This window comes from Sinohyriopsis cumingii, chromosome 12 (genome assembly GCF_028554795.1).
Source record: "Sinohyriopsis cumingii isolate HCF-2022 chromosome 12, ASM2855479v2, whole genome shotgun sequence".
Taxonomy (NCBI): Eukaryota; Metazoa; Mollusca; class Bivalvia; order Unionida; family Unionidae; genus Sinohyriopsis; species Sinohyriopsis cumingii.
The window spans coordinates 79,161,075-79,233,163 of NC_142972.1; the positions used below are offsets into that span (position 1 = coordinate 79,161,075).

Genomic DNA, 72,089 nt, shown 5'->3' on the forward strand with positions numbered 1-72,089 from the left:
GATGTTGCGAGTCGATACAAACAAGCGGAGCCGTTAAAAACAAAGTCGGCAACTGAAGTAGCCGCTGCGTTTGAAAGAATTTATCGAAGAGGCCCTCTGCGCTGGCCAAATCTATTACAAGTTGATCCTGGTAGTGAATTTCGCGGCGCTGTTTTATCAACGCTGAAACATCATAGCGTCGCGATACGACGAGGTCATACTGCGCTACATCGTGATCAGGCAATTGTTGAACGATTCAATCGGACTCTCGCTGAACGGTTATTTGGATATCAATACGCGAAGGAATTCATCCAAGAAAAACGATCTCGTGAATGGGTTAAAAGGTTGCCAGGTGTAATTGCAGCGTTAAATAACGAGATTACCCGAGCAATCAACATGAAGCCCAGCGACGCGATTAAATACGAGTATATACCCGGAAAATCAAAAATAAATAGCGTTTCCAAGCCGATTCTTGGCGATGTCACTGTAAGATATCTATATGAACCAGGAGAGCTTGAAGGCGGTAAAAAAAGAGCTACTGATCCTATTTGGAGTGTTACCACACATAACATATCAACGATAACACGATCAACTGGTAGACCACCGATCTATAGACTGGATTCAACTGCTCCTCAGCGCGGATTTACACGCGAGCAACTACAAGTGATACCTAACGATACTCAATTACCCCCGCGTGGTCTTAACTAGCGCCGTTGCGTCTATTGCACTCAAGACAGGTCAACCTCACATTGTTTTTGACATGACCGAGACTGTTATCGATCCTGTCCACGGTAAATTGGCGGGCGTCTTTATCCGAATAACGCCAACTCATTATACAATTGCAACTCGCGCAGTGATTATTCTGTTGTTGTCGTAGCGAGATTATTAATTCGGCATCAATATCAAAACGCCGCTGTTTTTTTTTTATCCTGTTGGCGGTAACCCGAGAGTTTTCTATCAATGACGCTTGCATCGATGGTGACCTTGTCGCCGGCTTCGTCACTGACTCCGTCAATAACAATTCTTCGAAGCTGATTTATCCTCCGTACTCTGGACACTGCAAGATAGACTAGATTCGACCATTCGATGCGATTATCAACTATCCAAACAATTGTGTCCGTGATGGTTAGTCCCTGCGAGGAATGTATTGTTGTTGCGTATCCTAGCGTCCACGGGGATTTATCAGCACGTAGCGCGTCCTCGACGACACCGATATCAACGAGCACGATATCATTCAGCACGAGAATTTGTTTTTCTGTCCGGCCTGGAATTTCAACTTCAATGTTCTGCCGCCGTGTGTCCGCGGGTCTATAACATAACGGCACTGGACGCGTTGGAAACTTTTCCTTATGCAACGTAAACAACTTCCGCTGAAGTGTGTCTCTGACTATCTTTCTACTCGCTACAATCAAATCGTTTGGTCTCCATGTTTCCCAGAATTCATTCAACGGCGTTTCCGGAATCACCTCGCGGATTATTTCACACTGAACTCTATCCGGCTGTAATCTGATTAGTTTTTTAACCTCGCGCAGTTGTTCATCAAGTGCTCGGTAATCAGTATCGGTTTCTTCATAATAGTCCACGAACCCGCTCAACCAATCATGTGGACCCTCGCCGACAAATGGTGGTGGTTGGCCATGGTCCCCACACATGATTACCGCTGTATTCGCGCGCAGCAACCACTCAAGAAACATTTGTAAAGTATCTAACGAAACAGTACATATCTCATCCCAGATGATAATGTCGGGAATAAATTTTTCACCCATTCGATCAGGAGTCCACTCACCGCCGCTGTATCGAAAAAAGCTGTGATAAGTAACGGCGTCAACATTTCGTTGTTTTATCTCTCGCGCTAGTCTATGGGTCGGTGTAAGCACGATTATACTTGCCCGCGTTCGAAATAATTCAATTGCCCGAGTCGTCTTTCCTGACCCGCCACAGCCGCTTAAATAAACCGTCTTGTGTCTACAAATTGGATCAGAACACGATGGTGCATTAGACCATTCTGACAATTTATCACCGCGTAAGTAGTTGTTCTCAACGGTGACATCTGCTGACGGGGAATAATCGCGTCGTATTTCATTTTTAATTCTCCATGTACCCCAACTCTCGTCCGGACTAGTAAACTCGGCTACGTTTTCCTTATACGCTACGTCAACATAAAACGAATCAACGGCTACTCTAACCGCGGTGTCGGGGAATCTATTTATCATCGAGAATAAATTGATAGCGGCATAACCCAGCATAGACGCCCTCAAATGTGGATACGCCGGGCTGTCTCCATCGCTGTAGGTAACAACTGTACCCAACTTTGTTCCACTGGACAAGAAAGCTGTTTTGCAGTTCACGTATTTATTTTTTGCCACTGCGTCCTTGATTACGAAATCATATTCTGCGTCATCTATAATCAGCCGTGAGCAATATCGTTTGTAGTCGCAGTTTTTTCCACCTTGTGTGAACTTACCGATTATTCTTCTACCGAGATCTTTTGCCTCGCGGTTTCGTTGGTTAAATATCCTCCTGGACCATTCGATGATATATTCCTCGTCGGCATCAATGTTTTTTCTGGACTCGTCAATTATGCTATCTAGACGCTCCGGTTCTGGTAACCAGACTTCAGTCTGCGCCCGGTATGATATAATCGCGTCACTGACAATCAACGAAATTAGCATTTTACAATCAATCATATACCGTAGCAGCGCTATTGGCAACCACTTCTTTTCAGCCATGTGTCTACCGATCCAAATATAGCAACAGCGATGGAGTCCTGCCGCGAATTCAAATGATACTATGCGAGCGAATCCGGTTAAATCAAAATCAGGCAGTGGTCCATTAATAGCAACACGAGTCATTTCATGTCTGGGGTGTCCAAATCGTCTAAAGTACTCAGCGGCGGATCCATACCCGAGAAAACTCGCTGGATAACAGGCAACCATATCAACCGAGATCATAGCGTCGCGGTTGTATTCAGTGTTCCATAGTCCACCGTGATAGTATTCCAAACAACTGGATTGTACATCCGGCAGAAATTCCTTGCGCGTTGGTCTCCACGCATTTTTCCTTGCTGCAACATGAGCTACAACCGATGGAATCGTAAAACAATTTGTTAGCAGTTGTTCATCATGCTCCTCAAATTTTATGGCGGTTTTTTTCATCCTGTTGTGAAATGCTTCAGTGCGATATAATTCGCCGTTTGGTCTTACAAACTGATCAAAGGTATCCGCATCGTTTTCAGCGCTGCGAAGTAACCACACTGATACAGGGTCGTTTTTACACAAGTAGGCAATAGCATCAAATAGTTTCCTCTCCGCGAGAAAACCATCCCTGGAGAATTGTTCTCCTAAAAATTCTTCGGGTATATACTTTACAGTTCTATCCCGTGGAAATATTGTGATCGCGGGCGTCCACGCGTGTTCGTTATGATCAATAATTTTGATTGGGGCTCCCTTTGATTTGTACTTTGATTTGTATAATACTTCACCGGTTATCGTTGTAACGGTTATTGGAAATCTCAGCGATGTTTCTAATCTCGCTATGTCGCTGATGGTTGCTCCACGCTCTTTTACGGTTAGTTCCCACTGGTTGATTTTGCTACGTCGTAAATCAGTCAATTTGTTTCCTCGACATGCATTTGTAAAATGCTCTATTATTCGTTCTGCTACACAATTTATCCCAGTTGACTGTTTCATCGGTTTCAGTTTTCCGATATCAGGTTTCTTATTTAACGGGTATATTCCATAAACAACTGCTGTTTCAGGATACGCTCGTTCATAGTATGGTCTGTCAACTCCGGTTAACAGCCCCGGCTTGGAGTCGCGGCTAACAGTGACTGTTTTCATGTCGCTGAGAACTGGTTCAAATTTATCACGTATGATCCAATCACCTGATTCCACCCGGACAATAAATTTTACTCTGAAGAAATACCTTTTACCGTCAAGTTGTGATATTATCGTTGCTGCGCGGTTGTCGTTCATGGTAGCATCAACAACACCATCAATTCGAAATGTTGACCAACCATGAGATGCACCATCACGCTTGAATTCATTGATACAATCGCGTATTTTACTCAACAGGGTTCTATCGTTTATTAACGCTTTTGGTGTGTCCCTGAGGACTCTATCGAGATTGAACTTAATATTTTTCCGGGGTTTAATTGCTGCTAATCTCTCGAACTCATCCATATAATTAAAACAAGTATTTAAATGAAAGAATATAGTATAATGAATCACTGCAAATGGTTGATGATTGGGTCGACAACCCCGTGCAATAAATCATGTAGAGGCGAATTCTGCGGGTACCATTTACAAAGCGTTCGTAATGGTTCTCTTGGTCCCCTCCCGTGCTTGGTTTGCCACGTCGGTGTAAGAGGAAAATCGCAGTTGTGTATCAATTGTGGCGGAAAGCGATACAGGGAACTAAAACGCTATTATGACAAGCGAATTAAAAACGCCGTCATTGACCCCACCGCCGACTTCGTCATCAAAACCCCCCAAGACTACGTTGAAAGATTTATAATTAAACCAAATAATAAATTAGACAAATAGTATTATTATATAAATGGACCAAGAATTTCAGCCGCATCCTGTGCTCGTCAATTACGAGGCATCTCGCGACGGCATTGTTAGAAACCGCAAACTGAAGAAGCCGGTTGGTACCGTAAGTAATCAGGGGTATCTGATGTTTGGTGCCGGAAAGAAGAAGTATCATGTTCATAGGGCGGTATTTGAGGTATTCAACGGATTAATCGAAAATGGACTTGTGATTGATCATATTAATAATAATAAGACTGATAATTCTCTTATAAACTTGCGAGCTGTCTCGCAGAGTCAAAATACCAAAAAAGGCCAAACCGGTAAATACCCAAAGAAAGCAAAACCCGTAAAGTCATTTGATACAACAACTCACGAGGAAAAAATATTTCAGTCGATGAATGAAGCCAGTAGATACTTTGACATTTGTATCGCCTCAATACGAAAAGTAGCAGAACGAGTATATCAAACAGCAATCTCAAAAAAGACCGGGCATAGAATTCGATTTTCATATATAGATACGAAGTCACCGGCGCCCATGGCGCTGACGAAGTCGCCATGACAATAAATTGTCCATTCCGGAAGAAAACAAAGTATGAACACCTCGGGATTGATACACGGGGTTCATTTTTTTTTATTTAAAAACAAGATGTTCTATAAGAATAATGAATATCGAAGACATCAATAATATATTAGCAGAGATTTCAAAATTAAAAAATCAAGGAATTGAATTATCTGATGGTCTCGACAGTGAAAAAATATTATCCGATTATGAAATTATTAACGAGCAATCAAAACGGGGGCGTTTTACCCTGGCCCGCGAGTACTTTTTTATAAAACGATTACAACATACGATTAATGAGAACCTGTACCACAATGACGCAAATGCATTCATTGGACTATTCACTGCCGTTGAAATAATACGAAAAAAACTCGGACGTGTTTATGAACGACGCCGGGAGATTTCTAGCAAGATCAAAAATATTAGAAGGATTATAGACGGAGCCCCCGGCGAGAAATTAGAAATTGCGGAGCAATTGCAATAATGGTAGGCGAATCACTTACTACTCGGCTAGCCAGAGAGCGGCTAGCGGCGCTTAAAAAGTTTATACCGTTACGAGACAGGGTCCGAGAACAACTTCAAACGCGGCAGCAACTACAAACCGATTTTGCTGTTGGAAGCGAACAACTCTTTGCCCCGGTAACTAAAGCGACCAAAGATGTTACGGCGGCAACAGAACGGGCAATATACGGAGATATTCCTAAGGAGGGCGAACGGAAAGAGGCGCCTCTTCTTCCTGTACTTGAAAAGATAGCAGCAGAGACAGAACAAACACAGCAACGGATAAAACAACTTTCCAGTGATATAAAAACCCAACGAGAGTATGAACGATTAGCTGATATTGATGATTCTGAACAGGGTGATGTTGGTGAACTTCAAAAAATGTCCACTCAAAGAGGGGTTTCCTTTATGGATAAACTCACTGAAAAGGCTATAGCACAAATAAAACGACCTCAATTACTGAAATCCGACGAGTATAGGGTTTTTGGTAATTTTGCCGCTCAAAGCTATCATTCAAGAAAAAACTTTTTAAAAGACGAGTATAAAAACAGTAATATAAAACGAGATGACTGGGTTAATTGGTTGTATAAAACGAATAAAGAGATTGATCGCTTGGATACAAAAGAATTGGGATATAAAGAATTTAGAAGGGGAATTGATGATTATGATATACAACAACAACAAGAAATACTACAACAGCAAAAAGAAGAAGTCCGAGAAAAACATCAAAAAAAGCTGGTTCTAAAAAAACAAGCGGAAAGGGATATCCAAGTGGTAGTGGTCTAGTTGAAAACGCTAGTGTTACCTGTCCTGGTAGTGTTCTCAGTGATATATCACGGCTAGAGGTACTAATTGGAGGAAAACGAGCCGGAAATAACTCTCCGGAAATAATCAATGAGGCCGCTGATATTTGCAAGCGTTTATTTGCAGGCGGTATCATGGACATTAATGCATATCGAACGCTCATAGACGAACTCGTGGATGATTAATTGGAAAACTGGTGTTTTTAATAAGGATGATCATACACTACAACCATGATAAACCAGTACTCGTCTACGTGGTAAACTCGCGATTGCCTGTTTACCGCGCGTACTATGGAGATGGTCTCGGTAGCACCATTGCGGGGTTATTTACAAGAATGGCTCCAAAAGTAGCACCGTTAGCCAAACAATTAGGAATGAAGGCTATTGATGTTATTCGTGATAAGGGAATTAGTGCTATTGGAGATGTTGCCGGAAGGGCGTTTTCTGCCGCGCGAGACAAACTAATGTCGTTGGTGAAATCCAGGAGAAAAAAACAGAAACCACCGGTAATGCCATCAACGACAGTGATGCCTGCAAATGTCAGTAAAGTAATAAATAACGCCGTGGAAGAAAAATTAGAGTCGTTGGCGACTTCGCCATCCGCCGATGCGGCAACCAACGCGCTCATGAACGCGATAGCGGGGAGTGGTTTAAATTTAAAGAATTTACGACGAAAAAATCGCAATTGAAAACATCAACATGATAAATAATAAAATGTTTGCGCGAACCGCTGATCTCGCGTTTGATATGGATGCCCCAGTGCACAGGGATGATTCTGTCCGCGATTATCAATATTATTCTTATTATGCAGCGCAACCCGACCTACGATCGCGAATTGAACTTCAGGTCCAAGATACCAGTAAATACTTTCTGCCGTGTGAAGCGTTTATCGAAATTGAGGGAGAACTTGTAACAAATGCTGCCGATAATGCACCATACGCAGATGACCATCGTGTTCGAGTTGGCTTCGTCAACAACGGTATCATGGCGTTATTTGAGAGCGCCAGATATCTTATTGACGGGCGAGAAATTGAATCAATAGAACGCGAGGTTGATGTTGCAACAACGATAATTGGGTTGGCGAGATACTCGGATGATTATACAAGATCGGCGGGCCCATCTATGATGTTTGCGAAGGACACCGCCGATAACGCTGACCATATTCAGTACATCAACGTGCTGGTGGAAAAAGATACCGCAATTGATCAGGTTGAAGCAAATAACCCAGACCGCAGAGTAAAACCAGGCGCTAATTTCAATATTATAAAAAGTCTTAACGATAATTACAATATGGGATTCGCAACACGAGTAGGAATGTTGCAAGGACAACACCGAAAGTTTTCATGCGCGATTCCACTCCATCACATATTCGGATTCTGCAGAAATGTCAGGAAGGTTATCTATGGGGCTAAGCATACAATCGCGCTGACGCGAAGGGGCGATGATAACAATGCAATATGGCGTGCTGCTGGCGTCGCTGCCGGTAAGGTTGTTTTAACTAAAATGGCATTGTGGATGCCGGTGCTGACTCCATCAGTTACCACGGAAGCACGATTGTTAGCATTTATGGAACAGGGGGGAAAATCGTTGTTGAGTTGGCTAGCGGTAACAACTGATGCTAAAGAGGATAACGTCGCCGATACGTTTACATGGCACTTGGCGTCAAAACAGAGTGTTTCAGCCCCGCGTCATATATTCATAGCGCTACAGAATAGGGGACGATTGGGCAGTCAAGAACACAGCCATATGATATTTGATCAATTAGGAGTCAGGGATGTTTCGCTGAGAATAAACGGACAACAGGAACCATCCGAGGATATACAGCTTAATTACGGCGACAACCATATCGCACGTGTGTATCATCGATTGCTGTCATATATGGGTCGTGATCAAAACGTCGACACTGGTTTGCAAATATCACAACTTGATTTTAAAAACCGGTATCCGATTTATTATTTTTCGCTGGAACATCTTGATTTAACGAGACAATCCGTCGTTGATATACACTTCCGAGCTCGTATAGCCGCCCCGGGTGGTGTTAATTATAGAGCGGTTGCTGTCATTCTCAGCGATAAATCAATGCTGCTAGAAGGTGTTGGTGGACGAATGAGAATCGTTGATGCGCCAGTGGAAAACATGTAATTGAAAGCACAAAACGCGTTTACAATAAATGTCGTATAGTGTCGTCAGTGTAGAGTTGACTGATGGTCAAGTCAAGAAATTACGATCAAAGTCGGCTAAACAATGTGGAACCACAATAACGTTAAAGCCGTCGCAGATGGCAGGTGGTAATCATAAGATATCGTTGACGGCGCGTCAAATAAAACATTTCAATGATGCGATGAAGAATAAAAAGGGTGTTCAAATAGATTTTTCAGCCGCAGCAATTAAAAACATGGAAAAGACCGGTGGGATATTTCCGCTGTTAGCTGCGATTCCAGCGTTGATTGCCGCGGCCGCACCAGCAGTGGCTAAGGCGGCGGCGTTGGGGGCCGTTGGTACCGCGCCGGGAATGGCATTGAAGAAGGCAACCGGGAAAGGCTACAAAAAAAAACGACCCGTGGCCGGAAAGGGTCTAAGACTACCGGGAACCCCGTATTCATGGTACTCGGGAAAGGGTCTGAGACTACCGGGAACCGTTTATTAACGCAGGAGTCAATGACTCCTGAGTCTATGACTCCAATGTCTAATTTTGATTTAATAGACGCCGCAAACGCGCTAGCGATAAAAAACTTCAGAGGTGTTTTTATGAGGGATCAATTACCGGCGGCACCAAGGAATATTGAAACCGGCATAATTAACCTCGATGGGTCCTCCGGAGCGGGAACTGATTGGGTTGCGTACGCGATTGATCCGCGTGCGATCGTCTATTTTGATTCATACGGGTTAGCCCCGCCGAAAGAGTTCATGCGGTATGTCCGGGCGTGTTCAGCCCGGGCGTGTTCAGCCCGGGTTTTTTATTCCACGCTGCCAACACAGCGATTAAGTGACCCACCGATATGTGGCCGCGAGGTATTAAACGTACTTGCGGCGATTTCATCATCGCGGAAACCACCTCATGTGGTTGTAAACGAATACACTAGTGGGGTCGTAGAAGCTCAACGGATTTTAGAGAATAACATTTACAATAATAATGATTGATATCTGGGGACGACCGGTTTCGGCGCTGAAAAAGCCCACGGAAACGCCCGCCACCGATGACATAAAAAAACTAATTGAGGATGAAATCGCTGATACGTTGAACTTAACCAGTGTTGACCCAGATGAAATAGTTGTATTTCAAGACCGCCAGGGTAAATTGAAATCCAGTAATGTGTCGCTGGATGACGTTTTAATACGACAGCGTGATACCGCCGAGGACACTATCGCGCTGTATACCAGCGACGGACGACTCAAACCGGGTGAATCCATCTTGACGATAAATGGAAAAATAAGTACACTTGGCGACAATTATATAACCATGTCAAATTCGTTAAAGGGTTTACGTAGTGAAATTAAATTATATGAAGAACGGATCGTGTTGACGCTAACGCAATTCGACGATGTGCAACACATTGTCGAAAGATTTTTTCGGGGATCCACGACGGCAGACGAACCAAATCTTGTAAAAATAAAAAATGCTATTTCGGATCTTATGGAGATGTCGGCCAATTTACCCCCGTTGCGAAAAAATGTTAACAGGATCGATGACAACTTTGATAAATTCTTTGGTAAAAAAAATACCAAGCCGGATGAGATTACAATAACTATAAATGATATCACTGCGTATGGACAGGAAATAAAAACAATCAAAACTAATGTTGCAGCAAACAAAAGGAGTGTAGACGCGCATGAACGGGAAATAGAAATAATCGGCGCTAATGTTGCAACGATCATAAATAATGTAGACTCGCATGGACGGAAAATAGAAACAATCAAAACTGATGTTACAACGATCATAAATAATATGGACACGCATACACAGGAAATAGGAACAATCAAAACTGATATTGAAGCGAACAAAAAAAATATAGACGCGTATTGGCGGGGAATAGGATTAATCAAAACTGATGTTGCAGCGAACAAAAAGGGTATAGACGTGCATACATATGAAATAGGAACAATCAAACTTGATGTTGCAGCAAACAAAAAAAGTATGACCGAGAATACACGGGAAATAGAAACAATCAAAACTAATGTTGCAGCGAACAAGAATAATATAGACGCGCATTGGCAGGAAGTAGGAATAATCAGAACTGATGTTGAAGCGATTAAAGACAGACTACCGAGAGTAGCAGAGCAATTCGAAAAAATAAAAACCCCTCATGAGAACATCATCAACACAGTATACACAATTCGGCATGGATCATTCGATTGGACTCCTACACAGAATACAGTAGATATCACCGCAACTGTTAAGGGCATTTATCGATTGACACTGGTTTCAATGATGCAGTTTAATATATTATCGTCGAGTTCATCCGGGTTTAACAATACAATATCAACAATTATAGACAAGAACGCAACTGAACTGTTTACAATTTATGCCGTTGATAGAAATCTAGCCGGGGCAAACATTACATGGTATACGGAATTTGTAGCGAATCTAAGTAATTAAAAACACTAGCTCTTTTAAAATAAAAATGACCACCAAGGAAATTGAATCAGAGGTATCACCGACGTCACATCAATATCGATTCGATACCGCAAAAGAATTTTCCGCGAACTTAAAAACGCTTTCCGAACAATACCGTGCAAAAATAAAAAAATACCGTCGTAAAATAACCGCCATCGACGCGGTCGTGTACTCGGTGTCGGGTATAGTAGCTAGCGCCGGTGTTATTTTATCCACGGTGACCACGATAGCCCCGATCGCTGTTCCAATCGCTGTCTCCGCGATGACAACAATTGCTGGAGTCGCCAACGCAATCACTAAAAAGATATCATCGTGTTTTCAGAAAAAACTCAACGAGTATACAGTAAAACATCAAATAGTATCCGACGCGTACTCGAAATTATCCGGGTTGATCTCGTTATCGATTGATAATTTGTTCGTATCCGATGTTGAATTCTCCACGATGGTCCAGTTGTATAGCTCCGCGATGTCAAAAATCGAGGATTTTCAACTGGAAGCCGGAACCACCTGGTTGTTGAAATTAGACACTAAAAACAACGAATAATAATAATGTCGCTGAACCCCGAAGGGTTTCAATTACTTCAGCGGATCGCGGAGAACACCACTCCGGTACAAACAAATATGATATCGATAACGTCAACGAAGCCAGAATTCAGTGTGAACTTCCCGTCGCCGGTTCCAGTGAAGGAAATAGCGCTGGCAAAATTGCGAATATATCACAGTTGGCCTAATATCCGAGCGGACGCATTTAACGGACAACAACCTAAAAACTCGCTGGTTTTTGCACGGACAAATAAACCCGATGGAACCCCAGACTGGGAGGAGGTTACAATACCAACTGGGTCATACCAAATAGAACAAATCAATAAAGAATTTCAACGCAGGATAAAATCGATCACAGGAAAGGAATCAAAAATCGCTATTACGGTTCATGAACCGACGTTATCGTCGACGATTGAAATAAGCACACCGGGGTATATGGTTGATATCTATAACAGTTCAATAAGAACCATACTAGGATGGCCTAAGAATCCACCCGCGGACACCCCCCCCCATCAACTATCCTCAGACACGATAACGGAGATGGTGGTAGGCATATTGCTCCATACAACGTAAATATTGCATCGGTGATAGCGATTAATCTAGTGTGTGATGTTATCGAAGGGAGTTATCAGGTGGATACCAAGCAATCAAATCAGGCTCAACAGGGATATATCCTTTATTCGTTTTCACCAACAGCCCCTCCGGGATTTTTAATCGTTGAGAGTCCGATTAATCCGGTCTATATGCGATGCCATGATCGGTTTTTAACGAGAATTAATTTTAGAATTACCGATCAGTCAAATAACCTAATTGATCTACAAGAGGAGGAGTTAGTGATCACTCTGTTTGTAAGATCATAGCAGCAGAGGGGGCGATGACATCGACGCGGTCGTCGATGTGCTTACCGGACGCTGACGACGCTGGGGATCGACGCGCAGAAGGTGTTAATTAAACCAAATGACGTTTGGACGATCCCCCAACGACGTCGTCGTTTTTTTTTTACCAGGCGCTGACGACACTAGATCGTTGAGTGCAGAAAGTAATAATTAAGCAAAATAACGATTGGACAAAATGTCCGATTCGCCCCCTCTGCTGCTGCTTGGCTCATACCGTTTTCTCTACACATAATCTGACATACAGGTTTCATCTATACTGATAAATATAGGTTTTATCCTGAGCAGTCAGAAATGTAACGTTGTTGAATGTTTAATATCGCGGTGTTTGCATAGGTTTACTCTGGGAACTGAATTAGTAGCGCGAGTCCTGCAGTGTTGCAGTTTATAGTGATGTCTACACTGGGGCATCATTCCGCAGACATTGTATCATGTCCTACCCACTCACATTATCCTGACATCAGGCTGACCAGTCCTAATGCTAACGTCTTAATGCTGAGCGCCAAGCGTGGCAGCTGCTAGTGCCATTTAAAAAAAAAAAGATTTTGGTATAACTCGGCCAGGATATAAACCCGTAACCTCCTGGATCTGAGAAGGGCACTCTAACCACTTAGGTGATCTTGCTGATAAGGACCATGTTTTTGATATGCATGATAGGTACAGTTGATAACACTCTCAAGCCATGATTAGGTACAGTTGATAACACCCTCAAGCCATGATTAGGTACAGTTGATAACACCCTCAAGCCATCAAGCCATGGTTTTACACGGGATAACATTTCACTTTAAGATCTTTAACAGCTTTTAGATGACAGCTATACTGACCCGAGACCTGAAGCCTAGCATTACAGATAAGTCCATGAAAGTTCCAAGTGACAAGGTAATATCAAGGTATACCAAGTTTTATGTCTAGTACTGCATTAAAAAGTTTGCAAGTTACAGCTCAAAACAAATATAGTTATGTCAACCTTTGACAAATTAGAACCATTAATGTGGCAAATCTGACAAATTCACCAGTTTTTCCATCATATATTTCTGTCAGATTCAGAGTTGCAAACAGCACAGACTGATCTGGTGGCCTAGTGGTTAGAGAGTCCGCCCCGGATGCGGAAGGTCGTGGGATCGAACTCCGGCCGAGTCATGCCAAAGACTTACAAAAATGGTACTAACAGCTGCCTCGCTAGGCGCTCAGCATTAAGAGGTTAGTGTTAGGACTTGTCGGACTGGTTTCAGGATAATGTGACTAGGTGGGACATCATGCTACATGTCTGCGGCATAATGCCCGAGTGCTAGACATCACTATAAACTGCCACACTGCAGACATTGTAGCGATATGACTGAAAATTGTTAAAGCTACGCTAAAATCCTAATGACACACACACACACGCACACACACACACACACACACACGCGCGCGCGCGGTGGAAACATCAACCACGTTCATTAAATATTTGTTTGTATTCATTAAACTCAGAAACGTTAGAGATATTAGATAAATCTAAAGCCTAAACGTCATCTACTGCATTTGCTACAACCTTAAGTCTCGAAATATTTTTTAGGTTTATGTAATTCAATTGCAAGGTCATCATATAATCCAATGCATAACTTATACTTTGTTTCAAACAAACATTGCAGTAGTTTTCTGTCAACTCGTTCTCGAATTCCATTCAGTTGCATTTGATCAAGTTCGTCTAACATAACTTTATCGCAACCTGGTTAATAAATAGCATTATCTCAATAACAGATACCGTGTTTCATTGCAGTTGCATCGAGTTGATTATAAGACTGTTGTCCAGGTAATGGATTATCATTTTCATCAAGTTGTTGATTTAGCTGATTGTAAGGTCCAGTGAATAGGAAATGTCCAACCGTCACTTGGCTTTCGTAATTTGCCAATTAATTTGTGGATGTCTATACCAGATCCGATTACTCACGGTTACTACATTTTCTGCAATAAGTTACTATTTTATTATGTAATAAGCAAAGATCTTTATTTATCACTATCGCATTTGCATTTCATTGTTATACCAGAATATGTTTATCGTTAATTGAAATTATATATATTGCTTCTCCGGCGATTAGATCGCTGATATTTTTTTTGCCGTTTAGAAAACGTACTTTTCTTTCTACCACAGATCGCACAAACTCATTTTAGTATTAGTCTGTTGTTCTTTGTTGTTTCTGTTTTACTTATGTTCTTCAAGTAATAGGTTGACATTTTTTCTATTTGTTTATTTCACAAAATTGCTTTATATCATTTTTTAAACTTGGTTTCTGATCAAACAGTAGAATAAACTTAAGAAAATCATTATCGTTTTGCATTTGTTTTACGAACATAATACAATAATAACCCCATGCAGCAGTTCTTACAGGTTCTTCTTGATTAGAAGAGTAATTTATTTTTTTGTAATCTTTTTCTGATAGTTTTTAATTACTTCACTTGGCAGAAGTCCAAATGAATCAAAGTATTTTTTTGTAAAAAAACTACAACCCAGTGTGTACCAGATCCATAATTAAAGTCTTGTATATTAAGGACACAACTTTAATCTGGAACCATTTCTGATAATTCATCATTAGAATATACTCTTTGAAATCCATTTACAGATTTTAGCTTATTTAACAGTTTATTAAACTCCTGGAACTTGGTAACATCAGACCTTTTGCTGTTGTTTTTCCGTTTTCTTCTTGCTGGTGCTTTCATTCCTCGACCTATAGCTAACAGATTTGGAAGTAGACTTCCTGCCATTCCTGCTATTCCTGCCCATGAATCCACCTTGGATTGCTTATTTGAACGTCTTATTCTCTTTTCTCTTCGCTGATAAAATTATCAGATACTGTTAGGTGAATGTTAAACTAATTGTTTTATTTCATCTCCAGATACAGCATTGTTTGTTGCACCAGATTCAGCTGTTATTCCTAGTGCTCCAAATACATGCAATATTTTCGGTAATAGTGTTTCTCGCTAGGGTTGCAAATGCTGATGCTAGAAATCCAGTGTGTTTTGACATTGCTGTTATTTGAGCAACTGAAAGAGTTCGAACAAACGATTTTCCGGATGATAGTTTTGCTATTAAACGTTGCGTTAAAAACATTTAGTTGGTGTTTTATATATGTTTGATTTAAGATCAACTTTCAGACAAATTGTTTCTCGTTTTGAAATTGCATTTGACAATTTCTAAATTTGACCTTGTGACACTTATGTTTCTTGTGTAATGTATTTCATTGTTATTATATTTTGTTTGATAAAATAGTTAATCGGCTATCGGATTACACTTGTACGGCCAACCGACCTTCAGTTGGATCAATCGATCAGAATCTCTGATACAACAAGTACATATGCTTCAAACTTTCCAGCAGCAGGAGCCGCACCTACTGTCCAGGTAATATCAATGTTGACCGTTGACCCGATAGCCCTTTCAGAATGTTTAGTTACATGAAAAAAAATAATCGGAAAAAGTCTTCTAAATTCCTAGATTGCGATTTGCGATCCACTATCAACATCCTGATATTTTTGCATGGTTTCCATCAAGTACATGTAAGCTCTTGATATGCTTTTATTTCCACCATCAGCAAAGTTAGATTCTATTGCTCGTTCTGCATACTGTTTCGAGTTCATTTTAATAAATATTCTACGCACAACTGGTGCATCAAATATTGAACTGTTTTGTATTTGATCATTATGTGTAGCTTGTTGATGAAACACAAGAAACACTTGACGAGGAAGTTGTTCACTACGTGCTGTTATTCTCCAGGAATGATCCGTTGAAGCAGGAACTGCCAATTTATCCATTTTATTTTGTATATGCTGTTAGCATTGTTTCAATTTTATCAATACATGGAAATATACGCGACATCCAGAGAGCAAGTTTAGAAATTATATACTGGGCATCATCTCCCCAATTCGCAGTAAATAATCATTAGAATCACCTCGATCTAAAATAAGTATATGTTTGATTCCTCTAAATACCGTGTTATAATCTCGACAAAATCCGAATATAGAACCTTGTGGTTGCATTATTGTTCTTTTTGTTTTTCGGTGTCTGTTAAAGATTTGTCTCTTGACCTAACCTTCATTGTGTCTATGTTGACGCACGTTTGCTGTTGAAGCTCTTACTGTAACACAACACTGAGCTGCTAAGGCATTAGCTGGACTGTCACCACCTGCTGTACAAAATTATGTTGATACAGCTGCACCTTTTCCTAAATCTTTGAACCAGAACATGTTTGTTGCTACCGGTCTTGAATAATCCTCATTAAAAGAAACAATATTAAGAACTGTACTTGCTACTGGCAAGTAGATTGAAATATCTTCTAGAGTTTGATTTGTGTGAGGTTGTTATGGTCGGGGTGATGTACTCCCAATCGTTTATTTAAACAATTACAGAAGTCCCACCATCCAGGCTCAATTTTGGTTGGAAGTTAAATTAGTGAAAGATAAATTAAAGCTCCGAGCCCCCAGTCAGCAATGCCAATGGTTAGATGGTTAAATATACAAAAAGTTTGGGGTTCAATGAATAAATATTTGATAACAATTCAATAATCAAATTATACAAATGCTCAATTACACTCCTTCTGCTCGACCCTTTAATATCCTATTGCTTCAGTTGATTAGTAGTGTGAGATCGCTTTCTGCCTGTCCTTGTATTCTATTCATTTGTGGTATTCTTCTCTCTCCTATTTCTCCCATTCCTTCTACTTTTTCTCCTCGACATTCTACTCCATACTCTTTTCCTCCTCCCCCTCCACCTTCTCTCCACCGACTAGACTTCCTTCGACTGTTTCAGCTAGTCTCTTCCGTCTCCAGCTCTTGATAAATCAGGATTCCATCGAACCAAAAGTTCTGTGTCCCCTAAAAGGCTTCCTGTGCAAACACAAGGACGGTACAATATTTTTGCTTATCCCTCTCATCTCGCACTACACACAGCCTATCATCAGATAACGGCTATTAAATTTCTCCGGTCACGCATTCATTCACATAGAGATACCCATGCGTTCTTGTAAGGCAAAACAAACGTTTATACAGCACGGTATCAATTACTTCTTATACACACAATAAATTATGTCACATCAATACATACTCCTGATCATGTTATACTAAACAATATCAAAATAATCATATGCATTTCTTTACCTTACATCTCGTACAAATCACACAAACATTCAAATATTCATGGTCTGATATATGCATACATTCATAGTAACTAATTTTACATACTTGACCCATTTTTTTTAAAATTCACAATTCAAACATGTATAAATTTTAACATAACTCATTAAGAAATGCAATAGTTTACTACGAAGTAGCCTAACAGCAAACTGCAAAATTAATTCTGACCACATGCTAACAATCTACACAATAACGCCTCGCATTTAATAATTCTCTACGTAGGCTCAACCCCATTTCTCAAAAATACATGTGTAAATGAAACACTGCAAAGGTAATTCTACATACGAAACGATGCTAGTAATTAAGTATACATCATACAAATAATTACAATTATGATGCCGTAATATTATGAAAAATCGAGCATATAACTTACTGAACGTTTCGAAACTTTTCTTTCCTTACAATCCAGCTCTAGGTTTTGTCGCCAAATTACGAGTGGCTTTCTCTGAGCAACCCTATTTTTCAGCAATCTTCCCAGGCGAATATTAACTTTGCACTTACTGGTTCGAAAAGTTATTCTTCAGATCGGAATTGTAATCACACCCTCCATCACAATTCCGATTGAATATCGCTGTGAATCGGTCTAATCAAACTAAGCGAAGAATGTCCCTCTCGCTGTGTATCAACGTGAGTACAAATACAAACACACCTCTTTCACTCCGCGGGCTTCCCTCTGACCTTAGGACTAAGCTGTAACACTGAGGTGTAACATGGTGTAACATCTGGACTAAAACTGTATATTGTTTTACCTCTACTTACACGAGCTGTATAAAATCCTGATGCAATCGAACAATTAACAAGAACTGTATTTACTTGTGTGATGTTAACCGGAAGCTCACCTTCATATCATATACTTAGATTAGCAACAGGACCGTAGTTTTGATTATTGAATCCGAGTACAGATGCAATACTTGTTCAAGAATATTTGAAGGTGATTCTAGCACGTGACGTGTTGTAGTTTGCAATAAGATCAAAATCGTCGGCGGTTCCTCCATTTTCTGCAATATGGTCCTTTTTGTGCTAAGATCAGTAACTTTTATATGCTCCTTTTGGAATTTTAATTTATATCCAGGCACCAGATATAAACGTAGAATTGTCATTTATATTTAGTAGTTGGATCATGTTCAATCGTCAGATTATAAGCAACTAAAACGTTTGAGCTATCTGCAGTTGCTGATGAAGAATCAAGTAATAATGTTGATGATATCATTTATCTTTAGTGTCTGATATAATTATTGAATAAATTCTTGATGCAGACACTGATACTCGGTGATTGTTAGTGATCCGTTTGATGGAAGATGATTAAGTATATCTACGATTTCATTACCAATTTTTGTACTAACATTACCGGCTTCTTTAGCGTTCGCTTAATTTCTTAAAGTTCTTCTTCTCTTACCATTTTATCAAATCAAATTTTTCTAGTAATTTGTTAATATTGTTTGCGGTTTTTTGATAAAGAAAAGCATGATTTTATTTTATTCATTTCAGAATATCGTCAAGAACAATAATATTTTGCTCAGAAGAATCTAGTTCTTTGATTGGAATAAGATCTTTTGGTTGTTTTATGACAAATATATCTTCACCAGCACCAAGTTCGTTTTGCAATTTTTCTTTGTATTTCTTAAGCAAAACGTATTTGTCTTGCTGTGGGTTAATTGTATAGATACGGACCTTGTCATAGTTGACGTTATCTTTTAGCAAAAAACTCATTAGCATATTTGTTTAATCTCATCCAGTTCTTCCAACAATCAGATAATGACAATCTGAAAGTTCGTTGTTTTGTTTAAGTTTGATCAATCGTTCGGTATCAACGTTTTTTATGCTATTTTTTTATTTCAAGTATGTTATGGTGTCAAGTACTTGATCATGAAATATCTAGAAATAAAACAGATTGTTTACTAGAGCTAGAAAATGTTGGACCAATATATTATGAAATCAATTTTATCAAACTTGGTCTTGACGATGCACATGATAAGATAATATATTACAGGAGTCTGTTAATTAATATAACTGATTTAATTTTTACTGAATATTGGGCATTAACAAATCTGAAAAATCTGAATCATATTGTCAAACGTGATCTGGTTCTTATTACAAAATTAGAAAGAACAAGAAACTTTAATGCGTGAAACAGATTAGTACAATTACATCATGAATTAAACAGAACCTGCCATTTTTGTCAGAGAGTTATTAATAAAGATGAGTTTTTATATAAAATTCGGAACAACAAAATCAAATATAACATGAACAACAACGACAATCAATAGTAAAGTTGATTTATCAGGATATCCAAAGAAAAATGGAGAGATAATGACCGGTAACTTGAGTATGTCTGGTCAACGTATACTAGATATAGAAACAGATAATTCACCAGTAAATGTACATATAACACGAGCGGTAAGTTATGGTCAGCTTAAGAAAGTTTATAACAAACTATCGCTGTCTGGCTGAATCTTAGGCGGCGATTACATTTGCCCGGTAACATAATTAGAAATTATTAACTGACTATCCGCCACCTCACCTAATTTAACTCAGGCTGTAAGTTAATCTCAACTTGGAGTAATAGGAAACAGCAATTTATCATTGTCCGGCGGTACGATGACCGGACCAATCAATATGGCAACTAAGAAAATTGTAAATATTGAAGTTAATTATCAGCCATCAGATTTAACTCAGGCGGTAAGTTGGGCTCAACTTATTGATGATCACAAGCTGAAGTTATTCCGAAGAACAATGACCGGCAACATCTAAATGTCTGGCAAATAGATCTTAGATCTAGAAACTAGGTATCCACCAGATAATCTGGAACATTGTCAGGCAGTAAGTTATTTGCAGGTAAAAAACATTGCCGATATCAAATTGTCGTTAAACGGTGGAATGGTGACTGGCAACATAAACATGAACGGAATAAAGATAATCGGACTAGAACAAAATTATCCACCAGCAAACGCTAATCAAGGTCAAGCTTTAAGTTTAAATCAGATAACTTCTGTTTATAATTACAAAGTTAGTAAAACCGGAGATACAATGACCGGCAACTTGAAAATGAGCATCAATGCAATTTCCACCAAGAAGTGTATCTAATGTAGTTAAGGTATGCTCAGCTGAACGGCGCGCTTACACCGAATTTACTTTTGTCCGGTGGAACAATGACAGGATCTATTGACATGGGCTGTAAGTTGATTTTTTCAACAGGCAACGTGAGAATGCAACGCTGGACAACGATGATTGGTTAACAAACGTTAGATTTGTGAAAAATAATTTCTTAAATATGTACGGAGATACAATGACCGGCACGCTAAACATGAGTTTGAATAAGATAGCATTGGGATATTATCTGGTTAATTGGTTTTATGTGGCAAATAAAGGTTACGTTGACAACTCAAGGACAAATGCAATTTCTAATACATCAACTGCGGTTGATGCGGCGTACGTAAAGAAAAAACCAGAGACGTAATATAAGATCCGTTTAACATGGGTAACACCATGATAACGTCAACTTAATCTCCAGTTAATCCAGCAGATCTAATAAATAAAGTTTACGTTGACAGTATTGCACTTGGTTTTATAAAATGAACTAAAAATAATGTCATTTATATTCCAACGCTAGCAGATGTAACTGATGCGGTACTAATGGATTCTGAGGTATCAGAACTTGGGAAATACAAACACATATTTGTTCGATATTACTGGGATACTGTTATGAAGTGGGTTCACTGTTGTTTGAAGAGGGAAGATCTTACAAAATATGTTTATAAATTGATCTGTAAACATCCATTGTTTTGCTGATTATTACGATTATTGATAGATTTGTTACTGGAGGTAATGTGGTGAAACATATTTCAAGGCGACTTCAAGGCTATAGTAGAACAGGAGGTTTTAAAATTATTTTGCTCAACAATATTGAGGTCGATACGGCAAGATCCTAGTCGAATACGACAAGGAAACTTAAACAAAATATTGATTTCTGTTCAGACAACGACGTCGCACAAATATAAAACAGCAGGCGGTTCGTATCAAAAGACAATTCTGATACTAAATCTTTGTGATATGGCTGAATTTATCTTATAATCAGCAACATCTTTGATTGATTGTGAATGAACACTAAACTACTTTGAAGCTGCTGTTATAGAAGCAAATCAAATTTCTTCTTTAGTTTCAGTATTATTTGAAATAACAGGTCTTACAGGTTGTTTAAGATTAAACTTTCGTTTTCCTCGTCTAATGATCTCTCGTTGTGTAACAAGGCCCAACTTCTCCAGACGGTTATCGGTTTTAACATTATTAATATAATCAACAACGTGTTTTATTTTAATATTTCTGATATTCTTCCGTCATTCACGTCGTAAACATCATAGACCAGATGTGATTGAAACTCTTGCGATATTATTGTCAGTTATACCATCATTGACATGAAAAACTCGCTTCCCCAATGGAATTTCCTCGCTGAAAATTCGTGCAAGAACATGTCAGTGTAATCAATATCATCTTCACATTTTGCTTATCTTTAAGATTAGTCACTTCTTCCAGCATGTTTTTAGCATAGCAGTTGTACTTCTGGTGAACGTAGAATATATCCTGCTCACTAACTTTTTGATAAGTCCACTAAGCATAATTCGTACTATTAGAAAAATGTAAAACAGTAAATATAGCGATGATGAAACTGCAATCGCTAGATTTGATAACAGCTGAATATGTGATAATAAATATTTATCCTTAAATTTCTTTACCAAACTTTTATGTCATCTACTTCTGCCAACAACTGAGTCTGTGCGTGCCGTGAAACAAGGGTAAGAAAATAATAGTACAATTTCGTGTTCAGTTTTCTAACATAAATGTCTATTAGGTGATTCAAGAATCTCAGCAGCTTGCATCTCAACCGCATCGCGAGGAAATTACTGATCCTTATATCACATCAAAATCTCGTCGAATTTTAACTTGGACAGATTTGATGTTTTTGTCAGATAATATATTTCAGGTAATAAGAAAGAACATCGATGAGTACACACCATCGGGATCAGGTTGGAGATTTCATAAAATAACAGAAATATTATTTCACGCATTGAAATATAGTCGATTGCGAGGTAGACCATATGTTGAGCTGCCAACTAAAATAAGAAAACTAATGTGTAAATATCAAGAACAGTGACGACAGGTGTTTTCAGTGGGTTATATTTTCGGTATTATATCTAAGACAAGATCATCCGTATCGAGTATCGAATTATATTACTCATGTTTACAACCTAAACATTAGCGGGACTGACTTTCCTGTTGCTAAGAATCAAATTCCAAAATTTGAAAAACAAAACAGTCTCCTTTTATCAGGAGGTAATAATTTCTTCAGAGTCGATGGCGAATTGAAAAAGATCCTAGCGTTAAAAAACGAGCAAAACGCATCAAAGGAAATGATGTCGGTAAGTTAATAGAATTCGATAATTTCAAAGCTGCGCTAGACGGATTTTCTGGTTATGTTGTGTTCATGACGATACAATCTAGTCGTTATAAAACCGAGACTAACGTTAACATAAAATCTGGTCTGTGTAATTTTGATGATAAGCGATATTGTTCTCGTGGCATTAATACATTTTCGTTAGGATAACCAAATTTTGATAGTATTGATTTCAGTAAGGTTGATTGTTTAAATTCCTTATAGTAGATTTTATGTGAATGTAAAAATTGGTGATCTAATGTAAAAATTCGTGCGAATGCCGAAAATAGGTAACAGTAAAATTTTGTGCAAAATATAAAATAAAACCTGCAGTAGTGAGCATAAACAAGTTTGTTTCTTAGCCAACCCTGTTTTGTCTGACGACGATGATGATTTCCTTGATAGGTCATCGAGTTAGGTAATCAATAATGAAATATATGCTGTTGCCTCAACACAGTTGTTTTCGTATTTGTTGTGCATGCTCGGGGTCTATTGGTAAGATTGTCTGGTCGTCCTAATACTATACAAAATTTTGCGAAGAAACCTTTTTTATGCTCACCACTGTTAATATTTTACCTCCACATAATTTAACGCCTCGACTTAAGCAACTCATGTCTTATACTACCATAACTCAAATTATAAATGATATAAATCTTTGCAAACATATTCTTTATTCCACCCAGAGAGAGGTGGAGAAGGTGCAATTATCTTTGTTGCTCCCATGCACCTTACGCCATGGGAGTCGATCACCCTTGTCTCCGTATTTATCTGGTTTTACGTAAGTCTTAAATGTTTATGTCTACGGAATTGCATAGAAAATCAGTAAATGCATGTTGCTCTGTTCTTGTTCCTAAAGTAATTTTAAATAAATAATTTCAGTATTTATTCTATGGGTTTTGTATTATTCCTTTTGACCAAAAGCTAGACAGGAGTACCCAAAATCACGTAACCCAGATTCGGCGTTACATTACTAATACTGAAAAGGGTTGGTGGAGGAATTCCCCGTCTGATTTTTTCAGACCATTCGAGTCGGCCCTTTTCACCCTATTTTTACAAATACCCGAAGGCTTATGTTGTATGTTGAATTGCTATTTACACATTTAGTGTGTTTGTTCTTTTTATCTATTCATAGGCATTTGTATGCTATGTGATATATGATTGTGTATATTTATATACATTCTTGTTTTTGTGTCATTCAAAATTTTGTTGACATAGATTTTTACAGTTCCGTTTACAACTTGAAGTTAAGTGTCTCTATTGTATATACAGTCGTGCCCAGCTCTTAATTAAAAGTCAATTGATATTCCTCTCTGATCTTTCTCTTCCATTCATTTTCGTCAGAAGTGGATTGTGATAGATCATTTTACACATTGAATTGTAGAGATCTCCTCATTTTCTTCTTGTAATTTTTCGTTTTCTTTGTCTGTTCTATTTGTTCCTGTTCTTCAGCCATTTTAGCTCTCTGTTCACTTCTATGTTTCTTAAGTTTATTTATCAGTTCTTGTTGGTTTTGTTCTTTTTCTTTTTGTCATTCATGCTGTTGTTGTTGTTGTTTTAAAAAAATCCTATCTGTTTATCCTTTTGTTGTTCTCCGTTGGGTTCCTGGGTTGTCAATTGGTTTCTTTGTTGATCATGTTTAGCTATTGTTTGGTTGCTTTGTGGGTCACATCTATCTATACCTTTGCTTTGTTGCGGGGATTGTTTCCTTTTTCTTTTATTACGTGGTTTGGGTATTGGTGATTCCTCCTGTTGCGTCTTCCATTACCGTGTGGTTGCTATGGATTCTCCTGTGTTTTTATTTCTGGACATTTTCGAGGGGTATGTCCTACGTTTTCACATTTAGTATATTTCCTGTAGCAAATGCATCCCTTGTAACATGTTCTTGCGATGAAACTGTGAAGGTAAAATACTTTCTTTATTGTCCTCAGTTTTTCTTTGTACATTTCTAAAATTCTCACTCCGTTTTTTATAGGGTATCCTGGGTGTGTATCCATCCTTTCTTGCTTAGTTTGATTTGAAAACATTTTCTCCAAATTTTCTACTGCTGCTGCGAGTGGTATTTCTAATGGTATATCCGATATATGGAGCTCCGCTGTTTTTTTATATCTTCATTAAGAGAGGTACTGGTTTCACTACATTGATGATGTTATCCCCATATTCTAAAATTCCATATGGCAGTATCGGTGTGTCCCCTTTGTGTCTTAAAATATATGTTTCTTCACTTTTCCTGTTAAAAGTGTCCGCAAGGTCGATAAAATGATTTGTCTAAGATTATAAAGAGTGTCAGTAACTTGTAAATGATTGGTCTTTTTCTTGGTTACATCTTGTTCATGTTTATCTCTTGTGTACCAGACTTGTATGTACATTCAAGAAAAGCTACATCCTATGCTTTAATCCGTCTAGTATCAAACAAATTCTGTTACTTGTCTGTGTTGCGACATCTTGGTTTTACATATGCAGTCCGTGCAGCCTGTGCGATGCGTGAATAACAATCAGTCAATTTGAAATTTTCTAAATTCTTTATTTGTTATTTTTCTATACTTTCCGTATAAATATTATAGGATTCTATTGTCATCTTTCAAGGTACTGTTCCATTTCCAAAAAAGTATAATTTTCAGTGGTGAAAACTATGGCTCGGTAGTCATCATTTGCTTTGTACGTGCCATTGCCGATAATAAAACAGACTTTACTTCTCAAGAAGGAGTACATTTAGGGTACGGCTGAAGTTCATGAACAATGATCTACTTACGACGGTGCCAATTTGAAGAAAAATGATTTGACGCGATTTATAAACTGCAGAATAAAAGCTGGATGTCTCTTTGGTGTTTGGTTTGTGTTTTATATCCAGTATTCGAGTAAGAAATAAGAAGGTAAATATTGGCCAGTTTTCGTAGGTTGCTTTCAAATGTAGAGGAGTAAATATCTAACATGCATTTTATTATCAGTATCAGTGTGGCCATTTATCAGAAAAAGGATTCCTGTTCGCTGAATGGGGAGATAACTTACTGTAATGATTACTATATTATTCAAAACAATCTCGTCTTATTTTTCACCATGTTGGACATGCGTGAACTTTAACGATGTAATAAATGTAGATTTTCAAACAATTGACATGCATTTCGTCATATGTTTGATAACCACTACAAACAGACCGTGACAGTTAAGACAAAATAAATCCATTTATATTTCTTTATTATCTATCGATCCGTATATACATACACTATATATACAAAAATGAATGAAGCGTACATTACAGATGAACTGATTTAAACTTCAAATGTTCTATTCATATGTATATTATGGCCTTATTGAACTGGACAAACATTTTTGTAAATAGATTTCAAAGTGTTTATATTTTTATCTAGTAAAAGCTTATTTTTCACTTTGCCAAGTATGAAGATAATTGGCTTTAGCAATGGAAAAACAAATCCACTATATAGGGATGAATAGCCAATTGTTATTTACAGAGCTTTGTCAGTGGAGATATCAGGCGACCGTGGAATAATCATACCTATTGTTAATGTCAGGTTTCCAGACAAAGACGGGAGAATTTGCTAAGCAAAAATTTTAAAATATTAGCTGAAACACGTAATGGAAATAGCCGAAAAAGTTTATAATTCTGGTAAAAGGATCATCAGTAGCTTCGCAGTTAATTTCAAATCTTCTCGCGAATAGCCAGTCACAGAAGTGACTAGACTATTAATTTAAAGTTTTGTGTTTGGACAAGGAAACAACACGACCCTAATGACACTTTAAGCGATTCAAGGAAATGCGAAAAGAGTAACTTTTCAGATAAATATAGTAATTTAAAGGAATTACTTGAACAGACACGTACTAGAAAATATTACCAGTATGATACTGATATAGTACTTAGATTATTAGACAGGGAACATTAGGCATGTCCCCTGGATTGTTTCATAGTCAGTTCTATACTTAAGACAGATGCACTGATTCTAGTTACCGCTGATTGCTGTTATATTCGCCCATGTATATCGATCCGAGCAGGTCATTACTCTATGGTCGAGTGATATAAAACAATATGAATATTCGTTATAGCGTGTTGAAACTATTCTGCATATAACAGTTACAGAAGAATAACTGCTTGCAAGATTCCTCTTTTACATGCCGCCAGACATTTTTACCTTTCTACCCGGCGAAGACGATCTCCTATCCATGTATATACAGAAATTCAAATTGGACCTAATCTTGCACTTTATTTAAATTTTCTTTAGATTTTTGCATTGGCATATGACAAGATTCAGTGTACCTTTTCTGCGCCCTTGGTTTTTCAAACGGTTTGAATATTTAAACCTAGCAAAGAGTAAAATGTTACAAATGTGTATTGTGAATAAGAATATCTGTGGTAACAGAGGCAGGATAACACTCATTTATTTGTCAAGTTACTGGAGATGCTTTCCATTTTCGAGATAGCCAATTGCATGTATGAATGACCCTCCATCCCTTATCAATTAATTAACGTTACATAAGGCACTGACAATCAAGATAATTATGAAAAAAAATTATATTCTTATACATGTGAAGTAAATCAAACTTATTCTTTTTAATGAAAGACTACATATATTATGTGCATTCATGGCAATATAGCCTAGTTCCAGAGAACCGAGAGGTACAATTGAGAGAGATCAAAAGTCGTAAATACACTTGAACAATAATTATTTACTTAGAACTTGATAAGTATTAATTGTTCATTGCAAAAGGTTAATTGATGCTTTCAGTTTCTTCCCAGATCTTTTGTCGGATGCCTGAACGATAATTTCAGAAATTCCAATGATTAATTTAATATCAGTTTCTCTTTCATGACGGGGAACTCTCATATCAAGGTCATCTACCCTAAGCTCTCCTAACATCGCACATGAAGAATCGGCAGTGAACTTGACGTTTTCGTCTTTGCTTGCATAGATTGGAAGGAAGACATGGTCAAGGTCGTCATCTACTGGATAAAGTGTACAGCTGTAAATGGTATCCCCACATTTATACAAATCCCCCTTCTTTATAATCGGCTTGAAGACACCATTACAAATCCGACGACCGTTAGGAGTGAACCTTAAATTATCCAATGGATGTACTCCATCCTTAAAGCTGACTGCATGCGATATTCCATACGTGTACCTGCAAACCCTGTACGTTATACACAACGGGTCGTGACCAAAAAGGACTGCTCCTTTCAGCACGACAAGTCCTGGATCATTAGGGACCACAATCTTCCAGGAAGGATACTTGTTTTTGATTCTATTAAATAGCAGAGGGGATTCTGAAAAACCTCCGACAAGAAGAGCAATGGATATACTAAACCGACCATTCGCATCATAGAAAGCTTGCATGTGATCTATTAACCTATTCACAGATTCTGCAAAGAAAGTTTTGAAGACTTCTTGATCCATTCTAAGTTTATTCCCTGGCAAAAGCTCTAGATTCGATGCAAAATTAGTCCTAGTGATACTATCTTTCAGTCTCTCTTCTGAAATTTGTTCGAATATCTCTACAAGTATTGCTGGCAGTTTCAAATCAAGTGTGGTCTCCCTAGATGCTTGCATTGTCCTCTTCGTAACTTCAAAGTCACGAAACAAATCAAAGTAGTCATCCATCGCAACCTTTTTAAACTCCTGAAGCACTCGATTGCCAAATATCTTAATTAGGAACTGTTTAAAAGATTCGTCCACTCTCTGACCTCCCCAAGCATTACCTGATCCCTGGAAAATTTCTTTCACTTTGTGATCGTCAATGACCTCGTGGACTGTCGTGTCGACTGTTCCACCTGAATTGAAAGCACATTATTAAATTCCATATCACAGTAAAGACAGAATTATCTTTTTGATTAATTGAAGCTAACGTGATTGAAGGAAATTAAACACATACGTATTATCCTTGTGGCGTAGCAGAATATTATCAAATATACAGAAAATATAGCATTCCATCTCTTGAAAGAACCAATACTGAATCCAAGGTAAATCTATACTGCTAAAGGTGTTACTCAAATGTGACATTACTCTTGAACAGTAAAAATACGAGTTAAACATTGAGCTCCATGTTATTTACTCAAGGTTTTGAAAAATATTCTAGGACATGTGATTTTTCTATTGAAAAGTTTTAAAAATTGCAACTTTTGCGGATGGATCATTTATTTGGCCTCTTGAGTAAATGTAACTCGTGTCTTGCTTTTATCTTATCAATGATTTAACAAAAGTGAAAGATTATATCAGTGAAATGTTGTTTTGTCTTTTAAACAAAAATCATATTAGAAATATTTTGCTGTTTACATCTATTGCGTAAGTCTCTACTAACTTATGAAATGTGTTGAGCTTTTTCTTGGGGTTGGATGATGAAATTGATGTCGCAGGATTGGTTGTTACTAAATATGCATTAAGCTTTAACATTCTTGCTTGTTGTTATTTTCCAGTTAGTGTCTCTCTCCTGTTAAAATATTTAAAAAACAACAACCTCAAGCAAAATAAATTATTTTATGAATTAACAAAAACTGCACATTCCTTTTATATTAAGAGATTTAAAATTACCGTGGAAAGATTTGCTATTTTAATGTCCATTTTGTCGTCTTTGCGTTGTTTGCAATGAATTTCCACACATGGTAGGCTTATGGACTCTTATTTATAAGATTCAGTGTCTAGCGTACTCGGTCTAATTACTTGGACTGTCACATCATTGATCATAAACAATTAGTGATGCCCAAAATGTGTTCGAAAAGTGTACATAAAGTTTTTACTTATTGTATGTATTGCTAACCTAATTTTGAAATAAAAGTCAGTTTATTGTGCCCTTGTGCAATTTATTCTATATAGTGTCAGCATTCAAGATTTATCCAAACAATATTAAACAATGTGAACAAATTTTGTTTGACTTTATTGTAGACATACTGTTTAATTATTATTTGATAGCAGAATGCCAGCGAGAAAGTTACCGTCGAATTACAAAACGTAAGCTACAGTGCTAAATAAGACTTAAATAAAACGATACATTTTTTGACAAGTTTGCTGAAATACTAAATCCACATACCACGTCCAAAAATTAGTGGTTTTGAAAAATGAATAAAAATACTCATACCTATCTCGCCTTCACAACCGATAGAATGTTTTGTTTTGAATACGATTATATATCCCTTGGTGCTGCCAAATAATCCCAGATACTTTCATTATGTTGCCTATTGCTTGTAGCAGATAGATTCGTTGCTCTGAAGAACGTTATCACTAAAAATTTTACATCTAATAGCAACTAAGCAATTTACATGAAAAATTATACAAAACGTGATTTAGAGAGAATTTTGAATGTAATGATCTTCACTGAAGACTTACCTCCAACATCAACAATGATATACCTTGTTCGAGGAGATAATTTAACCATCTCTTCATTTCCATTGGATGAATGTGACTGAAGAGGAATATGCTTGCAGTATAGAGAAGCTGCCTCAGGTTCAAGAGCAATGATGAGCTGTTCTCTTGGAATTCCAGCCTAGTAAAATTATTTTGAAACAGTATTTTAAGAAAATATATGCACTTTGTCTGCCGCTGTGTTAAAACTATATCCACTGTTTTTGTCTCTTCAGTTTTCTTGCAAATAGAAGACTGCTTTAAACAACTTCGTATATTTCCGGCGGTTTGGGTTCATTTGCTAATACTTCGCAGAAGCATTAGTCAGGACATGTAAGAAACTTTAATACTTGTTGTTGCATTGAACTTTCCACCCTGATTATCAAATGGTTGCTTCCAAGGCGTAAAAATACTGGTATTTATTAAATATTAAATATCAGCATTTTGCGTACTTGTTATTTCATGAATTAAACGTAATTTCCATAAAAGCCTAAGAGCGAAATTGCATTGATCGTTCACTTACATCTAAAATCGAAAAAAGACATATTTCTCATCTATGAAAAGGGAATATATATATATATATATATATATATATATATATATATATATATATATATATATATATATATATATATATATCACTACTGAAGCAATCCATGGCTGCATCAGCGCTGTGTGTAGTTCCCAGTTTCTACCAAACATTTGGAATGATTATATTATATGCTTAAATTTTGCATTCTGATAAGTGAGTTTTTATTATCTGCTATAGGCTTTCACGGTCACGTATTTCCTACACCGTTATGTGTTCCACTGAAATATTGGTTATATTACTACACGCTTAAAGTTTTACCCAAGTATTCGAAGTTTTCCTGTCTTGCATGATGAACCAAAAACGGCTGGGTCATTATAATACGATTCGCAAGAGTGGCTGTGAGCGTAGCGCAAGATCGATCATTGCTAACTCCGAACAATTTATGTATATTTGATTCATGGAATTTAGAATATCCTACAATGATTTTTGTAATTGTAGTGTTAGAAAAATAAATAATCAATGTTGAGATTACCTCCTCCGCAGCTTCACGCATAAACTCTTTCGCTGCGTCGTTCCAAATTGCCGGAACAGTCAACACCCATCTAATATTCTTCCCTGATAAATCTCCATTGAATCCTTTTTCGCATTCAGATAATAAATCTTTCTTGAGGTACCCAATGGCAAGGCTAAAAACAATCATCGCAGAGAGCTCTTTCCCTTCTTCATCCTTGATCAACATGTTCCGTTTGATAGGCTGAAATATTAAATGTAAAATGTTTCATAAAACAAACATAAACAATTTTAAAAGCATAAAATGGATTATATTTTTTTTTTATTTACTTATAACCTTGGGTAACATTGACGAAAGGATGCCAATGGATTATGGATTATTCTAATAAACTTTGTCATTGATTGTGGGGAAGGCAGAATTTTAAACCATAAAAGGTGAAATATATTTCTTATTTGTTGACGCGACCCTAAATATAGTAGTACAGAGTTTTGATTATCTTCCTCAATCATTGGCCCATTGTTTTCGTTCAATTTCTATCAGTACAAATTCATCTAATGTATCTCATTACTCTCTTTCATCCAAAACAAGCGCCTTTAACTCTAGACACCTATTTGAATTATATCAGCAGTCACATATAAATTTCCAAAATTATTTATTTGTATCCAGTTTTCTTAGTCAAATATTTCAAATGTTAGACAAAAATACCTCATCGCCAAATAGAGACATCTTGAATTTCTGGAAGAAAAACCATTCGCGATGCTCTGTCTTAGATGCTAGGCGTGCAAACATGTTTTCAGCATCATATCCAAAAGCTTCTAATGTTTTGCCATCAGAGCGAATAAGAAGCGATGTGGGAGCCTTGAGAGAAATGTTTCTCCCGTTGGGCCATTTTTTGACTACAATGTTTGTTGGATTGTTCTCATATTCATGCCTGAAGGAAAATGCCCAGCTAGAAAATGTCGTTCCAAAGTCGATGGCTGCTACGAGAAGGATGTTTGCGTCTTTAGATGATTTCTAAAAGAAAAATAGTGACTATTTTACAATTTTAATATGATCTAATGAGTGATATCGTTCTGCAGGTTATGTAGGACCACCGTATTTATGCTAATTTTAGCCAATACAACACGATTCTTTTTCCCCATTACTATTTTGATACAACGTGAACACTTCTTTCAGACTAAAATAAGTAAAAATTGACTTTGCTTGGATGAAACCACTTTAAAGGAAATATATGAACGTCTCTACGTATTTGTTTTGACTGTTGTTGATTTTTTCTCGGTTTTATTTTGGGTAGGTGGGTATTTTTTAAAACTTCACGCTTCATTTATGCTTCTAATTAAGGGAATATGATAGTGAGCACACAGTTACATAGAAGTAAACAAACCACATCAGACAAGCTGGATTTGTCTTCCTTTTGAGAGGACCCTCCTCTGAAAACCTTTTTGAGAAAAGCCATCTTTCATAATGAAAATGTTGAAGGTATAGACGTGTCCGTTTACGAAGGTCCAAATTCAATAACCTAAGGAAAAAATGAAATTATTATAAGAAATACAAATAATTGGCGATATAAGATTTTCTAATATTTTCCATGTACTTACTTGAATTTGTATTTTTTTTAATGTGAATGCCTTTGTAGGGTGTGATTGTTCAATAACCAAATTAGTTAATAGTAAAATAAACACTTATCAAATTCTAGATATAAAGAATATATGTTTATTTAAGGCAAATACCCATCAAAATATAAAAAGCTTATAATAAATCTTTTGAAATGTCAGGAATATACGTCATTAGTCAAGAAAACAATTATTGACGATGTTAAAGAAACTTTATGCTCGATTGACAGTTTCAGAATTATCTAAATGGTTGGTGTATGGATTTTTCTATAGCAAGTTAAAAACAAACCTTGATATAATACATGTCGATATGAATTATACTAAGTCATTATCTGTTGAGCAGACAACGTACACAGCAACGTCACGGATAACAAAACTGAAATGTTATGAGACTAATGAATATCAAAATAATAACATACTAACATACTTGATTCATAACACATGAATAACACAAATCATGGACGCTTCAAAGAGAATGGTTGGTGCATCGCTTAGTTTTGGGCCATTTCAGCTTATTTGGGCTACTTGATGGAAATTTTATTTATGGTTGCAAGCAAATTTTTATAAAGATTTGGGAAAGAAATATTTTGAATTTCCATAACGCAAAGATAGTGCAAGAAGTTTGATGGACAAAGTAAAATCCCAAAACAAAATCCGCCTGACCGTATCATCCATGTACCACCTTATGCACGCGGAGATGACACAACGGTAACTGAAGCAACAACATGTATAGTGAAAGTTCAGCAGAATAGATGCAAATGCATATGACTTGGGAAAAAGAACGTTGCTGCAGAACATGTCATTGTGAATACTGTAAATCATAATCGATCGCGTTACATGTTGGCACAGGTGCTCGACCACACCTCAAATGCGGCATCGGATCTGAGTCTAATTATCTATGCCGACCATGCTAATCTGCTCGCGGGTATTATCGCGAGCACCGGCTAAGACTTTCCAAGATAAATTTAGAAAAAGTTGCTGTTGCTGTCGATGAAATAATATTAAAGAATGAGACAATTGCAATTTCATAGCCTAATAAAGTAACACTAATTTTACAATTGTTTAGTGGAATAAGCAATTAGAGTTTCTTTTATTATTCTAAAAGCAAGCCTACCTTGAGTCAACTCAAGCAATTCGCTTTTCAATGTTGAATAAGATTATCGGAAGGTGCAAGAAAAACAGAATGCTTCCACTATTAGGCCTTGTCACGGATGAGCGATATCCCATACTGAGACAGCTTCGTGGAAGAGCCTCGCAGTTACATTTTAATTCCTTCACGGGTCACTTGGGTTGACGTTGCACATATTGGTCACTGATGAAGAAAATCACCGCAGTATCTCATCTACTAATGTCACTGAGGCTGTCGCGTATACTCGTCAACGTGTCTATTTCTCCGACTTATGCGACACAAACGTGTTGTAGATTTAGAAAATTACTTGCCAATCAGATCAAACGCATATATCCAGGCAAAAATGTTCTGATGCTCCTCTTGAACATGCGTCCAGAAATCAGTCTTGTTGTGGACTTTACTATTCCGTCCGCTCCCCAGACAAAGGTCCCATCAAAGGTGACAAAATCGTATGTAGATACTTTACTAGTGGTGCCTTTGTGATCTTGAACCGCAAAGACGCTGAGGCCATCACATATAAAATGGATAAAAGTGTTGCAAAGATCCTTGAAACGTTTTATGATCACAACCGAGAAGGTTTATTATGATATGCTCATTTTTCCCCCGTTAACTTTACATTATCAGAATCGTTCAATATTCCCCGATATTGACCGCGCGCGACAATACACATATAGCATTTACGTGAATAAAGGAACTACTTTCTATTGTAAACAAACAATGACGCATACGCCAGCACTTTTGATTTGTAAACAAATCATATACACTCGCGTAAGAGGCTCTTTACGTTGTGGTTGTTTAAATTTGTTTCTGAATGAACTAAAACATGTTTCGTGGACGCCAAAAAACCCAGCTGTTTTGGCACATTCCGCGTTGATACAATGTTACGGATTTAGGCTAGCTACATTGTATGAAAGACAGAATGTTAGGTCCTTACAAATAACATACAAGTGACAAGGCATATACTGTCTTCTTTATCTGGTGATAAGAATGGCAAAATAAAATATACTTACAGTTTTACATCTTGAATTTCCTCAAAATGTTTTTTTTTAATTCTGCAAATCCGAATACATGAGCCATGTCATAGGTTTTCAGTCTGGATTACACATTTCTAAATTGTGCTGTAATTTCAATGATAAGTGCAATTGCATCCTCCTTACTGCACTCAAAATGAAATAAGCATTAAATTCAATAGCGTCTTTTTCGTAATTGCAATTGAAAGACTTCATATTTTTCCTACGTTATGATTTCAAACATTCAATGACAGAAACAGAAACACATTTGCAGACGTAAACACTCTTCTCCCGCGCCACTTCAGTCCGATGTATTTCATGTATAATTAGCACACATGAATCCAGTCCAAAATCACAAACTTTCGTCGAATCGAAACAAAATACCAAAATATATTTATTCCAGATCAAATGGAAAAGTTGTTGCAATGCGCATTCATTCACAATATGACTGCAAATTTCAATTTTAACTAGACACGCCATTTTCTTTCGAAAGTTATCTCGAGCGCGCGACTAAGTTTAAATTTATCTGGGCGGAGTTATGTGCGCATTAATAATGATGTCATGGTGTAATGACAAATCTGCGCTTGTGTATTTAGTTTGGAATACGGCATTCATTCATTTACGTTGTTTCTTGTCGTGTATTTTGTTTATATAATTAAACCTTAGGGAGAATAAAAAAGTGAGCATATAATAAAAAGGTTACAGCATTTGTATGGGAAAATATGAACTCGTTTTGTCGGAAGGAAATACTATGCTCACAAGTTCGTTCAGTATTCCATCCGAAAACTCGTTCATATTTTCCCATACAAATGCAGTAACCTATAAATACGGACTCTTTCCAGATGTGCAGAAGTTTATGTTAGGATTTTGCGATACAGAATATTTCTTGGACCCAGTTATATTCCATCATGAGCGTGTATTCCGCTGTGAACAGTGATATACATGATAAACACGACAACCATTGTTTGAATGTCCTATCTTCTCCCCGGTGCATCACGCACGTGATAATATAGATCAACCGTACAAAAATACGAGCAGTACATGGATGAAGTCGAGTTTGGCGATACAGAATTCCCTGTACAGACTTCTGAGGCAAAACTAAAAAGGTTTTACCAATTCAACTCTGGCATCGTCGTTAATGTGTACCCTTGGGGAAAAAACCTTGAGCCAATTCGACTATTCCAGACATACACATCAAATTAAAGTTGGGCTGTTGTTGTTGAGTAATATTTAGGGCATCATTAAGTCTGGATAACATATTTTCCCTAGTACAGCAAGCACAATAACAGAACGTGTCCATCTCGACGCTGCATTTATTCACTAAGCAACAGCTGCTTGACAAGCATGACTTTACTGCGGGGTTGTCAGCGAGAAGTCATAGTATACGATCGTGTCAGAGCATGGTTAGAATATTCTGAAATTTACTGTGACGCAAACAAAGATGAAGGTCCCATATGCGATCTACGTGGAATTTGAGTTTCTGAATATTTCCGTAGTTGCTAAAACAAGTACCATTCGGGCTTTGGTACACCGTCGTCCGATGCAGAGGAGCGACGGAACCACCAGTATTAAACCGTGATATGGAAGCGGTTGCGATGTTTATTAAATCGATTGAAGTTACAGCTGAATGGATTCAAGTAAAACTTTCCTCGCCCAAGGACATGGTTATGACCCGTGAAGGCATTTGAGACTGTTTTGCGACTTATCATTGCTGGATTGACGAAGGAATTTTCATTTTCACCCATCAAAAAGTTCCACTGCTACATCACTGGCGCGTACATAGGAGCTTCACACCGTACATGCAACATGCAGCTATCAATTTAACCATCACGAATAAAAATTCAAGTTGTTCTTCATAACCTGCGCCTATATGATGACCTCGCTATACCATAGACAAAAAATAATATTCTAACTGGATTAACTGAAGTCTATTGACAGCTGTATTTTCTCATTTCAAGCCTTGACACACTTGTTGGCAACCTTCCAGAGGAATGTAAAGATCATTTCACAATCACTCCTCGGTACGGTGGCGCTGAGGTAACACCTGAAGCTGCATACATGCCAATGAATTTACCCGTACGAGTATACGAGAGGCTGGACAAAGTTTTCAGGAAATCAGTTGCCACCAGTTGAGGCATTTTCGTTATCACTTTCCCTGGAATGCATTTGCGCTGATGAATGCGCGCGTGAAAACAACATCTGGTCTGCGTTTCTTTGCTGAAATATCGGTGACTACCACGATTTGTATTTACTCACTAATTTTTCATAGTTGCAAAGTCTTTGATGCATTTCGCGATCGCGACACTTCCGAGTAAAGTAAAAGTCCGACTCCGCGCACTTCTTCTCGTTGCCGTCGCCAGGAATGGCCCGGTATGCAATACCATCGAAAATCCGCGTCGAGTTTTAACTGCTCACTGACTTTGATTAACATTTGTTCGTCGAACGTAGTATTTTCAGTGCAATTTCTATGTCACTGTTATGCTTGAGTGAACAATCCGGGCCTCTATGGATATGACCTAACCTGCCAAAATAGTTACAACATATATATTGCTAACTGTAACTTGTAGGAGTGGATGATGGTACAACATATGCCCCTATGTTAGTACAACAGCAACGGCGATATCAGACATTTCTTTGAAGCTGATGTTGATCTGATGTTGCCGGATGCGCTTTACCGGACCCACAACGATTATCCACTGGCCCCAAAAACGCTGTCGTGGAGCAGTTTTGTTGGCAAATTCACCGAATGCACCAAGATGGTTCCAACTCTGCCCTGGACACTTAATTGTCTTGTCCACGAACGATCCTGGGGATGCGTGAGTATAAATTTCACCGGGTACCACGGATTCTCCAGTCCGTGTGGATTGCTCCTGACATCCAGATGAAAACGGTTCTGCGAACGGCCGCCTCAAATGAACTTGAAATTTATGAACAATGCCACGTTCCAGGAAGGTCAACAGCAAAAAGTTCACACGTTTATCGCGAACCGAGCATTCGAATTGCGCAAGATAATTGATGGTGGATTGCCGTGCACAGTAAAACAAAATCCAAATCAAAGTTGACAAAAACCTATCTATGAAACTGCGTCCCTGTAGGACCTATCAATGCTGCTCATATCTGAGTTATATTACAACAACGTGAAACCGCGGTACAGCGACAACGACAAGACACAGTACACGGACATGTATTCGTTCCTGATCATGACCAATAATGATGTATACGTCGACATGGGTACAACATCGCTTTCAACGAATTTGATACCAGCGAGGTCTCGAAAGATCATCCACTGCTCATCAAAGCCAGCAAGAAAGTTGTGGGGAAATTCAAAGATGAGTGAACTGGCAAACCCTTTGAGAAATTTGTTTGACTGAGACCTAATATGTGCTTTACTGTAATTTTCCCCCAATGGATCCGGAATGCCTGACAAAAACATCAAGAAAGCCAAAGGAGTGCTTATATTGGTTGTGGAGATAGTACTCAAGTACGACATTTACGTGGAGTGTCTTCGGCAACGATGTGAATTTATACAAGCGACGTATCTTATTTCATCACGGAATATCAAATGGGTGTGTATCATTGCACCAAGGTGAGTTTGTCACTGATGGAATAAAGCGGTGGAAATTGCCTGATATAATCACTACAAACGCGCACCGGGTCAAAGCGAAAGGGTAACAGAGTTGGCTGAAATAAATATTGGAGATACTTCCATATTCGAGGTAATGACTTGTAAGTCTTCCCTTAAATACTCCTACTTGGTGGTAATATTAACTTGATCCACGCTGGCGCTGTACGGTTGCGTATTTCCTGTTCCGGAATGTTAATATAGTTCGAGATCGTGAATGCGTCAACGGACCATACCGGGTTAGTAGCACGACGTTATCCTCCTGCCAGCTAACCGGACCGTACAAGATTATCTTCGAAGAAGCCCAACACGGGTGGCTACTCAATTACTTCAGCTTGTCTTACACGCACTGATCGTGTAATTGCGTTCTTCAAAGTTGCTATGACCAGGCATAACCACACATTCGTAACCGATCTACATTGGCGTTCTCATATCAAACCGTCCACGGGAATTTTCCTTAGCGTAGGTAGATCTATCTGCCACACTACTTGTTTGGCCAGCCACGCTCTGACAACGCTGTTAGTAAATTTTACTGCACTCGCTTACTTTCTAGGAAAGTCAGGTCCCTTTATAAATTTTGGCTCCCCCACCCCAACAGTTCACCTGATCCGACCCCAAATTCATGGGCAAAGAGATGACGATATCAAACTCTACATGTCTCAATGACCCAAATGGTGATTTATGTTTCTGCAGCTACAACGCAACTAGTTTTCCCATCTTCTAGCAAATTAATTGATTTGAGCCTCTATCGTAATGATAAAAACTTCCTCGCTTTCGAATTTGATATACTGCCACCTTTGAGTTACACTGTCGACATGACCTGAGTGCGGTGAATACAAGTAAGGAAACAGACCTTTACGCATCGATTCACATAAAATTCCTTTATCTTAACTCTCAATAACGCCTTCCTCGTGAAGTGAAAGATTGAGCGGTTAATGTAGATACGCGCTAGTGACTGAGCCGTCACTGTACATACGCGTTAGTGACAGCTTAAAGCAGGGCGAAATAGTTGGTTAGTTAGAAAACACATGGCCGCTGTGAGCAGAAAGTGGGTGACCATTACATACATGACATTTATATAGGAAATTTGCCGGGGGGAAATAAGAATGACCGTCGTGAATAGGTGACCGCTGATCTAAGGTGATCGTTATTACAGGTTTGGCTACACCCCTCCACATACATACATACATACATACCCATGCACATATGCAAGTTACGACTATATTTGACATTCATTTATTGTTATCAAAATAATTTATACATTAAATATTTTCTTTACTTGCATTTTGTTATCATTTTAAATGTTTATTTACTTTACTACCAATCTTCTGAAAATAAATAAATACATCAATTAGGAAAAAAATATTACATTACCAGTCTTCTGATTAACACCTTTGTAGCTGCTCTGCTCTATAAACATGTATACATAACTATTCCATCTTTTTCCTTCTCCAAAATACTCAGTAAAAGCATTGCAAAAAATAAACCCATACATTCATCAATGCACACTTGTTTCATTTTATCTGTGGACATAGCTCAGCGTATTCTAAATTGTAGATGTGATTTGTAAACCTCAAAAATATGCTTGTAACGTTGCCATTTGTCATCAAACGTTTTCCTTGTACAAGTGATATATGCATAATATTTTTCCGACATGTGCTAAAACATTATTATTATTATTATTATTATTTAAAACTTTGTTTCTGTATATTGTAACTGTGATCACTGGCAGTTTGCTGATCACTGTTATACTATTCCAATGAAAACATGTTTATGAAAACGCAAAGTATATCTCTAATAAAAACGTATGAGGACCAACGCAACACAGCCGTATAGATTCGACGAAGAAGCGTTTCATCGACCCGGGCCAAACTGGCGAGGGACAGAAATGACTCTAAATCCCATTTTTTTGTGCTGAGTAGGACATTACTTCATTTCTCATATGCATCCATTATTCATTAGAATGCTATTGTATAAATGTCCGAAATATACATACGGCAAAATCGGTTTTATAGTACATAAAGGTGTGAACCAGTAAAAACCGTTTGAATGTCACATGCTTTGATATCATGCTGAAGAAAAAAATCATGCCACCCTATATTGTTACGAGAGTAGTCTTTTAAGGTGATGTTCGGGCCCAAAACCCTATTTTGAACTTGACGACAACATAATTTTCCCCCTCCATAACCCCCTCAAGTAAGTCTAAACAACTAGGAAAACAAACTTTGTTGAGGCAACAGCGTCTATTTCATAATCGATTACTGACATGAAGACATGCCATTGAATCGTCGCCGTCGTCAAACAAAATAGTGTTTGATCCAGAACACACCTTTATAGAAGATTACTCATCTATTTCGCATACAAATGCTAGAGATTGCTAGCAATTTTTATATGATATTTCACACAAAATTACTATACCTAACATTCACACAAAGTTCCTATCCCCAATTAATAACTCGCTGAGATATGTAGGTCTGTTAAAATGAATGCCCTATTAATAACTCGCTAAGAATTTATTAAATATCGATTTAATCACACACTACAAGGAGATTAGTGTCTACTGCATATAGTTATATGTCTACATTTCATATATGTAAAAGCTTAATAGTCGTGTGATTAAGGTGTTCGGACAAACGTTAGATCGACTAGTGGAAACTGCAAAACGGGTTCGAGTCCAGAAAAACGCGATAGACATATTGCTATTTTACATGAATTATTTTTGTCCTCGTATTTTGGCTCGATCTTTTTATTTATTGTTGATAAAAAATACATATCCCCAACACAAATAACAATAATGGGTTTGCGGTTCGGCGAATGAAGCAATTTCAGCTGTTGTAAGTAATATTGGAATATAATTAGCGCGCTAATTATTCTGCTATAATATTTTCTGGCGCGTCTGATACAGTAAAGTGTCTTTAATATTTATATATATATATATATATATATATATATATATATATATATATATATATATATATATATATATATATATATATATATATGTTTTCTTGGAGACCTGAGGAAATTTGATTGAATTCTGTTATTTCCGTTCATCATGAAACTGTTTTTGTAATTATTTGAATAGCCGTAGTAAACCTATTTTCAGCTAAAACCTTATCAATCAGAGCACTAATTTTTTTATTGACAGGATCTGAAATAAACTCTCTGTACATATCATACACTTCAGATGAGATATCATCATATCTTATATCTGGTAAAACTGGTGATGAAAATGGAGGATCAAAATGTGTTGGTATTACAGTAATATCATTAACTCTGTTACGATAAATATATTCTTTTTCGTCAATATAACAAATAACATAAAATAACTGACCCCGTTTAAAAATTTTAAGTACTAGATGTTGCCTGAGGATTGCATATACTGTTGCAAAACTTAAAAGATCGTTAAGGTTCCCCTATAGTTATGGTGGGTAGCTTTAGGTATCCGGCAATCAGCTCATTGTTTTTTTTTGTTGTTTTTTTTTTGTATTTTACTTGTCAGTAATTTCCACCGTCTTTTGAATCGTTTTTTTAACAGTTGTACTTTCATCAAGCTCTTGATAAAATATATATCATTCGACACTATCATATAACTCAATTCTAGACTCAATTTATGATACTGTGTTTAGTGGTGTAAGAGTCTCATGGAGGGGTAGTACCTCAGGTGGGGGTAGCAGTCGTACTCCCTCGAGGTATCTAGTCCACCTTTGGTCTTCACTTGGAGTTCAACTCTCACCTGTGGCTCCAAGAAACTGTAGCATGCCCAGCGGCCACACCACGGGCAACGGCTTCGACTGGCCAGCCAAACCAGGTTGAGGGTAACTGATGGGTTTCAGATCCCCGGTAAGTCAGGGATTGTCACCCATTGCATGTGAAGCCTGGAACCGGCGGACTGCGCGGAAGAACCACCAGCTGGTCAACGGGCAGAAAGGCGGACCCATCAAAGCGATGTGGAGCGCTAAGAGCACGGCAAGACACGTAGGACGCCTTGGTCATCCACTGCATCCAGTCTCCAATCCAGCCGCCTTGACTACGTCTTGCAACTGGACAAAGTGGAGTCTGGACGACAGAGTGAGGCTGACGCAGAGCAACTCTTCCTCACTTTAATCCAACTCACGCGCAAGTCATATATGTCATCACCCGTGCCCAAGTCCTGTGGAGATGGGCGAGCTGCGACGCGACAGGTGTCGATGCACTGGTAGCCGTAGTGGCGGACCTGCACGCAGGCGGCTCGGGCTATATGATCGTCTTCCATTGATCTGATGCAGAAATGGATGTCGGCAGCCGTCTGAGCGACTAAGAAGACCTCTTCAGGATAGCGCTGCTTACCTCCATAGCCTGAGAAAGGGGCTAGAAAAGATGCCCTAAAACAAGCCTGCTTCATCTACCCCGACCAGCTTACCTCGGCTGGAGGGAATCCCATTCTTGCGGTCGAAACACAAAAGAAAACCCAACAAGTTCCGCTCACTCTTGGTGCGTGGAACATACGCACTCTATTGGATCGTGCAGAGGCTGACATAGCAGAGAGAAGAACTGCTCTGATTGAAAAAGAACTTGCTCGCTACAAGATAGAGATAGCAACCCTAAGTGAAACTCGCTTGGCCGACGAGGGCCAACTGACTGAAGTTGGAGCTGGTTACACCTTTTTCTGGAGTGGACGTTGCACCGATGAACGTCGGAAGTCTGGAGTTGGATTCGCTGTCAAGTCGAGTTTGGTGAATAAGCTCTTCATCTTACCGAAGGGAATTAATGACCGGCTTATAGTGCTGAAGCTACCCTTACATGGAAAAAAGCAAGCCACACTCATTAGTGCTTATGCACCAACCATGACGTACTCGGAGGAAGCCAAAGACAAGTTCTACCAGGATCTGTAAACTCTGATTGCTTCGGTACCAAAGTCAGACAAGCTGATCATTCTTGTTGATTTTAACGCCAGAGTTGGCGCGGACCACATCTCGTGAAAGGGAGTTTTTGGTAGACATGGAATTGGCAACTGCAACAGTAATCTACATCTACTCTTGAGAATGTACGCAACATTTGATCTCCTGGTCACAAACACCATCTTCCTTCTGCCTAAACGCAATAAAACAACTTGGATGCACCAACGGTCTAAGCGTTGGCATCAGATCGACTACGTCTTAGTTCGTAGGAATGACAGGCAGGATGTTCGTGTGACCAAGGCCATGTGTGGTGCTGACTGCTGGACAGACCACAGGCAACTGATCTCCAAGATGAATACAAAAATTCAACCTCCCAGACGCCCACAGGGAATTAAAGTCCCAAAACGACTCAACGTCTCCAGGCTGAAAGTCTGCAACAATGAGCAAGCTCTGTCTGAAGCTTTGACAAGCCAGCTAGAAACCACTTACTCTGATACCAACGACGTAGAGAAATGCTGGATAGCCTTCAAACATCTGTTGTACTCCACTGCATCTGAAGCCGTTGGCGTCACTGCGCGAAAGCACCAAGACTGGTTTGACGAGAACCGTGAAGAAATACAGTCTCTGTTATAGGAGAAGCATCATCTCCAACGTGCATACAACATCGACCCCATGTACGCTGCAAAGAAAGATGTCTTCAGCAGAGTTCGCCAAGCTGTGCAGAAGAAACTAGGCGAGATGCAGGACACATGACTGAGCCGAAAGGCTGATGATATCCAGTCTTTTGCCGACAGACACGACATGAATAATTTCTGTAGTGCTCTTCGTAATGTTTATGGCCCAGTAACATCAGGTACAGCCCCACTCTTGCGTTCCAATGGCAGCATTCTCATAACCGAGAAGGAGAAGATACTGGATCGCTGGGAGGAACACTTTGACGGTATCGTCAACAGACCCTCTTCCATCAACGATGTAGTGATCAACCGTCTACGACAGGTGGAGATCAACGATAGGTTGGCTGACCCTCCAACAGTGCTGGAGACTCTTAAGGCCATTGAGCTCCTGTCTAGTGGAAAAGCTCCAGGAGCAGACTACATCCCAGCTGAGATCTACAAGTCTAGTGGGCCTAAGTTAGTGGGAAGACTAACAGAGATGTTCTGTGGCATGTCGAAGATGAAACGCATACCCCAGGAATTCAAAGATGCATCTATCGTCCACCTTTACAAACGCAAAGGCAATCGCCAGTCCTGCGACAACCATAGAGGAATCTCTCTACTCTGCATCGCTGACAAGGTCCTTGCCAGGCTACTGCTGAACAGACTCACAGAATTCATTGATCATGGCATACTGCCAGAAAGCTAGTGTGGCTTCAGAACGGAGAGAGGCACCATCGACATGATCTTTGCTCCCAGACAGTTGCAAGAAAAATGTCTTGAACAAAATGTCCAGCTATACACCACCTTCGTGGACCTGACTAAGGCATTCGACACTGTCAGCCGAGAAGGCCTTTGGAGGATCATGGATCAAATTAGGATGTCCAGAAGTCTTCATTGAAATGCTGAAAACGTTTCACGATGGCATGCTTGCCAGAGTCAAGGACCAGGGTAACTATTCCAAACCCTTTGCAATTACAAATGGTGTGAAACAAGGATGCGTCTAAGCCCCCACTCTCTTCAGCCTCATGTTCTCCTCAATGTTGATGGATGCTTTCAAGGACGGCGATGTTGGAGTAGGTCTCAGATACCGTTTGGATGGGAAGTTGTTCAACTCGAGGAGGCTCCAAGCCAAAACCAAAGTCCAAGTTGAGAACATTCGCGACCTGCTGTTTGCAGATGACTGTGCCCTCAACTCCGGCACGGAGGCAGGCAGGCAACATAGCATGGACATTTTTCCACAGCGTGCTCCAACTTCGGCCTCACCATCTCTACCAGCAAGACCGAGGCCAGCTCCTGGAGACGATTACCTGGAGCCATCCGTCACTGTCAATGCCATAAGCTCAAAAATGTAGACAGGTTCACATACCTCAGCAGCACCCTCTCACAAGCAGCCCACATAGACGATGAGGTCAACACTAGGATTGCCAAAGCCAGCATAGCATTTGGTAGACTCCGTTCAAATGTCTGGGATAGGAGAGGCATCAAGCTTGCCACCAAACTCAAAGTCTACGCAGCGGTTGTTCTCACCACCCTCCTCTATGCTTGCGAGACATGGATTGTGTATAGCCGCCATGTTAAAAAACTGAACCACTCCCATATGAGCTCCCTGAGGAAGCTACTGAAAATCAGATGGCAGGACAAGGTACCAAACACAGAGGTGCTCACTAAGGCCGGCATTACAAGCATCCACACCATGCTGTGCAAGGCACGACTCCGATGGGCTGGCCATGTTGTTCGCATGCCGGTAGAACGCCTACCTAAGAAGGTCTTTTATGGAGAGCTACAACAAGGCAAAAGATCTTACGGTGGCAAAAAAAGAGATGCAAGGACACCCTCAAGGCTTCGCTGAAGAACCTAAGCATTGATCCTGATAGCTGGGAGATTGTCGATGATAACCGATCTGCTTGGCGCAGTTAAGTCAACACTGGTGCGGAAGCCTTTGAGCAGAAAAGACTGGTGGACGCAGCTGCAAAACGTGATCTGCGCAAATCCAGGAACATCAGTTCCGCAACTCTCGGCCAGCAACCTGCACATCCATGTCCCCACTGCAACAGACTCTTCTGGGCCCGGATCGGACTGATCATCCATCTCCAGATCCACCTCCAGTGAATCGATGACATTAAATCGTCCTCACCGACACCGATGGACGAACATCAATGTGATTTACGTTATACTTTTCTTTATCGCCGTTGAGAGAGTCTATCAAAACTAGATATGCTGTTGTGAGCAGGTTAGTGTCAGTACTGTCATCTACTATTTCTAACATCGTCCTTTTATCATAATAGTTCATACCGAGCACACGCAATACTTTACGTTTTTAGGAAATGTGTCCTTGAGCTTAGGATTTTATTTTAGAAACTTGTGCTTCCTTGTTTCAGCTTGTTTGTCAAGCTCGTAGTGATTCGTTTTTAGTTGCTCTAACTCTGGTTTCTTACCACCATGACATTTTGTTTTTACAAGGTTAGATTTATCAGTAGTCAAAAGCTTTTCTTTATTTAGCTCGAGCAGTGCATTTATCAAATATTTTTTAACCTTTAACCGCCGCACCTCGCAATCGTTTACATGACAGTATTTGCTAATTATATCAAAGTCTCTGATAGCGGATTTCAGTTGAGGGCATATCATTCCTGAAACCCTAGAACAATTGTCGCTCTTCTCAGTTAAACCAGGGAAACGGAAAGTTCATTTTTTCATTCGAGCAATTATATTTATTGCTCTTGCCTCTTCCACATTTTCTAGGTCTAGCTGATCAGCATCACCTATTTTGATCTCCGATTTTGGGTTTAATATTAATAATAAAACTCTTATGCAAGTCTGGTCGATGGAGGAGCAATAAACATATATTATAATTACATTAAAATCACAGCGTGCTGGGGCGCCAGACCTATACTAGGTCATCGAGTGTATATATCTGAAACATCGACAAACTTGAAAAAGGACCTCTAGCGTTGAAAACATAAATCCGGAAATACGAGTACTTTTTGTGGTGAAAAAGATTGTTAGAAAACTCGTAAGACGAGCTAGACCAAAACCTGATGTTGCTGCGTTCTGTGTGATTGTAAATTAATCATGATTTTGTTAGACGATTGCAATAAAAACGTCTATAAAAATTATCTTGACCATGCTGTGAGATAACCATAGACGACTCTGCAACTTAGGTCAAGTATATTGAATATCTTGACGAGAACTCTAATGAGCCTAACACGATGTGGATTATAACATTTAATACTCGAGACGAAGATGTATTTATACTGCCGTACAAAGAAGTTTGTTTAAAAGCGTTATATATCAAATCGCCATTCAAACAGTTGAAGATATTTATATGCAGCTACCAGTTGCAAGCATAATCTTAAACATTGTATCGTTTTGCAATGATTACTCTAGATCTGTTTCAACAAATATGATGTGGTTCAGAGATACTGGAAACGGAAATGTTTTCTTCAAATAAATAAATTTGATGCTGCTGCTAATTTAACGTTAACAAGATTTTTTTATTGCTAACTCTGAATCTCTTGGAATCATTGCACCAGCTGTAGCTGAAGATGCAGATGATGTAAGGACTTTGCTGACAAAAGTGTGTCCTTTTTCCGTCCACCTGCCGCCGCACCTGATGGAGTTGCAATGCTGACAATATTAAATAGGATAACAAAAATTTGAAATTGAACAATATAATGCAGGTTACGCTAAACTAACAGCTTCACAGACGGATCAAGACAAGTTAAGACGATGGTACCGTTTAGCACAATTTTTTTCGCGACTATGACAAAGTATTTCGTGGCATAAAATATACTATTATACTTGACAGAGCTGATCAAAGCGATTGTTTTACGAGAAACGTTGATGGTGTTGTTGGTGTTGATAATTATTAATAATAATTTTAATTTTGTGATTTCTAAGCTTGCTCTGTGGATTCCTCGAGTTGTTGTATCCGTCTCAAAATTAATAGAGCTTGAGGCAATGTTAGCCGCGTACAGCAGAAAGATAGGTCTCGAACAGCACAAGGTTTATCAAACAACTGAACGAAATTCAGCTGCTAACACATGGCAGATAACAATGAACAGTTACGCGTCATGTATCTGTTGTGTTTCAACGACAAGATCGACGAATAATCAGCTGCTAAACAATTCTGTTTTCGATCACATTGACGTAAGATAATATTTGTTAGAATCCATTTTAAGCAATGACATGAACGAGCGATCGAATGTAAGTTTGCTGCCAATGTCGATAAAAATGTATCTCGTGTTTATCTGTATCTAACAGAGGGGATGCAAAAAATATCAGGACACTGACAGTGGATCTCAGATATCAGTCGAAGAATTGGGTCTCAGATATCAGTCGAAGAATTTCGATTTCTTTACCAGATATTTCATTTTGATGTTAGTAAGCACAGCGAACGAGCTGTTGGATTAACAGCTGACATTGAAGTAACAGGGATGTTAGGAGAGGCTTCAGGAGCTGAACCAGCAAATCAGTATGACGCTCATACACTTATAACATCTGACAGATATATAACACTTGACGCTGTACGAGGTTGAATGTCTGTCCAAGTGTAATGTGCAAGCACTTGGATTGCATAGCAATGGAGGGTAAAACACTATAATATTATATGATAAAATCGATAATGAAATATATTTTGCGTGTTATTAATCTGTCACAAGGACAAATACAAAAAATAGCATGAGCTATAGCTACACGAAAAGTGGTTTCATTAAAAATATATTTCAAAATGTGTAGCGTTCCAACAAAATTACTTCTGACGCAACGACAAATAAACTATTAAAGGTAAGCCTTTTATACTTGGCACAAATAATAGCATTTGCCAAATCGAAAGCGGTCCTTATTGGATAAACAGGATCAACGATAGCTACTTTAGCACAAACACTATTGCGAAAGACATTACCTTTGGTAGGAACGTTAGACTTTGCTGCAGCGTTAGGTGCATTATAAAGAGCGGCATAAAGCTGTATCCTGAGACGGAGCTACCGGTGACGGAATCAACAGTTGCCGTAACAGGGGCCGCTATAAAATCCAAATTTTATCTGATCGAGAATAATTACAATGCCGACAACACGACCACGCAAAACTCCTATGACAAAAAAGAACCACAAGAACGAACCAAAATGCGATATGGGGCGGGTTCATAAGTCCGCTGCTAGCAGGGATAGCGGAAAGTTTATTACCAAATTTGTTAGGGATAGAACATTGAAGGCAGGTATACGGACTCGCGGAAGTCGTGGCCGAGGACTGATGTTACCGAGAACCAGACGATGAAATCATCGACGACTTCTGGAACTCAAATAATGAAATCGTCCGCGTTTCTTGGCATCCGTCCGTCTACGAGAGACGATGGCATAGCTCCAAAGTACGCTTTTGCTTATCCTTCTTTTTAGCTCTCTTTTCAGCTTGCTTTATTCTTCTCTTTTCCTCTGCGTTTTGAACTCCCTGCCTGACAGCTAGACGCCAGCTGGAACGGTTGTTTGCACAGCTCTCCCAGTCGTTGACATTGATGTTTGCTGTCTTCATATCCTTCTTGCAAACATCTTTGTAGCGCAGATGTGGTCGTCCAGTTGGTCGTGCACCTTCTGCTAACTCCCCATATAACAGGTCCTTGGGAATGCGACCTGGGTCCATTCTCTTGACATGGCTCAGCCAGCGAAGGCGCCCGCGTTAAATAAACCTAATGATATAAGCGGATTTATCGGAGTATTTTTAAAAAATGAGTTAGCAAATAAATCACCAACTGCTAATCAAACCTGTGTTATCACTATCCAAGATTTCAAGGACGGATCTGGAACTCACTGGGTAGCACTTTACAACAACAACTAATTTGACTCGTGCTGTCTTCCTCCGAGTGATGTTATCAAAGAATACATCTTTAAAAGATATATAAAAAATTGTAACTCTAATCACCTTGAGCCACTTGGAACTTCAGCTTTTTGTTATTATTATGTTATTTTTATCTTGCGGATGTCTGGGACGATACCGTCCAAGTCTGATGGCAAATCGGGTATTTTTTTAAGTTTATTTTGAAATTTGACCCGTTTCCTAGCCTCAGCAATGAGCGTAAAGCGGTACTTGGATCGTAAACGATCTTAAGATTAATTTTGTCTGACATCAAGTATAAAATGACAACATACTGTCTCAAATGCAGAACCAATACCAATAACATCAAGAAACAGCAGAAACAACCGCTATCAACAGAAAAATGTTGAAAAGTATATGTGATGTCTGTGGTAAGAGAAAGAGTATGTTCCTTAAACAAGATAAATTCGGTGATACAATAACCGGTAGTTGTGCAATGCAAAACCAGAGTGCTAGCACTCCGACAATAATTTCTGACGATAAAGTTAATTTAGTAAGCGACTAAAAATAAATGAAATGTAATTGCGAGAATGTGAACAAAGAGCTGTGCCTTTAACAAAATAGGATAGTTGCTTATTGCCACAGTTTCAATCATAGAGCTGTCATTGGATCATGATTGGATATACATAAAATTATTGGCACATTACCGAAACCAAAGGGAGATTAGACATTGCCAGGATATAAATATACAGGACCGTGGAATCCACGTGATCAGCAACTCCATGAAAATGACAATCCGTTACCGGGACAAGAACCTTACATTGCAATTACGATACGTCATGATATCTGTTATCGTGATCACGTCGACGACAAAAAAGGTTGCGAGCGGGTAATGCTTGACGAACTACGATATGAAATCGGATAGTATGCGAGAATGATTTGACAGAAAACTAGTACAAGGTATCATTGGATCAAAATATAAACTTGGCCTTGGGATACCTCAGAAACTTGAGATGGAGACGCTAACACATGAGCTACATAGACCTAAAAAAAACGTATAAACGACGGAATGTCGTCGCAAAGGAAGTTGATGATATCTGGGCGATAGATCTAGCAGATATGAAAAACATTGCAAAGTACAACGATAACAAAAGATCCTTGTTTAACGTTTTTTTTTTACCACCGTAGCAAATACGCGTTTAGTGTCCCTATTTCTGATAAAACTGGATCGACGACAACAAATGCGCTTGAAGATATTTTTGTTAAGACGGATCGAAAACCAAACAAAATCTGGACTGACCATGGATCAGAGCTTTTTAACGAAATATTCGAGCAGTTTCTGAGACAAAATAATTTCAAAAATATGTTACCGGTAACGAAGGAAAGATTGTTATTGTCGAATGAGTTAATCGTACAATAAAAGAAAAGATTTACAAATATCTTACAGCAAACAACACCATCAGATATATTGATGATCTTCCAACGATGATAACGGATTATAATAACATTGCACACAGAACAGTTGTAACGTCATTGAACGACTGCTATAAAATTCCAGTTATTGCAAACGAGAACATATATCGCAGACACAAGTTTAACGTTGGTGATCGTGTCGGAATTTCATTAACAAAAAAAAAAATCAGAAAAAGGTTTTACCCTGAATTTGTTTGAGAAAGTATTTGTCATCGACAAGATTTTAACAATAATACCGGAAACATACGGGCTAAAAGATCTTACAAATGAAAATGTCACAGGAAGTTTTGATGAGTAAGAACTTCAACTAACAACTTAAGATATTTTTGTTATCGAACGAGTGATAAAAAAACGAGGTAATACAATTTGGTCAAATGGCGCGGTTACGGTGATAGTTTTAACAGTTGGATACCAACTAGTAAGAACAAAGATCTTTGATTAGATCACTAGCGATCCGATTAGATTGCTAGCGATCCGATTAGTTGCCGTAGATCTTTTCAAATTTTAGCAGAACAGACTTGTAATTAATGGGTCTTCACAGCGATATCAGATACTGTCTTCGATCTTCTGTTAAATCTATCAACAAGTTTAAAATCTTTACCAAATTTAAATCAAATTTTATATATATTGACGACCGCACACTTCAAGTTGTCCAATACGCATAAATGGTTTAAGTATCTCCCAAAAAATAACTGATGCTCTGCGACAGTAAAACCAATTTTTTAATCTTTTTTGCAAGCTGATGTTTAACATTATATCGTGATTGTGCTACGACATAAACTTGTTCGTGCTGAGGTATAATACCGTGTTCATCGGCAAGTTGATCATCAGGTACAGGAAACATATGTTTCTTGATCAAATTGTGATTGTTCTACATGCTGATGCGATTTTGTCAGTCGATTACAATCTTCAATTTTATCTAGATCAGGTCGAAGATAAGAAAATCGTTGAAACCTATCATATTTTATCATCGACATTATACATAAAACTTTTGTCTATTAAAGAATAATAAAAAAGGCCGGACGAAATAAGGAGTATCGTCAGAGCCAAAATATTTTAATATTTACATATTGTCTGACGCGGTTAAAGTTTTCATGAGCAATGATAAAATGGATCTCAAGCATGTAAATCTTATCGTTGGATACTATCCTTACCCGGCATTTGATGTCCTGTTAACAGATTATGAAGTATTGGAACCGGAAAAAGATATAATAACAAAATATTTGTCAGATATTACAGGGAAACTGTCATGAAATGGGGTCATTGTTTCATTGTTGCTTGACTCGAGACAGTCTTAGGGATATTCTAAAGATTGATCTGTGATCGACAAGTTTACGTTAAATAGTTGAATAATATGGAACGTTTTTTACTCGAGCAAATGTTGTAAACACATATCAACTTGAAGAGGCTATAAGAAACATGTTTCTTGGTGATGAGAACGCGATGGCCCACTACACAGTAGAATGAAAAAAAATCTTATTTGGCTCAGTAACGTCGAAGTCAATCGCATGGTAAAATATGGTAAGATTTAGATCGAGTACGACACAGAAGCGCTAAACAAACAGCGATATTGCTGCTATACTAAACAACAAATGGATATCGAAAGAAGATTTTGTCAAAAGTTGTTGTTGAAAATACTCATTTTCTGGCGCCATCAGCAGCAGAGTTGATGGTCAGCAAATGTTAAAGTATTTTGATGCGGCTGTTGTTGAAGAAAATAGTGTTTCTTCACGTGTGATAGAGTTTATTGATGTGACAGGTTTGGTAGGAATTTTTAAATTAATACCACCTCCTGTGCCGACTCTCGTATTTTCCTTCTGTTACACAAGGTCAAGATTTTCGAGACGATTATCGTTTTTAGTTCGGTTTTTATGATCAATAACTAAGCCACTAGGAATCAAACCAAGAAAATCTTCAAACACAAATTTGTTTGATTTATATAAAAGTTGATTGATATTAGCTCCTCATACCATTACCCGAATATAACCATCTTTATCAACCCTACCAATATTGTTTATTCTTCGGATGTTTCGGACAACACCTCCTCTTTTAGCCTCATACAAATCGTAGATCGGATGTTGTTTAAACTCCTCTCTCAAAGACCAGTTTACAACGTTATTGTCGGTGACCTGATCATTGACATAATAAACTTGCATTGCAGCTGGAATATCATCACTGTACAGTGTCCAGATAAATTCATGTAAAAATAGGTCAGTGTACTTTGCATCATCGCTAGACTTTACTTTTATCTGATAACCATTAGGTGTTATAATCCCGAACGAAGCTTTAGTTTTAAGATTAATAATAACTCCAAGTTCATTGCCAGTGAACAAATTATATTTGGGATGGCATCAGAATATTTCCTGGCACCTTGCAAGACTATTGATTATGATAGGTCGCTGGTATAATTTTGCCATCATATAATATTGTGTTTTTAAAATCTCTAATTAGCAATTTCGTATCGCACTATGAGAGAAATATAAAACACCGTATTATATGTTGTTGAAACTTGGAGATATCGCAAAACGAAGTTTGTTCGTGACAAAATATTAGCCCCCCAAAATTGCAACAGCAATTGCCGGATTCGATAACATTTAGAGATGTTTGATAATTAACTTTTACTAACAAATTTCTCATCTACAAATTTATTTCATTTACTTCGAACAACCGTGCAATCTGAGCTTGCAACGCATAAGGGTGTAAAAATCATTGTGCAATTTCGTGTTCGTTTTTCAAAGATGATTATATCATCTGATCAGCAATCTGACCAGACGCAATCATCTCAACAGCAATTCGAAGAGCTTGCTGATCCTTACATTACATCGCTATCCCGCCGCGGTTTGATTAGAACAAATTTGTTGTCATAGTCAGTTGATATATTTCAGGAGATACAGAAAAAAGACTGATGAATATACAACATTTGGATCGGGTTGGAGATTCGATAAAATAACAGAAATTTTGTTTCATTCTATGAAATATAATCCATCGCGAGGTAGCTCATATGTCGAGCTGCAAACTAAAATTAAAAACTCAAAATGTTGAATCAATGTCAAGAATAACGATAACAAATGTTTTCAATAGCCGTTATTATCTGCGTTGTTCCCGGTAGATACGCACGCCGACAGAGTATCAAATTATATTTGTCATTCTAACAATCTAAACTTTTCCGGAATTGTTATTTCCCGTTTCTGAGTATCAAATTCCAAAATCTGAGAAACAAAACATTTTACGTTTGCTAAGTGGTATTTATGTATTTGGAGTCGATGATGGATAAGTCCAGATCAGTTTTCCAAAGAAACCGATAAAACTGTATCTGATAATATTGGTTGTTTTATTGATGTTTATCTTGACTATCCCGTCGATCTTCATGACGTACATAACGATTATCCATTTTGTCCTGAGTCAAAGCTGATCGATTACAGTTGATTTTCATGACGCACATAACAATTATCCATTTTGTCCTGAGTCAATGCTGATCGATTACATTTTGTTATCAGAGCAACAACGTAATTACTCATGTAATGCCAGCACTAGTGGTAAATCAATTGTTCAAAACTATTAAAATCTTCTTGACAAACGGAGATATATTTTACACTATAAAAATTTGAAACAGGCACTAGACCATGGTCCGGTACTAAGAAAAGCTCATCGAGCGTTACAGTTTAATCAATCGTTTTGGATGAAAGATTATATCGATTCTAATACTATACAGAATTGGAGAAAAACTTCTTCAATCTCATGAAGAATAGCGTCTTCGGAAAGACCATTGAAAATATACAGATGCGAGTAAATACAGAAATTGTTAATAACGCTGAACGTCGTAATAAATGTGTAGCATTTGATAATTTTATATGGATACAAGTTTATAATCAAAAATCTTATCGCGAGACATAAGAGAAAGACAAACTTAAAGTTGAATAAACCAGTTTATGTCCGTATGACTGTACTTGAAATATCAAAGAGGCTAATGTACCAGTTTCATTACAATTTTGTAAAGTTTGAGTGGCTTGATGTAGAGTTGATATTTACAGATACTGACTCGTTGATTTACAATCAAGAATCTGATGATATTTACAAAGAATTGTATGAACACCTGGATCTGTTTGATCTTTTTGATTATCCAACAAATATCGGATTTTACTGCGATGACAATAAAAACGTAATAGGAAAGTTTAAAGATCAAGTTTCTATGAAAATTATAACGGAATTTATTGGATTACGTAGTAAAATGTATTGCTTAAAATTATAGTAAGGTTAAAAAACGAGCTAAGGGAATAAAAAGAAATGTGGACGGTAAAGCAATCGGATTTTATAATTATAAGTCGGCCTTATACGGTTTTAGTGGTTATATCGAAATGATGGCAATAAAATCTAACTGTCATAAAATTGAGGCTGATGTCATAATAAAATCTGGTCTTTGCGATTTGGATGATAACATATAATGTTCTGTTGGCATTAATACATTAGTGTTAGGATATAAAATGTCTGATAGTGTTGAATTTAGCAAGGCGAATTTTTAGATGGGGTATTACAGTAAACCGCCAGCGATTTCATTTCAAAAATAAGGATAGTAAACGTTTTGTGTGATATGTGAAATATAATGGAAGATATTACCGTGGAAGATACCACGTTAAAGATTAAGAGAATTCTCTTCCAGGGTAAGCATATGACGATTGTACTTAACAACGAGAAGTATAGCGAGTACTTCAAAAATAGAAACAAGATAATGTTGTCTATTTTTTGTAATTATTATTCGGAATATTTTGATAAACTTGCTATGACCACAAAATAGCTCCTTAAAACTATTGACAATCTTTATAATCCAATATCGCAAAACAAATACACATAAATTGCAGTAGATGATAAGCTAAAAAAATGTTACGTTAATAAGGCAATAGATTCTCATGGAAACTTTATCATAATGTTAGAACCGAATTCTCTTATCAGCTGTAAAATAAATATGTACTTGTTCTGTCATGATGATGAGCGTTATATTATTGTAAAAGATGAGACTTTAAAAGTCTCGAGAAATCTCTAGTAATTTTGTGTGAAATATCAGATACAAAAATTGCTAGCAATTTCAAAGTAAACTTTTGTGTGAAATATATCAGTAGTCTTATATAAGGGGGTGATTCTGGATCAGACCCTTTTTTGTTTGACGACGGCGACGATTCAATGACATGTCCTAGCTGAGTAAACGATTATGAAATAGACACTAATGCCTCAACAAAGTTGTTTTCGTAGTTGTTTAGATTAACTTGAGAGGGGCTATGGAGGGTGGGAGAAATATGTTGTCGTCCAAAATAGAGTTTTGGGCCAGAACACCTCTTTTATAAGACTTCTGACGATTAGATCGGACATTCCCATTTCCGAACCCAGTTTAGTACCTGGCCACCATGGTTGTTGCTGTTGTAGGGTTTAACGCCATTTTCAGCACAAAATAGGCTATGCATGGCGGCCAGTATCAATGGTGGAGGAAGAACCCGGGAAAACTCTGGAACGAACCACCAACCCACGAGAAGCTACTGGAAAGCTTTCTCACATACCCACATAGACCGAACCTGAGACTCGAATCCACGCAGACAGAGATGAGATGGAATGATCCGGAACGGTGAGCGCTTTAGATCACTCGGCCTACTCGGGGGCCCGCCACCATGGTAAAGCTTATAGCGATAAATAATTCTCGTCTGGAAGTGTTTTGATAACAGTAAAGGTGCAGAACATTCAACAATCAGGCTTGAATAGACTTTGGTTAAACTATATTAGTATTAAATGTTAGAACAAAACTATTTAATTTAAGATGAATAATTGCATGACCACGTTGACATACATTTAAATCAACACATAACTATTCGAAAATGTTGAGTGTCATGAAACATCAAAAATACGTCAACAGGTTTAACAAACCCTGGCAAGGCATGCCTGACACACTCCGAAAACATATCAACGATATGTAAAATAAATACTAGTTTAAAAGATCTATCATATTATTATTTTCATACCTCTGTTATTGGGTGACTCCGTCTCGACACATCTGATCTTGTGACCACCTGATTAGATTAATTGACCTATCGCCAGTTGTCAATCATTCTGCTCGATTGACCAATCAGCGAGAGCTATTATACACACCTCCAGGCACTGTTTACGACCGCCATTTTCCTCCGACAAGCTGCTTCTCTCGATATCGACTCGGCTATTGTATATCAATAATTTTTTTCAGTTCTTCAGTTGAATGCTTCCAGATCATAAATATGCCATCTAAAAATCTGAACCAAAGAGATGGATTAAACTTTTTGTTTTGAATAAAATCCTTTTCTAATTCACCCATGAAAGGGAAGAGTTTATAGGAGCCATATTAATACCCATTATCTGTATGTAATTCGTATTATTAAATTGAAAATAATTATTTTCCAAGATAAGTTTTTATTATTTTACAAATATCTTCCCTAGATAGTGTGCTATTATTAGGATTGTTGTCAAGAAAATATTTGCACGCTTCAATACCATCTACAATGTTGGTACATAGTGGTGTTACATCTAATGATACCAGAATTGAAATTATCAGATAGATGTGGAATAGGCTTCGACCTTTTAATGAAAGTAGTTGTATCTTTAATGTATGAAGTGATTTCATTAAAGGTTGTAAAACACTATAAATAAATTTGGATAGGTTTTCAGTATATGAATTACAACCTGATATAATAGGTCGTCCTGGAAACTTTAAAGGTAAATTATGGTCAGGATTTGTATGAGTTTTGGGTAATATGTAGAATTGAGGTGTACGTATGTTAAGATGGAAAGTATCAAATTCCTCATATACGGAATTATTATTTTTGAGGTGTACGTATGTTAAGAGAGAAAGTATCAAATTCCTCACATACGGAATTATTATTTTTAGCGATCTCATTCATACATGTTGAAATTTTTTATTTAATTTCTAATTGACGTTCAACTTCTTTAACATACTCATCTTGGTTCACAATAATAATAGTGTTTCACTTATCATCCTTTTTAATCACTATACAGTCGTCATTCATTAGATTATATATAATTTCGTCCTTATAAATATTACTATGATATTGCTTTAATTTAGTTAATATCTCTTTTGTGATCGTGTATATATAAATATATATATATGAATCAAGTAAAAGATGACTTAATTCTGTTATAAAAAGGTCATCTGGGTGATAAATTTTGGGATGACTTCTCCAACCAATTGGGGCGACTTCTCCAATCACTCTGGGGCGACTTCTCCAGATACGTGGGGGCGAGTTCTCCACGGGGCGAGTTCTCCGCATACCGATGTAACTTAGAGAAGTGCAAGCAATGGATAAATGCTCTCGCTTTCTGTCTCTGTCTCAATCTTGTTTTATATGGCAAATATTGCTCACCAATATCGTCTGGTATATATTTTAATGTTATCACGCCCGCCATTTTCACAGAATGTTTGTCGGAGGTTAAGAGGTTGTCAAGTCACGTGTTCGGTAGGCGGAGCGATCTACCTTTTGGCGTAAGGTCAAATGCAGTATCTCATCTAAATTCCTAGTCATAAATCGTATGAAGAGTATTTGTACATGACCTAACCTCTCTAAGTGCCTATCTAATTTATCCAGCAAATATGTCACTATCACACTTTCGTCCCTGAATAACTCATGCTGTGTTAAGACTTGCTGAACAGATAAGCTGGATGGATAATAATATTTTAAACGAACATAAGTATGTATTCAGTCTCTAACAGATCATGTGCACACATTCATGCCAAAATTATTCCTTTTAAAGACTATATCAAATAAACAGTCGTGACCCCCTCCCCAGTAAAAACTGAAAGGATAGTTTAAGCTACTTTTCAACGCGTTTATGTGAACATTTCTTTAATTATTCTTGTTTTATGCTGTATTTGATCAAAAAGAAAACGAAATTGTGAACTTGAACATATTTTTTAAAAAAATCATCAGACAATACATGAACATTTTGATTATAGTCTAATGGGTATGTTGAAACAATGGACGACTTATTATCGTATTGATGTATTACAGTATATGGAGAAATATCTCATATAAATCGTATTAATGTTTTGATTTCTTAAAAGAAATGATTACCTGTATCAGCTTTGTGAATGGAGCATCTAGAAAATTAACGGAAGCAAGATCGAAGATATGCTTATTACATATTGATTCTGAGGTGGTAGAGATCGTTGCTGTAATGTTTTTGTCGTCACTGCGTCTGCCACCGTTGTTTCTGATGGTGCTGATTGTGGGTATAATGGTGGTGGTAACTGTGATTAGCTGTGTTGATCCATAAATTTTACAACCTTGGTTCTTCGGGGCCTCGAGTGGCCGAGTGGTCTAAAGCGCTCTCCGTTATGGATCACTGCCATCTCACCTCTGTCTGCGGTGGTTCGAGTCACGGATTCGTGTGTGTGTGTGTGTGTGTGTGTGTGTTTGTGATTATGATTTTTAACGTAGCTTTAACAATTTTTCAGTCATATCGCTACGATGTCAGCAGTGTGGCAGTTTATAGTGATGTCTAGCACTGGGGCATCATGCCGAAGGCATGTAGCATGATGTCCCACCCAGTCACATTATCCTGACACCAGGCCGACCAGTCCTAACACAAACCTCTTATTGCTGAGCGCCGAGCAAGGCAGCTGTTGGTACCATTTTTGTAAGTCTTTTGTATGACTCGGCCAGGGATCGAACCCACGACCTCCCGCTTCCGATGCGGAGGATTTAACCACTAGGCCACTGGAGCGGTTAGTCTCGGATTCAGCCGATGTGGGTATGTGAGAAAGCTTGCCAGTAGCTTCTCGTGGGTCGGTGGTTCTTTCTGGGGTTTTCCCGGGTTCATCCTCCACCATTAATACTGGCCGCCATGCATAGCCTATCGTCAGCTGTAAAATGGCGTTAAACCCTACAACAACAAAAGCAACAACCTTAGTTCTTCATTTTTTCTGTACACCCGCTAATCTCAAAAATAAATTCATCATAGGCCGTTTGGAACATAAAATCATCCGTACCACGCGCTTCTTCACTCAGCGGGTCGTCAACAGCAGTGATACAGAGATAATATATATCAAATCTCACGATAACACAACGTGCACTTGTACGAAGAACTCAGTGTATATACATCAGGCATCAATTATTGACGTAACACCGTTGAAAGATATATTTCTTTACAGTTTTTAACATTTTTGTCTACATATTTTATTGTATTGTTTTAATTCTGAGATATATTATATTCCAAGTATGTACTATGAAAGAGTGAAAGTAAGCTGCCATTGGAAACAACTCCACCTTATCTGTGCTATTTCCTATATGGGATAAATCTCCTTGCGGACGAAAAAAAAAAATCTTATCATGCATAGTGTATGCAATTACCCCGATCCACGTTTAAAATATTTTACTGAAAATTACTTTGCAGAATAAGTGTTACTATTCCAGAACATTCTCGGGGAAAATGGGAGGAACATTCAATATTTGTACTGGAAATAGAACACTGATCAGTATTACCAAATATTTAGAAGAATCATTACTTACATTTTTGTTTTCCTGAAGATAGAACCACCCCGGTGGCCTCGTGATTCGAGCGTCCGTCTCGAATGCGGGAGATCGAGGGTTAGAACGCTAGCCAAGTCATACCAAAGACATAACAATGGTACTAGCAGCTGCCTCGCTAGGCGCTCAGTATTAAGAGGTTAGTGTTAGGACTGGTCGGCATGATGTCAGGATAATATGACTGGGTGGGACATGATGTTACATGTCTGCTGCATGAAGCTCCAGTGCAAGACATCACTGTAAACTGTCATACTGCAGATATCGTAGCAACGTTAACATCTCTCTCTCTCTCTCTCTCTGAAGATTGACAGAAGCATATGATCCTTTGTTAAGTGCTTAAAGAACAGGTAAAAATAACTGTGGAAATGGTGTTACTCGTAACAACCCAATAATCCTATATCAACCCCAGCACAGGAGGTTAAATATTGATATCAACTGAAAAGGCCCACATGGTGATATAGTTCAAAGTTAGCATCGTTTTTTTAAAAAGATTTTACTTTGGGATGTTTTGTCATATATTTCTACCACATTTCATCGTCATTTTCAAAACATCTGAATTGTTTTTTTTTAATATTGGGAGAGGCATTATTTTATCAACAATCTGTGTTATTGGGTTTTTTGTTGTTGTTCGTCCTTATCAAACATGGAAAACTTTTAAATAATGCAAGTTTGGAGACAGCATTAATTTACCTTAATTACATGGATTGCACATTTACATTACATGAGTAGGTAGATTGCGTACAACATAGGCTACTAGAACAGTCTGTTATATGGAGTTAAACCGACTTACTATTTTTTCAAAATAAAGGAACAAGAACCTGAGATATAAGAACGAGTACCATCGCTTTAAAAGCACGAATGCAATAAATTACAAAATTAAAACCCTAGACAACCAATTTTCACAAGTTTTAAAAAAACATAGGCCAACATTTTGTTTTCAAACATAACTAGAGTACCTGTTGAATATTTTTAAATCCCTTGACAATCAGTACTTTTCAAAAATCTGAACCACCATTTTAAAGATGTCATTGTTGTTGTTGTTGTTGGGTTTAACGCCATGTTTCAGCACACGATATGCTATGCATGGCGGCCAGTATTAATGGTGGAGGAAGAACCCGGAAAACCCCGGGAAGAACCACCAACCCACGAGACATTTAAAGATAAACAGCTTATAAGATTAATGAAGAAATTAGTGATTGCAATGACTAAAAGATTATATTAACCAGCCTTGAAGTATCACAAATGTTACCCATCAATAAATTAATAAAACAAAACAATCATGCAAGGCATTTAAATCTTTAAAGGTAAACATTCCAAACAGAGATACAGAGATACAAGGAATTTTTTTAAAAAATGATTAAAATTTTTTTATAAGATTATCCTGAAGCAACAGGACTCACTTATTAATTCAGTAATAAAAATAATTAATTTTACACCACAAAACACAAACTTATATAAATTGTATAAATACATAAGTAACTTATCTGGCGATAAGATAGAAAAATTGTGTTTAAAATAAATGTTTGCAAAATAAACGGGGTCATTGTAAAATTTATAATTCAGAAAGACGTAAATTTTTATTATCCCTTTTAATCAAGCCTCTTACAAGACGTGAGCTCAATGCAATTATTTGCAACAACAAAGAAAGCTTGAAGGAGAAATAGTAACAGATTCTTCTAGAAATCAACTTTAAACTAATAAAGAGACTATGCTGATCGTATTCGGGTTATCTACATATTTTTGCATTATTATGAATCAATTGCTAGGGAAAATACCCGGTAGAAACATTTGGTCTGTAACTCTGCATCTGCTTTTACTAGCATTGTATAATAAACAGGAACCAAACTTATAGCATTTTTGAAAGGATATTTGGCGTCTTATACACAAAATATGGTGAAGAATTTAATAGATTCAACTGGGTTAAGTAGAGTAAACTGTTTAACTCTGTGCTGATAGATATCGTTCTTTAAGGGCTGTTTCATTTGTAGCTTTAGCAGGTTGTTTAAAAATGGAAGATATCTGTATTAATGTTAGACTATAGATCTGCACGACTAAATCTTACATATCCATTTCCTATGGTGTTTTTATGGTTACATTTGTATAACAACGGTAGGTTCAATCAGATATTTAGCGTGCCTTTTTGTGTTTCTCTATATCCTTTTATACTATTCCGAAACGTATCTATTATGTATGGAAGTACGATCGTGTCTGTTTGATATATTATATTTAATAGTTTCATAACGCTTAATCATCCAGTTTGTCATTCAACTAAATTAGATGACACAAGTTTTGTGCCACCATTAGGTTATACTGATATCATGATTTCAATAAAGAGACATTAAAGTATCTTCACACGAAGATTAGATAGATAGATAGATACAGACAGACAGACAGACAGACAGACATAGACACAGACAGGCAGACAGGCAGATAGATAGATAAATAGAAAGATAGATGGATAGATAAATAGAAAGATAGATAAATAGAAAGATAGATAATCTTTCCAGGAGGCAAGATAATAGACCAAAGTAAACATTAAATAAACACAGAAGTATAAAATTTCGTCATTTTTACGAATGGAATACCCAACGGAACGTACTGACACGTTATAGAAACTGCCAGGCTAATCATTCCATTTTTATTTAGCCAGTTCTCAACCGACGAACTAATAGCATATGACAAAAGTTTAAATACAAAATTGAATATACATTTGCTAATATTTGTTAATTAATAAAACGATTTGGTAAGTGTGCCTAGCGAAACAAAAGATAGTATGAATAACCTTTGCCCTCCAATATAAGCTCTGGTCTTGCTGTTGCATATATAATGCTTTGGAGAACGGTACTGAAATTTAAAATTGGTGATTCATCATATCGATATTATAGAAGTTTACCTGCTTATCATTCCAATTTATTTTACCAGTTCACAGTCGACCACCTGATAGCAAGTTGACTGTTTCCTGGCAAAACTGTTACTTAATGAATTAACGTTTTTATCATTTCCAACAAAATACCAAAGCGACAAAAGAGGTTGCTGAGAACAGAAAAATAAAAGGCAGATGATTCGCCTAACGTTATCGAAGATATATAACCGATAGATCAGAGGATAAATATCAAAATCGGTGTTTCTGAGATGGACTTGAGGAGAATAAAAATATCTATGGAAATATATGGCAAGTTACAATCTTAGTGGGAACGGTTACATATATATCTGAATATAGAACAAGGTAATGAATAATTGTGATACAAAACTTAATCACTGATATGAACAGCAAGATAACAGCTAGCAACAACAGTACATTGTCAAAAGGGAATGTACATGAATTCATTAATAGATCTGTGGAAACAACTTACTGCGCATGATTCAACTATTACAGAACTGAGTGGATAGATCGAAACTATAAAATGTGTTATATTGATAGTTTTACAACACGGAGTTTTAATGATCAAAAATTGATACAAAAGATCGAAAGGTGAAGTGGTCAATGATATCGGCGTGGTTGGTTTTGGGGATTTAATACCAATTTCAGCACATGATAGGTTAAACACGGATGCCAGTATATTTACTGGAGGAAGACCCGGGGAAGAACCATCGACCTTCTGGATTCTAATGGCAAGCTTTCTCACGCACTCACGTTGGTCGAGCTGAGAATCGAAGCAACGTGGACAGAGGTGAGGTGTAAGTGATCTGTCAAGGAGAGGCCGTAGACCACTCTTCTACCCAAGGACCCCTTTCGGTGTGTTACAAGTTACTATTGACACCAAAGGATGAAACGAATGAGAAAGGACCTAAATGATTCTGAACAAACCTTTATAATTGATACGCACGTATTCAAGACGCACGTAGACGGAAAGACGCAAGAATTTAGGAGAAACAGTTTTTCGGATTTAACTGTAATAAACGAAAACATAGTAACAATCAAAACTGATTTGAACCCGGAAATTGGTGTAAATAAGATTGTTGTTTTTGATAGTAGTCTGACATTGAAAGAAGAAATCAATATCCCTTCCGAAGACAACACAATAGTAGTTCATGTGAAAAACGAAACTAATGTCGGAATTTATTTTGCTTTACTATTTGTGGATTGTACCGATTCAAATACTGCAATAATATTGCAGAAAATAATCAGTCTTTATACGGTGGCTAATGTATCTAGTTTTTGAACCCATTATGAGTACCAAAACAGGAGAATCGTTTAGAACTTTTTTAAGTAAACAAACAATACCTCAAAAATTAGTATGAAATTATGGCTTTATCTATGCTGTATCACGTTGTGCTGTATAATTTTGGACACAACAACGATTTTCAAAAATGTGCCATTCAAATATAAAACTCAGGATTATATCTGTTAACTTTACTGGACTTACATACTAAATCTAATTCTGATATCATTTGCTTCGATTTGTTTACCGAATTTTTATATCCTTCTTAAAATGACAAGTTATTAATGAACACTACTATGTGTCTGGGGTATCTGAAATTCAAATTACAGTTTTTATGAGAAAGACTTTTATATATCCGAATCAAGTGATTACGATTACAAATTCTGTCTTAACGGCAGGGCCTCGCGTTGTTGGTACGGTGCTAACTGTTTCTGTTTCAGAGATATGTTATGGCTCTCTTCCGTTAAACTTATGTTTTCAGCTTGTATCTTTTGATATCATAGGTGTTGCAGTTTTCAGCATTAATTCTTCGTACGGATGCTTTGCAATCATATCAAGTACATATAAAACATGAATGCAGTCACTATTTCTATAAACGACTGGTTTGTAACATGTATGAAATGAATGCAAGAGCCTGACGAAATGTGTCGAGATCTTCGCCTTGTCCAATTTTAGTGCTATTCATCCCGAATGGCAAATGTTGTCTCAGACACGACAATGCACTAAATCACAATAAACAAGATTCGGAGCTTTTAATTGATGAATATAGTTTCTAAATGTGGCAACGTATCCCTCTTGAGGCACTAAATATATCGAACATAGTCGTTTGCGTTTTGTTACTTTGTTTCTGGTTTCTTGAAACAATTCAGCCATTTTGAGATATAAACCTGTTTCTTTTCATGTTTGTTTATCTTTGATGACCCCGTCCGGGACAGATCATTTTTTTCAAATGTAATGGTACTCTCTGTTCTTGTATTTGTTGGATCACTATAATCAACATGACTACGTGTCCTTCTTCCTTTGTCTCAGTTACACTAAATAGTTTTACGTAAATTTTATCAGCAGTGACGTTTTTGTCCCTTTGAGACAAGGCTTTCTGCCTATGGGCTAAGTCCCTCCCCCAAGCCAAATCTTGCTGCAAAACAGTAACTGCATTGTATGTTCGTTTCATTGCTTCTTCCACGTTTACTGATCATACAAATTCATTCTCAATTTCGCCAATCATCTCTCTCTCTAAATTGTATTTTGATGATATATCTGTATGAACATTTAGCGTATTTAACACCGATTTTACTGTATACCGCCTGTTATCTTCTTTACACCGACGTAAAAGTTTAATTCTTCATCTTAACAAATACAAACAGTCTATATATGTGTTTCCTCTGGGCAGTTGATTCCCATGTATATGTGAAATTAATGTTCAGTTCTGTCGAGTATTCATTTCGTACTTCAGCCGGGTTCCTTCCAAATATGGTAAGCACAACGTCCATAACAACATTATTTATGATGTCTCCTTCAATGTATTACTTGACCTTTTCTGTTTCTGAAATTTATGTACTCAAAATTTTCCACGATTTGCTCAGCTTCTGCTGTTTACCGTTTCATAAATCGAATAACATAGTTATGTTTGTGTACAGAACTGATGGTCAAAATTGTGGAATCATCATCTTTAAGTAGATTACGTGTTAATTAAATAGGTACGCCAATCTTGTTTGTTACTACGGTAAAATTTAATAAATTTAATTTTTAAAAAATCATAAATCCCAAATTTTTCGTGAGGATTTTGTGTCACGTTTGCTTGATACGTTTCAACTTTTCCGAGTGTTTAAAAGTATCAAAACAGATATTTTGTTTCATCAGTTTCTTTGGGATGGTCACTCAAGTATAGAAGACTTCATCATGGGTTTATTTATCTATTGAAATTTCCCCTGTTTAAAACATTTCATATTTTTCTTTGTCCTCAGTTATATCACTGTGTTGCTGGTGATTCTATAAACTAATCTATTGTAAAACTCGTATTGTAAATATAAAACATATTCCAGTAGTATGCTAGTTGAGACAATGCTGGTCAGCTTTTCACACAAGGTAAGCAAGGATTGTGTGTGCTTATATAAACGTCTATTTGTTGTGATACAGGACATACTGAAAATATTGGATATTAGACAATTACATACCAGGGATATATCTATACGTAGACAATTACATACCAGGGATATATCTATACGTAGACAATTACATACCAGGGATATATCTATACATAGACAATTACAAACCAGGGATATATCTATACGTAGATAATTACATACCAGGGATATATCTATACGCAGACAATTACATACCAGGGATATATCTATACATAGACAATTACATGCCAGGGACATATCTGCAAATTAAGACTAGTTCAACTGTTTAATTAGTAAACTAGTTCTTAAAACGACATAGTGATTTGTTTTCACGCAGTAGTTCAAACGTTGTCAATTAATTTTCATCTAGCACTATGTGATAATATTTTGTTTATTCAAGTATTTATACATGACGGCTATACAAAATACTGAATATATGGCTGGCGTTTTTAATCTATTAGTTGGTCATTTTTAATTTGGGTTGTTGTATTTAATCGAGAACCTACACCAAGATATATTACAGGTTAACATTTACAATACGCGCAGATGCTGCAACTACCCAGTAGTCATATTTCTTATTTTGTGTCACTAACCACCAAAACGACGTACACAGGTGGCTGCCAACTCATTTAGTTCGAGTTTGGCACAATGGCAAATAATAATAATAATAATAATAATAATAATAATAATAATATTATTATTATTATTATTATTATTAACTATTGGACAACATGCTACGATAACAAAGTCCTCAGCCGTATTTAAAAAACATTCACTGACAATTGACAAGTCATAAACTAATAATGTAATTTTCTTTCGGTTAATGCCAATAATGCACTTGTTTGTTCCTTAGTACTTTCAAGACAGGACGATGCAATTCACTTCTGTCCGGTGCCTCTCAATATCTACTATAAATATTTCAAAAACTTCAAAACACAGCTGGTCAGATTATCATTAGAGGACAAAAAAAGTAGCAGACCTCCCCCTGCTCTGTAAATTTCACTGGCTACCTATTAGATTTTGAATCAAAGACAAAATCTGTTCACTATCCTACATTTCGGCGACTGTCTTCAGACAAAAATACATATCTGACCTCACCCGTCTGTAACCCACACCCCTCGAGAAATTTACGCCTCTTTTCTGACACTCGTATTCTCATTGTTCCGACTGTTACAACAAATTCATACAGAAAACGTTCTTTTATGTACATGGGCCAATCTACATGGAACGAATTCTCCATTGGTCATAGACACAAGCACACTGATCTTAATCAAGAATGCTCTTAAACCACACCTATTTCGACTACAAGGACAGACTTAAAAACTTAATGTTTATTTCCATAATAATTATCAGCATGTTTTTGCTTTGTGATTTCATAGTTTTGTAATCGTATCGTTACATATGGTTCAATGTATTGTCTAATATTGTAAAGTGCTTAGAACATCTTAAGATTAGCACTTTACTAGGTCCACATTATTATTATTATTATTAATCAGACAACCTCAGCTATTTCTGCAAGACGAAAATATGCATCATTTGCATATCGGCGCAGTGATTTGAATATAAATCATATTTTTTTTTAAGCAGCTTAATTTCTTCACAGTTAAGGAACTGCAAATCTATTCGGACCACCTTGGGTATTTCTACTATCGGATTTACTGTCTGATTAACCGAGAAGTTGCGAATCAACAAATACCTCGATGCAGTCTCTGATTCTAATAATGATGTTTCTTTGCGTACGTTTTATTAGCAAAGAGGCCAAAGTAAGCCAGAGATAGCTCACCTCACTGGATCCAGCCTACCAGCCAAATGCAGGAACTATTGACCAAGCAATCTGGGTCATTGGAATGTTTTTCTTCTGCAACAATTTATTCCAGTGCTGTCCATTGCATGTACGACGGACACAACAGCTTAAATGTTTATCAATTTTCGTTCAATTTTCAACCATGTTTGATGGTACAGCAGCGTCATTTGTCCAATACAGAATGGACTTTGTTTGATATGTTTTCTGCCTAGGCTAGTCATATTCCGTTTGGCTTTTGTTTGAGATACAGTTGTTGAAATGTTTCTTTATTTTATTCTATGGTCATATTTAATGACAGGTCGGCAGCATTTGTGTAAATATGTAAAGCCTCCAAGCTAGTATGTTTTATGTCAAACTTGGTCAAATTTTATTCTGAAGTTTTAAATTGTTTTTTTAGTAACGGTATCCAGTTGGAGAGCGGATTGGTTGTTGGCATCCGTTAGTCTCGAGAGACGATGGAACTGCGTCCATGAGAGATGTCCCGGTTGGTGGTTGTGCAGCGTCTGCTGTGGCTAAGTAGTCCAATGCGGGAGTGGCAGTCCCTGCTGCACTTGCTGCACTTGAAGGCTGTGTCAGGTGTTGGTTGAAGCTGCTTCTTCTTCCTCTGCGATCGTCTTTCATCAGCTAGCAAGCGTTGTTTGTCCTCTCCGGCTTTCAGACCAGTGATTAGAGCATGTCGCCAGCCTGATCTGTCTAGAGCGAGCTCTTCCCAGGTGTTGACATCAATATCAAGGGCTTTCATGTCATGCTTACGGACATCCTTGAAGCGGAGATGTGGCCGTCCGATCGACCTTTTGCCAGAGGCGAGTTCCGAATAAAGAATGGCATTGGGGATCCGTCTGTCAACCATCCGACGTACATGGCCCAGCCATCTGATGCGGCGTTGGCGCAGGAGTGTGATCATGCTGGGAATCTTGGCACGCTCGAGCACCTCGTTGTTTGTTGCTCGATCGCTCCAGGTGATCCCGAGTATGCATCGGAGGCATCGCATGTGAAAGGCACTCAGTATTTTCTCTTGTGAGGCGTACAGAGTCCAGGTTTCACTGGCATACATGAGGGTGCTTAGCACGCATGCACGATACACGGTGATCTTAGTGTTCATGGTCAGCATGCTGTTGTTCCACACTCTCTGCGACAACCTGGAGAGAGTTGTTGATGCCTTTCCGATCCGCTTGTTGAGCTCAGCATCGAGCTAGAGGTTGTTGGTGATGATAGAGCCGAGATACATGAACTGACTCACCACCTCAAGTTCGTAGTTGTTGATGATGATGCTTGGGGGGTCCGCGTCCTGAACCATCACGTTTGTTTTTTTAGGCTTATGGTTAACGCAAACTCATCACATGCTTTAGCAAAGCGGGCCATCAGGCGCTGAAGTTCAGCTTCTGTGTGGGTGGCTAGAGCAGCATCATCTGCGAAGAGCATGTCCTTGATGGTTACTTCACGCACTTTGCTCTTTGCCTTCAGTCGTGCCAGGTTGAACAGTTTGCCGTCTGATCGTGTGTGCAGGTAAATCCCTTCTGTGGACGTCCCAAAGGCGTGCTTGAGCAGGACTGCGAAGAAGATGCCGAAGAGCGTGGGGGCAAGGACACAGCCCTTTTTAACTCCACTGCGGATGTCAAAGATGTCGGATGTGGAGCCATCGTATTGCACTGTGCCTTTCATGTCATCGTAGAAGGACTGGATCATGCTTAGCAGCTTTGGAGGGCAACCAATTTTCGCCAGGATTGTGAAGAGTCCGTCTCTGCTGACCAGATCGAATGCCTTGGTGAGGTATATAAAGGCCAGGAAGAGTGGTCTGTGTTGTTCTCTGCATTTTTCCTGCAGTTGCCTGGCAGAGAAGATCATGTCGATTGTGGACCTCTCTGCGCGGAACCCGCACTGCGACTCTGGGTAAACTCTGTCAGCAAGCGTCTGCAGTCTGTTCAGGATGACGCGTGCGAAAACTTTACCCACGATGCTGAGAAGTGATATGCCCCTGTAGTTGTTGCAGTCGCTTCTGTCGCCCTTGTTCTTGTACAGGGTTATGATGTTAGCATCTCTCATGTCCTGAGGCACTGCCCCCTCGTCCCAGCACTGGCAGAGGAGGTCGTGCAAGTCTGTGAGAAGCACGCTACATCCACACTTGATGAGTTCTGCTGTGATGCCATCCTTCCCTGGGGCTTTACCTAGGGACAGTTTCTCTAAGGCCTTCTTTAGTTCGTCTACAGTAGGTTTCTCGTCCAGTTCGGCCATAAGAGGGAGGTTTTCAATGGCGATGAGGGCATCATTGTTCACGTGGTTCTCTTTGGAGTACAGTTCGGAGTAGTATTCCACCCAACGCTCCATCTGCTTGCCCTTGTTGTGGATGGTATCGCCTGTGGCAGACTTCAGTGGTGCTGTCAGTTTCTTCGTGGGACCCATTGCTTTCTTTATGCCATCGTACATGCCTCTGATGTTACCAATATCTGCTGCTGACTGGATACTCTGACAGAGCTGAAGCCAGTATTCATTGGCACACTGCCGTGCTAATCTCTGCACTTTGCTTCTGGTAGACCTGTATGCCTGTAGTGTCTTCTGACAGGGGGATTGCTTGTATTGTAGGTGAGCACTGCGACGCTCTTCTATGGCTGGCATGAGTGTGGCAGAGTTAGCCTCAAACCAGTCATTGTTCTATGATTGCTTCTTACCAAAGATCCGTGTGGCTGTGCTGTATACAGTCTCTCTGATGTAATCCCATTTTTCTTTGGCACTGCCGTTGGGGGGTTCTGAGTCAAACGTCTTGGAAAGAGCATATGTGAATTCCTCAGCCTTGTCTGGATATGATGTCTTGCTCACATCAATGCGTGGTTGACCCTCTTGCCTAGATCGGTGGATCTTCT

The 72,089-nt window shown here is 38.0% G+C and overlaps 1 protein-coding gene across 1 annotated transcript; it reads right to left on the bottom strand.

The window, feature by feature from the left end:
* Window positions 1–26,573: 26,573 nt before the first annotated feature.
* On the bottom strand, window positions 26,574–52,785 carry LOC149786801 (heat shock 70 kDa protein 12A-like). The gene is made up of 6 exons (XM_089978262.1): window positions 52,742–52,785; window positions 32,787–32,921; window positions 32,108–32,416; window positions 31,424–31,645; window positions 30,345–30,501; window positions 26,574–28,795 (listed from the first exon to the last, which is right to left on the bottom strand). The coding sequence occupies exons 2-6, from the start codon at window positions 32,856–32,858 to the stop codon at window positions 27,726–27,728; spliced, it is 1,830 nt and encodes a 609-aa protein (XP_089834388.1). The 5' UTR covers window positions 32,859–32,921; window positions 52,742–52,785; the 3' UTR covers window positions 26,574–27,725.
* Between the last annotated feature and the right edge of the window lie 19,304 nt (window positions 52,786–72,089).

Excerpts from the sequence above, each read along its gene's own strand:
- LOC149786801 (XM_089978262.1), bottom strand. The coding sequence starts at position 32,858 with ATGGCTTTTCTCAAAAAGGTTTTCAGAGGAGGGTCCTCTCAAAAGGAA. Across the intron at positions 32,417-32,786 it reads AATCCAGCTTGTCTGATGTG|AAATCATCTAAAGACGCAAA; the intron begins GTTTGTTTACTT and ends TTTTTCTTTTAG. Across the intron at positions 31,646-32,107 it reads TGTCTCTATTTGGCGATGAG|CCTATCAAACGGAACATGTT; the intron begins GTATTTTTGTCT and ends TTAATATTTCAG.